This window comes from Dermacentor variabilis, chromosome 4 (genome assembly GCF_050947875.1).
Source record: "Dermacentor variabilis isolate Ectoservices chromosome 4, ASM5094787v1, whole genome shotgun sequence".
NCBI lineage: Eukaryota > Metazoa > Arthropoda > Arachnida > Ixodida > Ixodidae > Dermacentor > Dermacentor variabilis.
In genome coordinates, this window is record NC_134571.1 from 106,895,591 (window position 1) to 106,967,679 (window position 72,089).

Below are 72,089 nucleotides of genomic sequence, written 5' to 3' on the forward strand. Positions count from 1 at the left end.
CCAGCGAACTTGTGCATCAACAAGTTCATAGGCCAAACCGTCATTACATTAGCCGGGCAGTGGGTGCGGGCGAGCGTGTCAGTGCGCGTTTTCTGCTACTTACCGAACATCGCGCAGTGCCGGCGCCGTAGCAGAAATCTTCCTCGCGTTTGTGTTGCAGCTTACCCGAGTTGTAGCCGATGACTGCTTGCCGGTTCTAAGTTTCGCCAGCCAAGCTTCACGCAGCTCCTTGTCCTGCAGCTACTTGTGAATAAGGCTGACACCGGGCTCCGTTGCGTACGTCAGGCACTGCGGCACCGAGCAGTAGCCTACCATGCTGCACGCCTCCAAAGGCAGCCACTACCTAATATAGTTCTTTGAAATGCCAAGCAGACACCCAAGGTGGTAAACCCCCACCCCTTTATCAGTACCGCGGCGCCAGGTGGGACTTTAAAATTTCATTTCAGCTAGCTTCGGTGCTTTCGAAGAGGCCGATGCGGCCGCTGTGTCCACGTGATCCCTCGTGCCACGTCACGCCGACGGTGGTGCCAGCTTTTTCAGTGGTTGAGCTCGCCCCTAATACGGGATGCAAGTTAAGCAAACAAAGACTGTGACTAAGCACGTTACGGGTGATGCGAGAAACGGTAGATGTGTTGTTGCCGTTGTTGGGTTGAAAAGTTGACAGTCACGTTAGCGTACCCCAAAGCAGATGAAGGCGATAACCTACACGCTCACGAGACATTCAATAAGTTACGTGACATTCTCATTCTAATGCGTTTTTACTTCTTATCGCTTTCTCCCATCAGAAGTCGTGGGTTCTAGGGATTTAATGAATTCTGTCTTAATTAACTGTGCCCTAATTAACTTCGTCCTGACGCCAAAGCTCGTGGGTGTCACTCCTATTAAATCTCGTGGGTTTGGCCACCACTTGTCACTGGTGGCACCGCCAATTTGGGTGCCATTGAATTACGGTCCCCCAGGTTGGGTGTTCAAGTGGCTTAACTTGCCTTAATTGACACCAATGACCGTGAGTGACTCCCACCATCGGTCGTGTGTTCGAGTGCCTTAATTAACTCCATATTAATTACCGATACCTTCGTTAACTTCGTCCTAATTAACAGGAAAGGCCATGAGTGCTACCATCAATCGTAGCATCATCATTTTTTTGCCATTGAATTTTGATCCTACCAAAGATAGCGTGCTCGACTTCCACCAAATGCCATGCGTTTTAGGCGAACTATAAGTAACTGACACTAAAATGACTGCCTGAACAGGCTCCTAAAGGGCCCCTCACCAGGCCCCATAGCAAATTTTACTCATACGCTGGAAGTTCTTACGTGTCCTCTAGGGAGCGCTCTGCCGGAAGCATTTTTCAAATCGGCTCATTAATAGCCGATACAGAAATATTTCAGTACCGCGAACCTATGATTTCAGCAGGCGGGCTCCACCGCCAAGCAAGGCGCTCTCTCTACTCGCCCCGTGTAGCCTTCGCAAGCGAAATACATTCCCTGCATTCTCCCATACCGGACCTCGAGGATCGAGTGACGCCTACGTCACAGGCCCCGCGTTCATTTTTTTTCTGCTCGCTTTCTTTTTCCGGCACTTCACATTTCCGCAGATAAAGACGCACGCGAGCTGTTGTCTTGTTCGCGCAGCGCACGATTTTGCGTGTTCTGCACAAGGAAACATGTCTAGGGGTATAATTCAGTGCTACACGAATACTGAGGCAGAGCAAACCGATCGCATATCATTATCATGCTCTGGAACACGGTAGAAAATGGCATAGTTTCGATAACTGCTCACGTGACCACATGACCGTGGGAACAAGCAGACGAAGCGGAAGTACATCTCTCTTGCTTCGCTGAGAAGTAAAACAAAAAACATGCAGACATTCCGTTTGTGTTGGCAGGCTAGGCCTGTTGGTCCCGACGTGGGAGCGGCCCGCGACGTGCTAATACGCGTTCTGCAGGACTGTAAAATAAAATTCCGTTTGTGTGTTTTATTATTTATCTAAACTTCAATTCGTCAATTCAAGCAACAGATTGCACAGATAAAAGACGTTGCCTTGAATAATTCTAGAAGTCACGTGTCACCACGAGCGACGTCATATTGCGGACAACAAACAGGCAGGCGCAGCGGCGCGACTATGTCACCGTCCGGCTTGGAGCGCGGCGGCCGCGAGTGGAGAGGGAAATGGTGTTCGGATTGAAATTTCAGATCTTTCCGCACCGCGTAGTGATGTAATTCTTTGCAAACATGATTGTTATCGCGCACTATATGCTCTGTGTTAGTTAGCTAAACATGGCCAGACCTGACCAGGGCCCCTTTAACATCTTTAGTAGCTGGTGGTAAGCAAGCTTTTCCTGACTGAATGGCTGCTGTGTGACTATATTTCCACAAACGCTAAGTAAATGGTTATTCAACAAAGATAATATCCAATACTTTGTTTAGCAGACAGATAAAACAAACCGGATTTCAAGAGCTGGTCGTCGCGAAATATTTGGTTAGTTTAGATATGTGAAATTATAACATAGTTCATTTCCGAATACGAGTGGCTAGTGTTTAATATTCGACTCGTATTCAAAACTTAGAATATTCGCGCATCCCTAAGGTACATACAGACTAACACTCGCGAAGAGGTGCTGGTAGAATTCGCGGGAAGGAATAAGCTGCGAGTAGTGAATACCTTCTTCAGGAAGCGTTGGAACAAAATGTACACCCGGAAAAGCCCTAATTACGATCCCAGCACAGTGCAGGATGTAGAAGTGTTAGGTAAGGTAAAGAGCAGTGATCATAAGTTAGTGAGAGCTAGGATTCGATTTCAAGAGAGAAAGTGTTAAATTGGTCATGAAGAAAGAGGCAAACCTAGACGCAGTAGAAGTAAAAGCAGACTAATTAAGGTTGGCACTTGCAATCAAATATGCAGCCTTAGAACAGAGATATGAAGATGACATAGAGGCAATGAATGAAACCGTAACTAGGCTTGCTTCAGAAGCAGCGATTGAAGTGGGAGCTAAGGCACCAAGGTAACCAGTAGGTAAGATCTCCCAAGTAATAAAGAACCTAATAAAGAAACGAAAAAGAATGAAAGTGCCCAACACAAGAGATAGCTAGAATTCCGGGGAACTGTCAAAACTCATCAACAAGGAGAAAATAAGGGATATTCGAAATGATAACGTGAGAAAGACTGAGGAAGCCGTAAAAATGGACGCACCATGAAATCAGTGAGAAGGAAACTTAGCATAGGACGAACCAGGATGTATGCGCTGAAAGATAATCAGGGTAATATCATCAGCAATATCGAAGACATAATAAAAGCAGGGGAAGAGTTCTATACTGACTTATACAGTACCCAAAGTAGCCACGACACGTCCATTCGAAGTAGTAATGAACAGGATACAGAGGCTCCTTCTATAACTAGCGATGAAGTTATAAGGACCATGCAAGGCATAAAACGGGGAAAAGTGCAGGGCAAGATGAACTACTAGTCTATTTATTCAAAGATGGAGGAGTCATAATGCTTGAAAAAAGACGGCCCTTTATACGAACTGTCTATTGACTTCAAGGGTCCAAGAGTACTGGAAGAATGCCAACATTAAACTAATCCACAAAAAGGGAGACGTTAAAGAATAGAAAAATTATAGGCCCATCAGCTTACTTCCAGTATTATATAAAATATTGACCAAGATACTCTCCAATTGAATAAGAGCAACACTGGACTTTAGTCAACCACGGGAACTGGCAGGTTTCAGGAAGGGATATTCTACAATCGATCACATGCATGTCATCAATTAGGTAATCGAGAAATCGACAATCAGCCTCTCTATATGGCTTTCATAGATTACGAAAAGCCATTTCATTCAGTAGAGATACCAGCAATCATAGAGGCAATATGTAATAAAGGAGTATAGGACGCTTGCGTAAATATGTTGGAAAGTTGTCTACAGAGATTCAACAGCCACCTTAATTCTCCACAAGAAAAGTAGGAAGGTACCTGTAAAGGAAGGGGTCACACAAGGAGACACAATCTCTCCAGTGATATTCACTGCGTGCTTGTATACAAGTATACAAGCTATTAAACTGTTAAACTTTAAGAAAGTGACGATCGATGGCGAATATCTTGGCAACCTTAGATTGGCAGACGACATTATCTTGTTCGGGAACACTGGGGATGAGTTACAAGCAATGATTGAGGACTTTATCAGAGAGAGTATTAGTGTGGTGTTCAATGTTAATATGCAGAAGACAAAGATATTGATAAAATAACGGGGCAAGGTAGCAAGAGTTCAGGATCGCCAGTAAGCCTCGAGTCTGTGAAGGAGTATGTTTACACCTAGGTCAATTACTCACAGGGTACCCTGATCATGAGAAGGAAATTTACAGAATAAAAAGAGGTGCATTCGGCAGACATTGTCAGATCCTAACTGGGAGCTTACCATTATCATTGAAAAGAAAGGTGTACAATCAATTCATTCCACTGGTGCTGACATATGGGGCAGAAACTTGAAGTCTGACAAAGCTCGAAAACTAGTTAAGGACCGCGCAAGGAGCCATGGAACGAGTAATGTTATGCGTAACGTTAAGAAACGGGAAGGAAGCGGTGAGAATCAGAGAGCAAACAGGGATAGCCGATATTCTAATAGACATTAAGAGAAAGAAATGGAGTGGAACAGGTCATGCAATGCGTAGGTTAGATAACCGGTGGTCCATTAGGGTTACGTTGTCGGTGCCAAGAGAGAAGGGAAGCGCAGTCGAAGGACGGGAGAAGACTATGTGGGGTGATGAAATTAAGAAATTTGCAGGCGCTAGTTGGAATCAGTTGGCGCAAGACAGGGCTAGTTGGAGACCGCAGGGAAAGGTCTTTTTCCGGCCGTGGACATAAGACAGGCTAATGATGATGATAGTAGTATGACCACTCGTCGCGTGCCAGCAACCTCAATACAAACAACTTCAGGACATACCCGATTTACATCTGTCCACGACAAGTCCTGAAATAATGATGCGTTAACAAACTAATTTTTGAATGCTGGTAAACATAAACAACGGGCTTTTTTCTGTGATTTCATTCTGACAAGCGCTCCTTCGAGCATTGCTGAAACAACTCAGTAACTACTCTGGCAGGTCAATGGCAGCACCTATTGTGGCAGCGCGCTATCCCTCTCGTTACTCAGCGGATAAATGTTCACTGTTCCTAATTCTTTCTTGTTGCTTGCACTATTGCTTGCACCCTAATGCCCTAATTATACTTATCACGGTTACTATAGACCTTAGGGTAGTAATCAGACAACGGCTAGGAATTACACTTCCTGCACTGAAAGCTGATATGTTGAAGACGTTGTACGCTATATCACGTTGGCATCAGCATATCACGTAGAACATGTTGGTAAGCGGAACACGTTGTTTTTGTGTCATGCAGCCTTGTCCAAATAGTGACTGAATAAAGCGTGGCGCTTCGCTCCTCTGCATCGTGATGGATAATGAGTGAACTTCGGATGTGATGTTCTGAGCTGCACCGATCCGTTTGGAAAGAACAAAATATAGTATTTATCTATCTCGTAAGCTTCGAATTACAAATATTTTAATGGGTAAAGCTCCGATAACTTGTTTTGTAATATCGGTCACTTCAATTTTACGGCCAACCTACCTTGCGGAATGCCACATCGGTGCATGCACCCAAATACATGCGAGTGGAAGTCGGAAGGTGAAAGGAGGGGAGGGCGGGGACGCGAAAAGAGAGGAATAGTAGTTCCCATAAATTATCCTGCCAGGACCTTATAGAAACGCCCGTTCTTTCACTGGCCTTGATGATTGCCGATGTGTTTTATTTTTCGTAATAGCACGCAGATCTCGCATAAGGAGTATTTCTCAAGGGAGTTGCCTTTCTATAGAACCTTTCTAGATTTCAGTCAAAATATATAAGTTACACGAATAACAGAACTTGCGGTAACCTTAGGAGGCCAGCACTAGAAACTTCGCTGATCAGCACGCATAGATATTTATACACCTATTGTTTATTTAAAATGCTTTCCCTTGGGTGAATTCGACTAAAAGCATCCATCACATTTACGTATTGCAAACCTAGAATGATCGGCTTGTTAGAAAAGGTAGCGTCGTAGTAATTAACCTTTACTGACGTTCTTATGCCATTGGCAAGTAGTCACTCTACTCGAGCACACACATACTTACATGTGTAATGAAGCAGACGAGCCCCATAATAACATCACGCTAGCACCACCAGTAATTAGTAACCTACCTCACGTCCAACACTTCTCGTTCCTTTTCCTACTTAAATCGATAGCTTCATGTAACCAGTCCTTGCTTATAAATTGGATTTCGGTTTTCTTGGCGCACTTCTGAACTATGCTTGGATTTTACGCGTTATTTCCTCGCGTTCGCACTACACGTTGCTTGCGTATCTACAGCGCTGGACTGCGACGTTGTAGAGAGCAATCGACGCGTCTAAAAGGCCTACCTATATATAGTCTTTTGCGTAATCACTTTCATTCGACCTCTCTGATTTACCCGGCTTTGCTGCTTCACGCAGATTTGCATCGTTATGACTCAATATCCCTAAATTATCACACCAGAGCACCATTAATTTCTTTATTCATGGCGTCTAGTCGACCGCCATTAGCATTTTCTGTAACGAATTCACGGATATGTTACTATCCCTTTTTTTTGTCCCTAAAGCAACAGTTTGCCTTTTCCGACACCGGCGAAGACATTTGCGCAAAGAGTGTGCGTTGCCCGCCCCCGCGGGTTAGATTTTGTGTCACGCTGGCAGAAAACAACAATGCATGAAGCTTAAAACAAATTACGCCGCATCGAGAATATCACAAGTCGCGTAAAGGGTATCAGCACTCGTACAGCCCTGCGAAGTCAGCATGGGATACAGAAAACATAAAAACTATGCATCTACTTCGACCCGCCTTTCGTTGGCACTGTACACGTGGTGAATTGTGGGAGCGCCTCTTAGCAACATTATTTGATCCCGCAGGGCCATTTGCTTAATTAAATAAAGCAGGACACAAAGCAAGAGGCAACATCTCGCAGTGGGCTTACCCTGTGGTAATTTATCGCTAAAGCACAGGCTGCCGGCAGCTGTCACTGGTTGGATAGAAAAGTGCAACATGCACAACAGCCACGATATTGTGAGCTATGAGCGAGCCGCACGCGATTCAGGTCCGTGATCGTGTTTCTGCGCGAAGAGAAAAATCGATATTTTATTTATTACTTACATCACCCACTTGAGCATTATTATAGGAAGCATCAAAACAAGAGCCATAATCAAAATAAGAAACAGATAGGCACCCCCCCCCCCCTCAGCTGTCACTTTAACATTCAACTAAAGCATGCAACTTTCAAGGAACTTTCAGTTAACACTGGCGTCCAACGGATTTCACTCGCGAATCGTAAAACGAAAAAAAAAACAGATTACGCAAATACATCTTTGCCGACATCTAATTTCACGTTCCTTTCTAGCAAGATCATTTCGGCGCGATATGTAGTAGGACCTAATCATGTATAAACTTTTATTAATACCAGTTGCTGCATACAAATAGAATGAAAAAATTAACTAAAAAATTTCTTCGGTGCTGAAGTGGCTTCTAACCTAATTCGTTGTTAATGTGAGTTGTACTGGAATCAAAGTTGTAATTACCACTGACAAAGCGTGCAGCACGATTTTGCATGCCTTCATGTTGAGAGACTAGCGTTTGGCCATGAGGATCCCATACCGTACAACCATATTCGAGGATTGGACGCACATTGGTTACATGCAGAGCTTCTTTAAGGCTTTTTTGAGGCAGATATAGAGTTACGTTTATTGAAGTTTAACACACGATTGGCTTTACCAGTTACATAGCCTCTATGTTTATTCCATGATAAATCAGAAGACAAATAGACACCAAGGTATTTAAGATGTTCAGTGTGGTCGAGCGATGTACCACACATGCTACAACAAGAATGGAAGAGTTTTAGTTTCCTGGTAAAGCTGATAAAACAACACTTACTTTCAAACCTCTTTTCCATTTTTTTTTGCGCCATGATACCGCAGTGTCAAGATCAATTTGCAAGACATGAAATTCATTCGTGCCATGTATAAATTTATAAATGACACAATCGCCCGCGTACAGCCTGACATTAGAACGTAACGGTTCTGAGAGATCATAAATTTAAATTGAAGAAAGTAGCGGTCCTAGCACTGAACGCTGTGGCACTCCGGAAGTCACGTCAGCATATGAAGAAGAACTGTTTGTGACAACGGCCTGCTTTCTACAAGACAATCCCTCAACCAAGAAAGAATTGAAGCAGGCAATTCTAAAAATGACAATTTATGCAGTAATAGAGCATGCGGAATTGTGTCGAACGCATTCTGAACGTCAAGGAATACTGAATCAAATTGTAGGCCCTTATCGTATAAGCTCAACATGTCACGAGAAATATCACAGAATTGTGTAACACACGATAAACCGGACATAAACCGATGCCGTAATGAAGAAAAAAATTAATGATTCGATACCAAATGTTTTATAATACTGCAATATATTACATGCTCGAGGGTTTTGCAGCAGACGCTTGTCAAGCAAATCGGTCTGTAGTTAGAGACGCGATTTCTCTTGCCGGACTTTACTACTGCCACGACATTCGCGACCTTCCACTGAAATGGGGTTATACGTGCCAAAACCGCTTTCAGGTTATGAGGCATGCCGTAGTGGAGGACTCCGGGAATTTAGACCACCTGGGGATCTTTAACGTGCACCTAAATCTAAGTACATGGGTGTTTTCGCATTCCGCCCCCATCGAAATGCGGCCCCCATGGCCGGGATTCGATCCCGCGACCTCGTGCTCAGCAGCCCAACACCATAGCCACTGAGCAACCACGGCGAGCGTCCGTAACAGATGGCATTACAACTTGAAATGTTTCAGAAAACACAGATTGAATGTATCTGTTAAAGCAGAACGTCATGCGTGTGTCTTCCGATAAGTTTTCTTGGTCATCGTTAAGGTTCGGGATCCCAACTAAGTTTATCTTATTCGATTTCACGTATTTCCATGCCTCCTTGGAATTTGTAATGAGTTTTTTTTTCCTCTGAGGAAACGAGAAAGTTATCATTTGCTCTCCTGACTATTTTTTTTCAGTCTGCTTATTTCGTCATTTTCTTCCTAGACATCAGTAGTCTTTGCTTTCCTATCCGTGATTCAAAGCAACATGGGGCGCTGGGATTTCGATGAGAGTAGTTGCGACAGGATAATGAAATGCGAAAATTCCTCCCTCGCAAAAACCATTTGTCTCCCTTCGAGACATACGATAGATGCGGGGGCTACAGCGCGCGGCAAGCAGTACCAGCTCGGTTGTTGCTGATTTCAGCTGCAGTTAATTAGTTCCGGTGATCTCCTTACTACTGAGTCAGCAAGGCAATGCTTATTCAATTAATCACACTCAGCCCTCTCGCATATGTCGTTCCACGCATTCATAATATAAATGTTATAGTAGAAAACTTCCCGGTATTATGCATATGCTTTAGCATCTGCTGACGTAAGACTTAAATAACTGACTCAAACTGTCTGAAGATAAACAGGAATGAAGACGCTGCAGAGATAAAAAAGGTAGACAGAAGAAAGCGCATGCGTTTTTTTTTACATTTATTCTGAACACGTTTTAGTCATAACTTTATGTGGTAGAAAACACACTTACTCCTCGTTTGCTGATGGGCTTGACGGTGTGTACACAGGTTGTATTTGTTTCTTTTATTTATTCCCATTTCCAAGGAAGCCACTACTTAGAAACTTCACTAAAAATTTAATTGAATTCTCAGATTTACGTTGCCAAACAACGATCTGATTACGAGGCACTCTGCAGTGGGGGACTCCGCACAAGTTTTGACTACCCGGGTTTCTGTAACTTGCAGCCAGTGCACGGTACACAGGCGTTCTTTTTTTGCATTTCAACCTCATCTAAATGCGGCCACCGTGGCCGGGATTCAATCCCGTGACCTCGAGCTTAGCCGCACAAGGCTACCACACATTGCAATTCTCAGTACATAAATACTAAATTCTTAACATAGACCTTAAATTAAGCACTTTAGTGTTCTTATCTGTATTGCCTAAACGAAGCTGGGTATAGTGAAGGGCCTAGTCGTGTCCTATTAGCAGACATGCACTGCACAGTAACAGTTATGCTATAGTGATTTACAAAGGGCACTGTGTTTACTGCACGGCGACTCTAGTCATTCTCTTGTCTAGCCAGTATTGCACTTCACGCATGGGAGCCTTAAATTGAGTGGGGTTCCAGTATATATTTGTATCATAGTTTTATCACTTATATCTCGAAGCAAGGATTTGCAACAGGGCTTTGCCTGAGCGGATTTCACATTGTTAGTAGGTAGCTTCAAATGCGCATTTGCTACATGTATAGTGACGTGGCAGATAGTGGGCCCCGAAGCTATTTTGTGGAAGATAGTACTTCACTCCCGGTGGCCTAAACTATGGGATTCCAGTATATTTGTAGCACAGCCTTATTACCTAAGTATTCAAGCGCGAATTTGCAACTGGACTTCAGCTAAGCATAGTTGACCTTAAATAGTTTTGATCACTTAGTGCGAACAAGGTAGGACAGAACGGGACAGGGGGATGCCACATTTTTAGGGGTTAGTTTCAAATGCGTAATTGCGACATGTGGGCGGAAGCTATTTTCGGCAACTTTCTTCATCTGCTGAGTGTTCGTTGCGACTTGCCTTAAACGTAATCTTGATTCCATTTAAACAAGCATAATTACACCGTCTACCATCTGGTATTCTTTAAATGGCGACCAAGTAGTCCTGACTATATCAACGGGAACACTTGCGTCGCTGCTTCTGTAGTGAAGATTACTATTATAAACATATTTCAAATTTCCCGTTTTTTTTTACTCTTTCCGTTGCATGGCGTAATATAACCATACCTTTTTTCTTGTCAGTGATTTGGCTTCCGGCGAATGTTACAGTATGATGTGTCTATTAATTGACAATTCAATGCACAAGGGCGGCCTCCCATTCCATTGCCACGTTTCACGAGGAGCAGCAGTCCGTAATAATACGCTCTCGCGTATTACGAGGGCGAATCAGAATGTCCTTGCCAATATTTTTTAGCCAAATTCCAGCTGTAAATGCGAAGTCACTATATCCATTCGCAGCGCTGGACCTTTCTTGGACCGGCCCGGCCTTATCATTCGGTAGCTCCGTGGCACAGCGCTGTTGTCAGTTGTTGAAGATGGCGGTTGTGCTTCACACGTTCAAAGCGTACGCGTAGCGAAGTGCGATTCGTTTTCTGTAGAGCAAGGGATAGTCACCCACAGAAATCCACAGGGGCCTCGGCCCTAGTGATTTCCACATTTTTGGTTGAATGGAGAAGTTTCTGGCAGGACTGCAATTCACGCGCAACGTTTAAGGCAAGGCAGCAGTCAGACGGTGGTTCTACGGGCAGCCGGACTAATTCTACCACAGGGGCATCTCAAAGTTTGTGATGCGATGAAACAAATATCTGCGCCGGCGTGGGGACTATACGATAAATAGGAGCAGATAGTGTCTGATTCGCCGGCGTATATGAAATAGCACATTTATTGGTAACAACGAAGACTCATGGCTTTATCTTTATTCGCTCTCTTTTGAAGGAAACATCATGTCGCCCATAAAAATCGCCGAAATCACTTACGTAACGGATGAAACGCTCTCAAGATTCCTGCACATACATGTCATACACAAAACTGTAGTTGTGCATTTGCTATCCTGTAGTTATCACTAGTGGTTGCGTTGAAGGAAGCGTAGCTTCGTTTCCCTCAGTTCTGGAGACGGACCGAAGGGTGTAATGGTGACTGGCTTTTCGTTTTCGTGAAGAATGCGGAACTGATGCAGCAGGGTGGTCAGATACAGGAAAATCTCCGCCATTGCCATGCTTTCTCCGGGACACATTCGTCTCCCTAAAAGATAAATTGTTTCAAAAGAAATCATTCACCCCAAACCAATCGCGGCATAATTCCGCTTCTAGATCAGCTTAAAGAAGGAAAACATTTATTGCGATAGCAATTATATGGAATCTCAAGCGCAGCCTTCCTGTCTATGCGGCCTGGACGGCCCTTATCGTGCGCTCTCGATCGACGGTGCGTGTGTGGCACCAACACCAGGCCTAGGTGAAACGGAGGGAGGGTTACCGGAAAGGCGGAGTCACGTTTGGCTGCTGAAACAACCAATACAAGTGGTTGGCACCCTCAACGCTACCCTTCATCGACTTCGTGGCACACCCCGAGCAGCCCTTCCATAATTAACAGAAGCGTTGTTGCGCATGTATACTATAAGAACACTAGCGTTCGTGCTGGGCTGCTATGTCGACGGTCTGAGCGGAAAAGGGATTGAATGACCAGTTAACGTTGTGCGGTATTTTTCAACGCGATAGCGTGAAGTGCCCGTGTCGCAGAAAATCCGGTGTTGGCGTCCGGCCGGCGCTGTAGCAGGCATGGGCGTCGTGGGAGTGAAAATTGCCGTATATATTTAGGTATATGTATATGTCACGCCGTGCTATGTGACCTGCGGCATATGCGGCTTATATTGCCACACGATTCTATCACTAAAGTTGCCCATACCTTGTCTCACGTTTCTGACTAACTTATTCCTCAGGATTTTGAGAATTAATGTAAAAAAATATGCCATGAAGCAAAATACCGACAGCATATGTTTTGTTTGTTTAATCTCGGATTGAAATATTAAAAGCACCAAAGAATAAGAGAAACCATGAAAAATTATGCAAGTTTTTCGCACGCCTGTGCAGTCTCCGGGAGGCCGCGCAAGAGGCCGCGTTCCTACCAGAAAGTTCGCCTGCGGTGCGTAGCGTTCGCCGTCAGCATTTCATGGTAAATATTAGGGTTACATAAACTGCAGTTTTCTGGAAGCTTGAGAAGCAATCAGAGAATTTTGAATGCTATCGGCGTTCTACACTTAAAGGTGACGCTTAAGCGTCCTCCAAATTTTTCGCTGGTTACTGTCTGAAGCCAAAGTATTCCCGCGTCTCTCATTTCCTGCCTCATGGTGGTGAGACGCTTGCAATGCCCTCATCAACCCAGCTTTGTGAGACGCTTGGTAATTGCCAGGGCACTGCGCCTTCAGCCCAGAGAGAGAGAGAGAGAGAGAGAGAGAGGTAAACATTAATTTGGCTCCAGGTCAGTAGTTTTTCTGCCCAACAGGAGTTGCCTTACGTGCTGCGTCATGCTAACATGTTGACCCCGCCTACACAAACTGTGCGACAACACGGAACACAAGCGTTCAAAGGTTTCTACACTCGAAAGAAAAAAAAAACATAAGAAAGCGAGCATGTGTCCCTGCGACGTGAGTACAGCGCTCAAATTAGGTATCACTGTCTACCATGCGATGGGCCAGCGGTATCTCAGTTATTCTTACGATTACGTTTGTCAGCGCATTGCGGCGACTGTCGGTGCGAGCTGGATTGCTAGGAAGTTGTTTCGAACGATAGCGGATCCATGGGGCGTAGAATCATAAAGGGAGAGAGGGCTGCGTTCGTCACCCTTCAATTATTCTGTCAGACAAGGAGTGCGCTTATTTGCCCTCTAGGTGTTACACTTGAGTCGGGCTGTTGACTGCCCCTTATTTTTGCTTCATATATTTTCCGCTTTCTACTGTGATGATGACACCACTGTAGCACTGCTTTATGTTGGGAATATGGGAACTCTAACTTGGATAATAGTTTCAGTGCCAGCGGATGAAGACAGAAGAGAGTATTTGACAATTACAACGTCAGTTTCTAAGATGACAGGACACTCTCGCTGTACATAAATGTACCGTTTCCTTTTTTCTCTACTAACATAAGCTAAAATCTGCGCTCATCAGTCCCCTTCTTTCCTTGTGTTCCGTCTTGCCACACAGTTTGTAAGAGTGTATACATAACAACCAACTCCGCTGCCATCACTGTTACAGTTCGAGGAGTCCCGATGTAAAGTAAAAACCTTCATATGGCTGCAAATTCTTCGCGCGTTGCGGGTAAGTGCCAAGTTTCTTTTCTTTTTTGGCACAACCGCTTTCACCTGTTTTATTGAAATGCTTTGGCACTGATGTATAAATTTAGGATTATATGGCGTCGTTTCTTTATTAATTTCTACCAAAAAAATAGGAAGCATGATGTCACTATAAATTGTGCTATTGCGCGGAACAGCTTTAGTGCGACGTGATTGTTCTTTAGTTATGTGAACTCCTGTGAGCATGTGACTGCTGTGGTAGAGAATTCACTTTCTCATGTAAAAAGTAGTGAAAACTCGCTTTGTCTCGCTTCCGCAGTGGCGTCACGGAGCTTCATCGCAAGCAGCAGGACCCACAACAGTTTCTGACAGATTTCGTGATGGTCGAGAGCCCTATGAGTCATAAAATTATTCCTCCTTCAATTTAAACAAATGAAAAGTATATATGCGTCCGATATGCAAAACACAGAAAAGCACTTTAATTTTGGCGCTGCTGGTCTAAACACGACATTTGCGCGTTGCTGCGTCTGCTGCGTTTGTATCTTTTTCTAAATTATGAGATTTCGCGTGCAAAAACCACATTCTGATTATGAGGCAGGCCGTAGTGGGGGATTCCGGAAATTTAGACCACCTGGGGTTCTTTGACGTGTACCTAAATCTAAGTACACGGGTGTCTTCGCATTTCGCCCCAATCGAAATTCGGCCGCCATGGCCGGGTTTCGATTCCGCGACCTCGGGCTTAGCAGCTCAACAACATACCCACTAAGCATCCACGACGGGTGCGTTTGTCTTTCGAGATCAAACGCGTGGCCTAGATACTGCGGCCACTTCGGGTTACCGCCACGAGCCGTCTCGCGTTAAACCTTCTTGTGGGGCGAGTGGGACACTGCTCCCTTACGCCGTCTTGCCCCTTCACCTGTGCAGCTTCGACCACGATAGTGAAAGTAAAAGGAAACAAAGCCGCTGGTCGGTTCGATAACTACGCCTAACTTCGTTTGGGCTTGAACGGTTCGAAAAAACTTCGCGGCAGGAGATCCTGGATGAAACATAATTTACTAATGATCTCATTCTGCGATTAGTTAGAAAAGTGTTTGAGGGCCCCTTTAATGACAATGTTGGAAACATATCAATAGCAAGAATAGTTGAACATGGGGCTCGTCCTTCGGCAAATATTCTCTATTTACCATGACGCTGTTGGTCCATCTAGGTACGCCATGAAGGCACACGACTGTGTTTTTCAGGTGCGGAGGAATGCAAAAATAGTTGGGCACGAGGATTTCTGATTTTAACATTTAACTGAACAACATTTCATACGAATGTTCGCCTTCTGTAACTGCAGGACCTTTGAACCAAACACCAGACGAAGAAAATAAATATTTTATAATTTGGCTCTGAGCTGCAGGTAAAGTGGATCAATGAAGCAGTCTTTCTTTCGATCATGATGGTTCGGCTAAAATGCGAATTATCCTAACGAAGCGCGCCTGCTTAATTAGCAAAAAAAATTGTTTTGAGAGAACTGGAGATGTTGCCCTTACCCACGGAAAAAGAAAGCAAACCGTCAGGTCTCGTTGTCGTAGCTGTGCCGTCTGGATTCAAGAAACGGGTAGGGTCAAACTCATCTGGATTCTTCCATAATTTATGGTCTCTGTGGGCTGTCATCAAATTTGGTGATACCGCAGTGCCTTTTTTAACGTCGTAGTCTCCCATCTTCGTGTCTGCTCCCACTCTGAAAATCATAAAAAGTGTATAACGTTCGCTTCTGATGGCATTCCCTTCCATGGCTACCTCTGCTTATTCACTGATCGTGTTCACTTCCTCTATTTTTTAATGTGGAGCGTTTCTTTGTCTTGTTGGAGCCAAGGTCAAACCCAAGACCGTACAAGTTTACCGAGTTTGTCGCCGATGCGCGCGCACCCCAATATGTGCACTTGCACGCATTCGCTCTCCCACGCACTAGCTCGCACGCCGCTATTAGCTTGGCGGCTATTGGCATGCCGCTATTGGTTTGGCGGCTATTGGCACGCCGCTATTAGCTTGGCGTCTATTGGCACGCTGCTATTGCTTGGCGTACCGGCCCGTACGGGCATACGCGCCACAAACAGATGTTGCTCGATTGCGCTAGTTGCGCTACGCTGCGCGTAGGCCTCTACTGCAGAATAGTGAATCCTCGAAAGTATCAAACGAAAGAGCAGAGTGAGATTGCAAAGGCTCTTCAGAGATCACCGAGCTATGCGAAGCTTACCGAAGCGGAGAGACAGGAGTTGAAGCTACAGGCCGACGATATGAGCTCGGCCGAGAATATCGGCAAGCCAAGCGAACGGCCGCTGGACAGGGGTGCCGAGATAGCAGCGACGCTGATTGCAGGACTGGCACTTGCGGGAAATGGATGCGCCCTTTCAAAAGCACTTTGAAGGCAAACTGGTTCTAGCTTACGACGTCGGAGTGTCGCTAGGTCCCCCGCATGTGGCGGTCCAGGAATAAGCGTCTCCCCAAAAAAGCATGAGTGAGTTCGGGCTGCGCGCCACGTGCAAGGAAGAAATGTTTGACATTGACTCAGAAAATCATCGAGGAAGGTTTCTGCCGATTTCTTTTATTTTCCTTGGTTTCACTACAATATAAATTATGCGTACGCTCGAGACACTTCTGCGGCTTGCGCTGGGAGAGTGAAAAGGTATTCGAAGTGGCGGAGTGTGTGGCTGCGAAAACGGCTATGTGCCTTGGACCTACTGTCAACGGTACGCCTAGTCGCCTGAATGGTGAACAAGGACACTGGCTTGCCGTCCTCACCAGACCTGAACGCTTAGGGCGCGCACACTATATAAGCGCTACCATTCCGGCTGAGCTGATGCGTGTGCGCTTTGGTTTGTGCCCGAAACGTGAAGCCAACCTTATCTAATATTTCACTGGGCGCTAACTATAGTCTTACACAGTACTTGGAATGGGGATTGCGTAGCGGTTGAAGATAGGACATAGAACGTCTTCTACAGCAGCTGAGCGTATTTCGAGAAGCAGTCCGCTGCATACTACAACAAAGCCTCGAGAAATGGACAGTGTTCTGTGACCTAAAACCAGCACTGCAACTCATCAGCAATTTTATCAATCACCATATAGACCACCAGTTTATGATATCATGTCTCTGCTTGCTGAAGCGTCCCCATCCGGACATACCATAGTGCTGCAGTGGATTCCTAGCCATTGTGGAATAGCTGGAAATGAACAGGCTGACGGCGAGAGCAAAAAAGTCGCGCGCTGATGGGAAGATTATAAAACCTAATTTTTCCTGTATGACATTAACGCCTTGCTCCATAACTCCATCAAAACATCCATGGCACGACAATGGGACAACCCCCAACATCATCAACAGCGCCTCCACAGACTTGAGGCTGGTTGGCGATTCCAGCTTCCACTTCCGTTGCGGAGAAGCTGAGAAACACTCATCCATGGATTACGGCTTGATGTGGCGTACATTCACCGATACCGTCACAGGATTGGACAAGAACGGGACCCTGATTGTAGCATCTGTCACACTCCCGAGACAATAGCTCACATACTTTGCGTGTGCCCTCAATATGCAGCTGAGCGAACAACACTTACGTCTAGTGTTGACTGCTTGTACTCCCGCTCTTTTTCGGAAGAAAAGATTTCAGGCGCATGAAGAAGAGTTGACCATGCCCAACGTGCGTCACTCACTCTTGAACTTTCTACGATCGCCTCTAGAACCTATGAGACATAGAGACAACGCGAAATGTGCTTGCGCGATGTCTTCTTGCGTGGACAAGATTGCTCTAGCATGTATTGTCTACAGCACGGATCCGCGAACTGGACGACGTGTACCATAACTACCCGACACCTACCTTTCCCTCCATTTCCCACTTCCCTTTACCCCAGTGAGGAGTAGCAGGCTAGAGACACGCTCTCCAGGCCGACCTCTGCTCCTTTCTCTTCATTAACATCTCCACCTCCTGGGTTTCATCTAGTGCACCATCCAGCTATGACGCCTGCAACGTTGTTGTTGGTGGTCCTCAGCAACACAGTGGTTTGAGACTCCTAGCACGGCCAGGGTGCTCTTCATTCTGCTTAGCAGAAACTGCCTTGGGCGAAGTGTCATGATGTCATGTCGCAGCCTTGTAAAGTTGGAAAACCGTCCGAAAAGGTTGAAGGACAGCACTAAATTTTATCACCATCAGTACGTCGGCACATGTCTGGTGAAACTGACGGGTTATTTTCTTCTTTTTCTCTCTTTTTGAGAAACGTCATGATGCATTAGCTACACAGGCGGATACATTGCGAGATATATCACAACGAGTAACAATTTTGGAGTAGGCTAGTGGTCAAAATATTTTCAAGGTGTTCAGTCATGGGAAAGAATAAAGTTTAGCCTAAAGATTCGATTCTAGTTGTCTGATGTAGGTAGAGCAGTGTATGCGTGATAACATAGCTAGTCGCACTAGGCGTTATAGTAGGGACCATGTAAAATTAAATATATGGTAAACCGCTGTGCTTAGAAATAATCGTGTTGGATAGGTTAGTGGGGTATTCACCACGGCTCAAGTAATAGCCGTAAAGAATGCAATGATGATGATGTTGTGCATGCTGGTGCGAAGTTATGTATTAAAATATATCACTCGGCCTGGGCACAATACTAAATTCAGAATGCTCTCATTGCGAGGGTAAACAAGAAATAATTTAATGTTGGCAAGCATATTCCTCCACTGAATTCACTGAGTTTCAATGCGTAAGAAGCAGGCGGTATCGTAAACAAATCCTTTAGAGTCAGCACGAGTGCAAAGGCGGATCGAAGGTTACGGCTCCTTGGTGACATATATAGTGCTTGTTTAAATAATAGTCATGAAATCTGGAAAAAAAGTTTGTGCAGGAATTTTACATACGCGCGTGGTATGTTGAACGGCGTGGCTATTTTCCAGCGGAACATCTCCCAGATAGTCGCCATGGTTAGAGGCATCGATGTATGGTCTTCCCAGCTTGGTAAGCGATTGCCACCTACCACAGTGTCAATCTCTTGTTGCAGCTCAGCCTGTAGTGTGTCCGCATGGCTGGCTAAGTTGAGCAGGTGCCAATGAAGATAAAAGGGGCCGCTGGTGGCCGCTCCCATGAGGATGTCAACTATGTTTCCCACAAGGTTATCTGCTATGAGAAGCATTCAGAACGGGCTACAGTTCTCCGCATTGTCCCACTTATATGCGCATCGTATACACTATGCGTCTTAATCTGGCCGTACGGAGAGCGATTCTTTTTCACATTCGTCGATATTAGCATCACGTGTTACTGCTGCTAATACACATAATTTGATGTCAAAACAAAGCAAGACATAGGATCGAAGTTGCCAATGCTTGATGGGGAACTTATTGGGCTAGTTGGTCGCTAAAGATGTTAGAAATCAGTGCGTGAGAATAGAGTTGGAATTCCCGATGCGCATTACATTTTATCTTCAATTGTGCGGGCGCTGTAGCACCCTTCTTATTTTTTATGCCACTCATGCCGACTCTTGGCGTGGAGGCTGTGGGACATGGTATTGCGAGAGTAAAGAAAGAAACGCTCATTGTTAGGAAAAACACTGCCGAAGCGTAAAGCTTATTTGTAATGAGTAATATGAAGATTTCAGGCACATATACACTAATACAAGGAAACTAAGTGCGACAGTATGAAATAGCTTAGTTATGTTTATGCACCGGCTTTTCTAGCAGGAACGGGATGCTGCCGGGCATGGTGTTATCACATGATGCGTTTTCTTGTTATGCATACACATCATATTCTTTTGTTTCTTTCTATTCTAGCTACTACGACGCTGGAAGGGAATACCACCGACCCATGCATGTTTTTTAAGCACCCAGTTATAGAGACAGAGGGTTGATTGTTCGGAATTGGCGACAGACACATGACAACTATTACAGGATGATGTACCTGTGAAATACTGGTTCTTGTGTGTCCCTGCTTCGTGGATCTTCTCCACGTACAGGTCGATGTAGCTCTTCGCACGCCCGCTATTATTTGTGTCCTCATTCGCCTGCACTAATTCCCTAGACAAACAAAAAAGAAGGTCACGTGTCATCACTCTGCTGTATTAAGTCGCAGGACAGAAAGAAAATTGACAGCAGGGCTATTTCGCTTCATGAGATTTTTAAGATATTTGCGGAGTGTCCAAGGAACAAGCCCCAACTTATAATTTAGCGTTCAGTGCTTATCGCAGTGAGCCTAAATGTACACGGCCCGAGATATTAGAAAAATCAGTTATTCAGCCTGAACAAGTGTGTGTATTTTGACTTACCCTTTGCTAATAGCAACTAAACATCGCACCAACCGTCAAAATATTTGTGATATTATGTCTACCGGTCTAGCTTGAAGTTAGCTCCTTCGACAATATTGTCTCTCTGCTCTGAATTGTTCAGCACTAAGGCAGACCTCGCACTTTATAACTCGTAGCACGATATGTAACATGCCCGAATCCCAGCATTTGCCGAAAAGAAAAAAAAAATGTTTGGCCGTCATTGCACCGACCTTTGAATCCAAATGCGAATTTTATATGACTGTTTATGTAGTTATCGCGTATCGCTTCCCTAAATTCCCGAATTTGTAGTATGTTCCTGAGATATATATAATTTTTTGCAACTTGTGCGCACCAATTACTAGAGCAGTCGGCTCTAAATTGTCCCGCTAAATTCTGTAATCAATCAATCAATCAATCAATCAATCAATCAATCAATCAATCAAATCTTTATTTCCAGCGACAGTAGGGGTCCCTTAGGCGAAAAGCGCCAGTAACACCACTTCAAAATACCTAAAGGCCCACGTACATGACAGCGGTATTACGATTCATACGTTCAAAAACACATTTACAGTAATCAAGTAAAAAATGCAGTTTAAAAAAATTAAGAAGAGGTTGAGCAAATACAACAGCGGAACAATTGAACAAATACAGTCAATATATAAGTACACTCCAGAACAGTTGTACATTATAGTTGAAATATTCAATGTTCATGTGACCACACGTCATAAAATGACGAAAATATACGTGTTACGAAGAGTATTGGAACATACTTGATCATGTTAGAAAAATTCAGTTAGAAAAAATTCAAGCATTTTTTTTTTGTAAACGTAGAAAAGTTGGCGTCTTTCTCTTCATATTTATTAAGTAGGGACGGCAGTGTGAATCTAGGAGACTGCAAAAAATAGGTCGTCCGGAAACGAGGAACAAGCCACTTGTCGGTGCTGCGGGTGGTTGAATCAGTGTAATGCATGCTTATATGAGATAAATCTTTAATAAACACTTTGAATTGTTCGTTTGGGAAGAAATAAGCATACATTAAACGAAAATCGAACATGCGTTTCACACTGAATATGTTATAGCGGGTAAACAATGTAACTGTAGATCTATTGCGTGGGACGTTTGTAATATACCGAAGTGCTCTTTTCTGCAATAAGTGAATTATATTTATGTTACTAAGGGTTGTGGTGCTCCAGACTAACAGGCAGTAATATATATGGGAAGAAAACACAGCGTGATAAATCTGAAGTTTAGCATTTTCTGGAAGAAAGTGCCTACATCGTGACAGAACACCAGCAGCACACGGTAACGATTTAGTCAGTGATTCAATATGACACGTCATGTCATATGAGCAGAAAAAGTGACGCCTAGAAGTTTATGTTTCTCCACTATTTCGACGGGTACTCCCTCAAGCGTTAACGATTGGTTCACATTGACTTCAGTGCCTCGGGATCTGAAAAAGACAGCTTTTTTTTTCGCATTTATTCGTAGGCCATTAGCTGTGGACCATTGCAGCACATCTGAAAGTAGACTTTGAGTTCTCGCAACAACTTCAGTTGGATCTTGTCCAGAAACCAAAATACTAGTGTCATCCGCATAGAGCAGGAATGAGGCGTCATTCTTTATCTTAACAATATCGTTTATGTAGATATTCAAGAGCATTGGTCCTAAAATGCTTCCTTGAGGTACGCCACAAGAAATGGTTTTAGAAGCTGAAAAACAGTTAGCAACTGATACGCATTGTTTTCTCTCAGACAGATGCGAACTAAAAGTGAATTAGCTACACCACGTACCCCATGAGCACTTAATTTCACGAGTAAAATGTAATGGTTTAGGTTATCGAAGGCTTTGCTATAGTCAATGAAAACGCCCAGCATAAGCTTTTTTTCTTCGATGTTATTAATTATCAGTTCTTTTTGAGCTAACAGAGCAGTCTGTGTAGATTTACCAAGTTGAAAACCGTGCTGATACTCCGAAAGTATATTGTGTTTGTTAAAGAAGCTATTTACGTGGCAGAATATTACCTTCTCTAATCCCTTGGAAAATACAGCAATTATAGAACTTGGTCGGTAATTATTAGCATCATTATTATCTCCACTTTTAAATATAACAGAAACTTTTGAGATTTTCATGAGATTTGGGAAACAGCCAGACTGAAAGACTAGATTGAACACGTAGGTTAGACAAGGAGCAAGGAAGTCAATTACGTGCTTAATCGCCTCTACCTGAAATCCATTGATATCGACAGCTTTACTGCTTTTTAGAGATAGAAATGTGCATACTATTTCTGCTTCATCTGTAGGTGCGAGAGAAATTGTGTCAGTATTATGGTAATTAATGTGAGCATGAGCAATGCTTCCCAGTGGCTGCACCGCATTAGCAAAGTGCTCACTGAAGTGCTCGGCCAGATGCACACCGGAAAGTTCGTTCCCGCTATGGGTTTTCCGTTAGAGTATTCTGACCCGCTTTGCGGTTCAATGCCTGATTGATAGCTTTCCAAACTTGGTTTGGGCACCGTCGACAGATGTCAGAAAACATGTGGTTATAGTAGGAGGCCTTTGGCTTTTTCAGCGCGGCAGTTAGTTTCTGTAAGTTTTAAAGGCCTCAAATTCCTTAATATCGGGTGTGCGCAAAATCTTCTTAAAAAGGCGACTTTCATTCTTGATCATTTTGATATGCTCGCGCCCTACCCAAGGTATTCTTCTTTCTCTGTTAGCTTTGGTGTTTACGTAAGGAAAACTTGTGTTGTAATGGCTAGTGAATATAGATAAAAACTCACGATAGCTCTAATTTGGGTCTAGCTTATCGCAAACAGAAGACCAATCTTCCCTCAGCATACGCATGCGGAATGAGGTCATATTTTTGCTAGACATACATCTATGTTTAACGATATCCTGGCAAGTTATTTCATTTTCAGTAGTTTTAGGAAAAGCGATAAAGACAGGACAATGGTCACTTACGCAGGCGCATACCGTGCCAGCTGCGCTTACACCAGTGTCTACGCTGACTATAAACAAGTCTAGTATGAACTGGCGAGTTGTCGTTACGCGTGTTGACGTAGTAATGACGTTATTGTAGCCACAAGCGTAAAGTTTGTCAAGGAATTCCCGGGAGGTCAAATTATCCTTGAGAAGGTTTATGTTAAAGTCGCCACCTATTAGAGTGTTGTACTGATGAAATGTTGAGTATTCTAATATTTCCTCAGTAAATTCCAGGAATACACTCATATCACCAGACGGTGGGCGGTAAAACGCCACGTACATGTTGATATTGCTCTTTATGCAAAGCACTTCATAGTCAGCCGTAATGCACGTAAGTTCCGGGATTATGTCGCAGAGCATGTGTTTTTTTACGTGCATTGCCACTCCGCCACCACGGCGGCCACTTCGATTGATAAAATAATGATTGTAGTCAATAATATTTAACATGTCGCTTCCCTCGTGATACCACGTTTCAGTCAACATTATCACGTCGAACATGAAGTCGAATTCATTAAAGAATGTGCTTAACTCATCGAGCTTAGTGGCGGCGGAACGTACATTGAGGTGATTGGCAGTGAAAATGCCCTGCGACTGCGCCGGAAGTTTAAGTTCACATGGCAGACAAAACTCTTGATTCAGCATCGTGTGTACCAGAAAATATAACACAGATTATAAGCATAAGCACCCTAGGCAATCTTGACGAGGTCAGAATCTGTTTCAATGCGCAACACTTGATTGGACTGTCTTGCGCGCGAAAATCTTCCCATTCTTAGTCCACACAAACTGCCACTGATTCTCCCGTTTTTTTCTGCAATTGCCTGTGCAAGCAGCCGCTTCACTGTCGGACAGAAATGCTCATCCACGAAGATTTGGGCTTCGCTGGAGATTCCTACGGCACGATTCCGAATGCGGCTCTTGCGGGCTTTCTCGAGGACATGGTCCCGTTTCTGCTTGTTTTGAACTGAACAATAACGTTCGTTTTGCCCTGCTCACGAGTCGGTACTCGGTGGCACACTTCTATATCGCCAGCAGAAGTGGGTTCGCCAACGACATCACCAATCTGGCCTACAAGATCAATGATGATGTTTTCATTTGTCTTCTCAACGAGGCCTTTTATTTCCACATTCGACCTGCGAGAGTACTGCTCGCCCTGAACAACTCGCTTCTGCAGCTCTACAATGATTGACTCATATTCACTGCATTTAGCCTTCAGCCTGTCATTTTCCTTCCTTAAGCTTTCTCTCTCGGTGCGCCCTGTCATTAACTGTTGCTTCATTGTTTCAAATTGGTTTTGCATGAATTCAAGTCCCTCTTTCATTTGTTTCATCTCGGAACGTAGTTCGCGCAGGTCAGAGCGTGCATCCCGTTACTTCTGTGACATCACCAAGCGTAGAAAGTGCAAAATGTGCAAAAAGAAATTCAATAAGCTAAATGACACAGCAAGTTGGCAGCGGTGACAAATAAAATAAAATAAAACGCATATGTAGCAGACAGAGAAACAGCACCAACCTGTAGTAGAACAACCACTCTAATTAGTCCTGCGTCTACTGGCTGTCACCGCTGCCAAATGCTAGGATGAATGTCGAGGGCTTCCTTTTCTATTCTTGCTGATGCACTGTGGGTAGCTTCCGGGTGATGCCGATGCGTTGCATTTCGTGAACCCTCGGTGGAGGGCACCTTGCACCTAGTGGTTCGTCACGTAGCTGCACGGCTGCTTCCGATGCTGCGCCGCTGTCAAGCTTCCTGTGTAGGACACCCTCGTGCTAGCAGCTCCTTGCGGTGAGTCCCAGGTTACCTGTAGTAGAACAACCACTCTGATTAGTCCTGCGTCTACTGGCTCTCGCCGTTGCCAAATGCTACGATGAATGTCGAGCGCTTCCTTTTCTATTCTTGCTGATGCACTGTGGGTAGCTTCCGGGTGATGCCGATGCGTTGCCTTTCGTGAAACCTCGGTGAAGGGCACCTTGCACCTAGTGGCTCGTCGCGGCAAGTCTCCGGGGTTAATGGCGCAGAGGGTAGCTGCAGGGCTGCTTCCGATGCTGCGCCGCTTTCAAGCTTCCAGTGAAGGACATCCTCGTGCTAGCAGCTCCTTGCGGTGAGTCCCAGCTTACCTGTAGTAGAACAACCGCTCTGATTATTCCTGCGTCTACTGGCTGTCACCGCTGCCAAATGCTCTGCCAAAAGCTATGCGATATCAAATTTTATTGGTTTGACTACAACCATGAAATACGTCTGTCAGCACTGTGCCCTATACATTTACAGTACAGTCTCAGTCAAGTCATGAATGACAAGGTACACATAAAACACGGGGAAGGTGGGAGATGGAAATTGAAGACGATGAGCAAAACTAGAACAAGGTGAAAGCAGGAGCCAACGTTTCAGCAAGTGGACTTGTCTTCTTCAAGACAACATATGCTTTCCTCGCCACAGTATATATATTTGGGGCTCTTCTAAAGAGGAGAGGGTGTAAGGTGGGTGGGTGTGGCAACGAGGGAAGGTGTGTTAGCGTGTCGAATTGAGAATAAAGCAAAGCTGTGCACAAGGCCGCGGGCCCGGGCGTCTGTCAACCACATGTCAACCACATGTCAACGTACGCATGGTAGTCGACATGTCAAATGCTTCTGACATGCCGGCTGGAAAAAAACAGAGGAAGAAAGAAACAAAAGGCGGTATTTCAGACGCCGCCATTAGAGAACTAGTACGTCAAACTCTTGCCTTTGCTTCGTATTGTCGATAAATTCGAGTTCGCCAACTTTTGTGGAACCCGTATGGTTTCCCTTTGTAGCAATCGCTACGATTGGGTGGAGGTCTCCTTTTCCCTTTATTAATTAGTTCCGTCCACCTTGCGCGTTTCTGGAAAAATATTACATCAAGTTCTTGCCTTTGCTTCGAGTTATCGATAAATTCGACTTCGCCAACTTTTAACGAACCCGAATGGGTTCCTGAAAAGCTGCCTATATTTTTACGCTAGGACTCGTACTCTCATAATTAATCTTATCGGCGCATATTTTTGTAGCCGTAGTCGTAATTTCTACGCAGTAAGGGCTTATGCTCATACTTCCTTTATCCCTATTATATGAAACTGCAACGTAGCTGAATTCACATCTGGCAGACGCTCTAACCATTCTCCTATTTCAGCGTGGGACACTTTAGCTATCAGGAAGTGCACTGAGGGTCGACCTGTGAAATATAGCTTTTAGTTTTACACTACGCATTGCCATTCACTCGGCGCGTGAAAATAAAAATTTGTTTCGAAGTCTTGAAAGACGCATTCCTGCAGTGAACGGAAATCGGCTCGCGATCGTGATATCGATGCTGCAAAGAGGCAACCCTAGATACTTCTACATATTTTGCCAAGCGTGCCATGCGAGAAGATACGGGCGCCGCTAGCAAAACTTAGCTAAATACCCCAAAGTACCTGACCACGGAGTTGAGTGTCGATATAATATGGCGACGCTTTGCGCTGACGGAGGTAGGCCAGAGAGGCTCGATCAGCATGCGTCGCAGCCAAGCGGCGCGGTGTTCGATGGGCGCAGCTGCTGCCTGCAGCCGGAAACCTGACAGAGCCTCCTGCAGCGACGCGAAGTGCGGATCGTCCAAGTCGTAGCGGTATCCCAGGAGAAAGCGGCAGATGCAGTTAATGTGGCTCCTGTGCCCGTACATGAAGCTCGAGACGGGACGGCCATGCTGCGAAGCCAAAGTGTCCGCTAGGTGCCTGGCTTCGAACTGAAAGATTGGATTAAAAAAAAGAACGAAACTGGTAACGTGGTTCACACTTAATAAAAGTAGTGTTGCAGCAAACGCAGTGAACGTAAGAGAGCTAATAAAAAAGGCAGGTCACAAATATATTAGGCAGTGCATGCGACGGGAAACGGCAGGCAGAACGCATGTACTCGCAACTAATGTTCGAAAGATTCAGGAAAATTTCTGCAAGGCTGGTTTTTATACCTTGATATCAATTATTTTTTAAAATCAGCATTAGTGCCTGTTGGCTGGGTAGATATTAGACCGATATCGAAGCTTCAGTTCTTCATTCAGGTATCCTAAGCTCACGACTGCATTCCAAACACCTACACAACATGAACCTGTAACATTAAAATCTGTGATTTTGATTCCATAACCTGCATACAGACTTTTTTATCTGAAATATATGTTAGGACTGCTGTGATATTTGCTCTGCTATTGTCACAGAGTCTTCAGATTTGGTTCATGCATCATATCTGTCTTGCCTTTCTGATGCCATCAGATCAAAAGAACAAAGCGCCTCCTGAGGACGAGTGTTATCTGCAACTAGTAAACGCCGAAGCTTTTGTTAAGAGCTGAGCCTTAGACAAAGTCAGATTTTATTTACTCAAGATACACAACAAATTTTATCTTACCCGCCGTAGTTGCTTAGTCAATTCGGCATTTCGCTGCTAAACACGAGGTCCAAGGATGAAATCCCAGCCTCGGTGGCCGCATTTCCATGTTTCCATGGGGGCAAATATCAATGTCGCCCAAGAGCCGTGGATTAGGTGCACGCTTATAAAACCCAGGGGTTCAACATTATTCCGTAGTCTCCCACTACTTCGTTCCTAACATTCAGACAGTTCATAGTCCTAATCAGACATAAACAGACAATTGGAACTAAATTGAAATTTCATACGGGCATTCGTTGCATCAATGTACATGTACTGATGAAGCACAACTATTACGATTTTGTTAGCTTTGTAATTTGGTGAAGATGAAAATACAAAGTAGGTTATAAATTACCACGCCCTAGGTAATGTTGATACTTATCTTCAACCGTATTCTGACACTTTCTTGGTTAGGCTTACCATTCATTTTTGCACTTCATCCCCAGTGTTGCTGAACAGGACAATGTCATCTGCAAACCGAAGGTTGTTGAGATATTCGCCGTTGATACCGACTCTTAGCCCTTCCAAGTGTATAGCTTGAATACTTCTCCTAGGCATGCAGTGAATAGCGTTGCAGAAATCATGTCCCCTTGCCTGACCCTCTTTAATAGGCAATTCTCTGCTTTTTACGTGGAGACTCAAGGTAGCTGTGGAAGCTTAGCGACTCACTATGGGCTCTCAAAGTATTGCGTCATACCTGTATGTGCTGGCGCATGATCTCGCTCCCGAGTCCAAGCTTTGCCAATGCTCGCATGGAAAAGTCCCTGTTTTCTTTCCACTGCTGTCCACTGAAGGTCGAAAAACCTGTAAAATAAGGCGTAAACAGTCTTGCGAGGAATTTAGCGATATTTCGCTTCACTCCTAATATAAAAGGAGCTGTTGCGCGACTCGGCGCATTGGAAGATGTAATTCCGTGGCAATAATAGTTCTTGTTTCATTGTATTATTAGGTATAGTTCAAGTTTGTGAAACGGGAGCTTTAAACACTTGCACGATCACTACTTGAATACCATTGAGATCAGCTTAGGAAGGAAACTAAGGAAACTAAGGAAACCGCTGATGGAGCAAGCATTTTGTCGAAGAGAATCGCCTTCGTCAGGAGAGGCAATGGCGTGACGAAAACAATCCTCCTTAACAAAATATTTCCTCCTCCCTAGGAGCTCTGTTATTCTACCATGATTGATCACTTGAATGATCTATTTTCCTGTGAAAAAATTGTGCCAAATCTGTTTAAATAACGCCTGTTATAGGGGCTATTATGATTGTGATGTTCACGGGGTAGAAAAATAATAAAACATCAAATTGACATTAAATTTCAATGTGTGTAGTACATCCAGGCATCATGCCCGCACTAGAAACGTTGGAATAAACAAATTGTTTAATCTTTTTTCCTTCTAACATCAAACAACAAGTATGAAACAAGGTAAAGAGGGTGAGGCACAGCAATTTTGCTTTCTTCTCCTCGTATCTACGCAAACGTTCAAACAAATATTGTATATTTATTCAAGAATAGTATATTTATCTTAGCCTGTCCTAGTATTCACAAGGACTAGTGGGGCAAACTCTAACATTCAGGTAAGAGTTCGTTTTAAGGCTCCTGAAACAAAAGTAGTAGAGGTTGAAGTAAAGTTCCAATTTATTAGTTTTAAGGCTCCTGAAACAAAAGTAGTAGAGGTTGAAGTAAAGTTCCAATTTATTAGTCATCAGTGAGGGCTTGTCTAAAGATGTCAAAGATTTTCGGAGCTTTCCTTCTCTTCTTGAGCTAAAGAATGCAAAGTTATTAGTTTTCTTTTGACTGCCGATCCGATCAAAATTCGACGCCTATGTAGGTCAAGAAAAGACATCTGTGGCGCTATACCATAACGCTATTCCAAACTTTTCTATTCTAAATCTACAATCAGGTCTCCACGATTGGTCAAAAAGTTTTCGTTCAACCCTCAACGTCTCCTGTTTTTAGCGTGACATCAAAAAACCGCGAAAGTTCACCACGTCAGTCACGTGTACGCGTTAAAGACGCATTAGTGTGCCGAACAAAATTGAATGTTTTTCTGAATAGCCAGAGGCTGCCCAGCTCCGAAAGAAATAGAAAATGACTGCCCGGCGATCGCTCAGGAATTGCTATTCGCACCTGCCGGTGAGCATGGATTTATTTTCGTATGCTAAACTTTCTTGCGCGGCAGTAAAACGTAATAGAGCCCTTTCGGCACGTGAAAGACTTCGCTCTGCCAACTATTCCATGCTGAGATTTCGTTCTAGCGGCATTCCTAACCTCCCGTTGCACGCCGCCGCGATTTTCGACCAGCCACCACAAGCTAAGTAAAGGGAAGCGGACCAATCGCAGACGTCGATACCACCCTCTTCATTCGGTTATTTATTTTCACTGTGCTGGCTTGACCGCATAAAAAACCCCTCCCCTTGAGCATCCTCCTCGCTTCTTGTCGGCCGCTGAGATAAGATAGACCGCTCAGTGTAGGCAATGTTAGTTGTTTTGAAAGCGAACAAAGTGACCTCCTATGAACGAGGAGAGCGCTTGATTGTGCTATTCAGACAACGCTACGAGTCACTGCCCGATGCTTGCGTTGTGTTACTTAAGTATCGTGTAAGAAGCTCGGGATTGCGATTGGGATTGCTGGTCGATTAAGCCGCGAGTTAGGACCAACAGCCATCAGGCGTCGCGCTAGCGTTCGAGTCACAAGTGCACACAGTTACCTCATGCTGGTCGATTAAGCCGCGAGTGAGGACCGACAGCCATCAAGCCTCGCGCTAGCATTCGAGTCGCAAGTGCACACAGTTACCTCATGCTGGTCCATTAAGCCGCGAATTAGGACCAACAGCCATCAAGCGTCGCGCTAGCGTTCGAGTCGCAAGTGCACACAGTTACCTCATGCTGGTCGATTAAGCCGCGAGTAAGGACCAACAGCCATCAAGCGTCACGCTAGCGTTCGAGTCGCAAGTGCACACAGTTACCTCATGCTGGTTGATTAAGGCGCGAGTAAGGACCAACAGCCATCAAGCTTCGCGCTAGCGTTCGAGTCGCGAGTGCACACAGTTACCTCATGCTGGTCGATTAAGCCGCGAGTAAGGATCAAAAGCCAACAAGTGCTGCGCTAGCGTTCGCATCGCAAGTGAACGCAGTTACCTCCGAGCTGCCTATTTTCCCTTTCCATAGCAGTTACTGTAGTTGCAGATCAGTTTTTAAAACTACTTTCTAAAACATTGCATTATCTTTGCGGTGCACTCGCGCAATTGCTACATTTCAAGATGTTCAATGTTGTCCCTGTGATTACATTTAATTGCGTTGGATTGATTTTTCATTGTCACTTTCATGCTGTTCCAGTCCCATTTTGTTGCGGGCAATTCCTTTCTTTTTCACTGCTATTATGTCCCCCCATATCCTTATTTACTATTTCTTAAACCTCCCTTGTTTTTTGTGGTCCTATGTAATTGCTACCTTGCTAAGTTTTTTTCTTCCTTAGTACAGTTCCCTCAATGTACTTTATGTGTGCCCTCCGTCCCAATATAATACTCATATTTGGGGCATTTGGGGATGTTTGGACAATAATTAATATTTAAAGTCCGAATGACTATACAGTCAAGCTGGTGTCAGCAGTAGCAAAGTGTAGTTGCTGTCATCAGATTAGCAGTACAGCGTGGCACCAGAAGGAATAGATACTGATAGGGTACAAGCATAACACAGAGAACGCATTTAATGTTTTCGATGCATGAAGCTGGTTTATTAGCCTAGCTTGTGTGTGGACTATGGGGCACAGATTGACTGGTGCTACACAGACGCAGCAGGTGAATCCTCTCGTCGAACGATGGCTCCAAAACAACCAAAAATTGCCAAAAAAATGTCCTTCAGAAACAGGCCGCACATCCACTCCGGGTGGCTGGAGCGGCCGGATGACTACGAGTACCGGCATGCACCGCTGCAGCGGTGGGGTCATGAAACTGGCCCGTCGGATTGGTCTATTGAACCTCTTCATAAATAATAATGCTGCTTGACAGAAACAAGTGTCTGAAAATGGTGGAAATTAATGGTCGGCGCTGAAGATGAGGAATAACAAGTCATTGCTCACTCTAATACCACGGCGTGTTATATGGGGATATGTTATGGCATGATAGTGTTGGGACACCACTTAACTGATTGCATCCCTTCTTTTGCTGGAAACTGTCTACGCGGAAGCAAGCGTCGTATATTACGCGTCCATTGGCTGGGGGGAGGATGGTGAAGCAAATAGTATTTTTTTTGTCGCCGAGACGGTTCCACAGGAAACATAGAGCAATTAAAGAAAAAAAGAACATAAACGTAGCAAGCAACACTTACATGGTATTTCTTAGGCGTAGCAAAAGAAAACAAAAATATTTCAATAGCAAATTTTCGTCACAGTTTACACCACTTTTCTCCAAGTCTTCCTGTATAACTCGCCGAGTTATAAGTCGCCGATTGTATGAGTAAAATGAAATACCTGTCTTCAGCCACTTTCGCTAACCAAAACATTCTCTGCTTATATATCGTTATGATGTACGCCATGGATTGACTTGGAAACAAACGCATCAATGAATATAAATGCTCATTACATCATGCGTCGTTGTGGTTATGTCTTACAGATATTGCTGGCAGTATTTAGGCCGTTGTATATTTACCTTTTTGGGCAGAGCTGAGGCCCCATCTGGTGGGGCGGTCCTGAAGCTCCGGTCTGGAGAAAATTTCCTTGATTTGTTCGTTGTCATTAAGGATCACGACGTCCACAAAACCTTGTTTCAGGCTTCACACCATATGCGAACCGCGCAGGAACACATGATGGGAGAAAACGACGTCGGTAGTATATAATTCCCGTTGGCTCAGATATTTCTACACAGCAGGTGTACGCGTGTGTGGAAAAGAGATAATGTCAGTGTGCTAATATAATGTTGGAATGGCGCTACTTTGTTTTGTGGCGTGTCGTTGAAAGGCGTCTTTAAGTAATAATGCACTGCGAGACGGTAGCGACAGACAGCAGTGTGCGGCGCTCGATTATTCGAAAATTATTAGAAGGCAGCTCAAAAGAGGCGATAATAAAACTCCTAAATCCAGCTCACCAAGAACTTCACGTATAGCTTCAGCATGTTGCGTGCTTAAGTATATGAAGAGGTGGGACAAAATATGTTGCCTATATTTATTGCATTGCCTCAACTGCTCTTGATTTAAAACATATATTACATGACTACAGTAAGCCTGTATACATGTGTCATAGCAAAATGTTCTTTAAAAGTCACAATTTGCCACCATTAACAATACGTGACTGATACTTTACCCGACAATGGGGCCGTATTTTTTTGACCACTGGAGACACTGCTTTAAGGAAATGCGGCCAGACGAGAAGTTCAATTTTCCAAGCACAGGCCAACAGAAAGGACCTGGCGGTGTCCTACGCGAGTGGTCCTTGGCTAAATGGCGCAGTAATGTTGCCAAAAGTGCCGCTAGGACCAACGTGACAGCAACGATGTACACTAAACTTGTGCCGAAATCTAGCACGTCCTGTAAAGAAAGGAAAACAGAGGACATGCCCCAAATGCTTATATCAGACACGCGCGCACACACACACACACACACACACACACACACACACACACACACACACACATATATATATATATATATATATATATATATATATATATATATATATATATATTATATATATATATATATATATATATATATATATATATATTATATATATATATATATATATATATTGCGTTTTGCCATTTACTTTCCGGGGTATTTCTCTTTACCTACTGGACCTTGCTTGTGAGTGGTGGCACTGACTAGCACTCCCAGGATTAGTTCTAGTAGATAAACGAAAATACCTCAAAAAGTGCATGCAAGAACTGCGCCGCGGTAGCTCAATTGCTCAGGAACATTGCACACGTAATGCGTAGACGTGGGTTCGTATACTACCTGCGGACTGACTGCTTTTTTCATCCATATTCATTTCCGTGGATGTATCATTTATTTAATTAAAATAATAAGTAAATGTAATCTTCGCCTATGTTGTCCTTGGTGTCTGGCATATGCTAAAGGGGATGAAGGCTATAGCCTACACGTTCACGAGACATTCAATAAATTACTTGGAATTTTCATGCTAATGCGTTTTTACTTGTTTACTCCCACCAAAGTTCGTGAGTTCTATTGCTTTAATAAATTCTCTCTTAATTACTTGTGCCCTAATTAACTTCGTCCTAACGCCAAAGCTCGTGGGTTTGACAATCACTCATCCCTGCTGGTTGCGTCAATTTTGGCGCCATTGAATTTTGGTCCAACCAAAGGATGTGCATTAGAGTGCCTTATTTTCCCCTAATTAACACCAAAGGTCGTGGGTTCGAATCCCACCAATGGTCGTGTGTCCGAGGGCCATAATTAACTCTTTTTTTGTTACCTAGTTAACCGACCCCTAGTTAACACCGACGGTCGTGGGTTCGACTCCCACCAGAGGTCGCGGGTGCGACCAGCAATGGTGGTATCATCAATTTTGGTGCCATTGAATTCTGATCCCGCCAAAGGTAGAGGGTTCGACTCCCACCACAGGTCGTGGGTTCGAGTCCCACCCACAGTCGTGGGTGGCACTATAAATTTTCATGTCATCATGCCGGACGGTCAATTTGTCGATACCAGTCGGAAATTTTTCGACCCACGAGGCACTTAGGGTTTTCGCCTAAATAATTTAAATGACCGAGGTGATGTCTGGAACATCGAGTGGTGGGTGCTATCGTCGACAGTTCAAATTACAACAGGTGGAAAATACTGAATATTCAAAGTTGTTTGTGGGTAGCCTCAAGTTGTTTCCCGGCATTTGACACCATAACCTGTACGGCTCATTCCAAGAGCCATTTCGGTTGGCGCTTTTGTCCGCCGCCGCAGCTGCAGGTGGCCGTTCAAGCTATCGTCAGGAATATGCGAAATTCGGTGGAGACCTTTAAGGCTGCTTACGTGTAGGAATGCGAAAGCATTTGGTCCCTTTGGCGAAATGATTGCGACTGACGTTTTCAACGTGTATCAATGTTTCCTGCTAATTCGGTGCGTGTTCGCGGATTTATTTGGCACAGGCCGCCTCATTTTATACACTCATGACCTGGCGTCAAGGATCTGGTGCTCATGACTCATTACCTGGTCACTCATGACCTGGCGTCAAGAGTCCCTCGCTGTAGATACAGCACCGATGAAATCTGAAGAGCATGTGACGAGCGGGAGGCAGCGCGCTCATTTTATAAGCTCAAGACGTGCCACCACTTCCTTCCCATTGGCTGCGCTATCATGTGCGCAATGACGCACGCACTAGACGCATCAGCCAAAACCGTGGATGCGCCGTCGCGTCGGTGAAGCGTGCCCATCTCGCACACCGGGGGCCCGCGTTCGATTCCCACCCAAATCGAAATTTAGCAAATTTTCTCTTCAAAGCCTTTACTCTATTTACAGGAACCTCCCTGAGAAATTTTACGTCAATCCGCGAATTCTTAACGTGGTTTTACTCTTTGCGCCGTCTTCTTTTGCTAATTCAATGGGTCACTCCCCCAACGCAGACCATGGAGGAAGGAACAACCTGAGGAGAGGTCCTACCCTGTACGCTCACTAGGAGAAAAGTGTGGAGGGAGTCACGAGGAATGTTACAAAATAGTGACTACACTATAGGGGCACAGTGTTGGCTTTCTTTTATGGCTGTGTGCGCTCACACGTGTGTTGTTCCGTGGGTTTCGTACCGCAGCAAAAGCGTCGTATGGGCAGGTTTGCGCTAGTTTCTGCGTTTGGTTTCGCTGCGTTACATAGACCGTGCTTTTCTTGTTCTTGCTGGGGCCAGGCGGGACTGGAGAAACTGAATCGCGTGAAATGAACGCGCATGCAGCGCTGTACACAATACACCGCGCCACGGGAATGACCACGAACGAAGGAATATCTGCGGGGAACTTCCCCATTTTAGCTGAAACCGTGCTAACGTGCCATTGCAGATCAAAACCGCTTGTTTCAGAACATGTACAATGAATGCCTTGCGGGTCAATGACAGTTGTGCAGGGTCCCTGCTTTTGACAGCGGATGATGCATTTGCGGCACGTAGAAGTTTATTCAAGAACGCATAATCCTGGGGGCTTTAGAACTTCGTGTTCGTTACAACTTGCTTTTCTGCGTATTAAAACACATGTTGCTCAACTGTTGCTTGCTTTTCGCTATACTCGCGACAACACGAACTCATAAAACAAGAGCGCGTTCGACGATCATACACACCTGCGCAAGTGCATGTACAGGTAGAGTTTCACGCAGAATATGTGGTTAAGTTTTGCTGTCCTCGACATCGGCGTTTTCAGAAGCTGCCTACCCGTTTACCCACCTGTAGTGGTTTCTGTCCTCGACATCGGCATTTTTAGAAGCTGCATACCCGTTTACCCACCTGTAGTGTTTTCTGGTCTAGAAGCGCAGGGAAGTGAAAGCTACCGGATACGCTGCAAAAGGGAGCAAGGTTCCACAGAACGTACACGTGCGAGCACGTGAAATGGCTGATACATGGTCGCGCGTGGGCTGAATCTGCGCGCGGACTGAGTGGCACCATCCGCCGGCTACGGCATTACTTCAGTTCCGTGATGCTCCACTTACCGTTGGAACAATGCACCTCAGACCGCAGTCAGCGTATCTAAACGCGGAGTCAGAAATGACGTTCTCTTTCGCCTCCGTGCGGGCGCGCTGTTGTGATAATCTGTGGCAAGCTGATATTTGTTCAATAAAACTCGAACATGTTCGTATCGCCACATCTCTAATGTATCTCGTAATATCCTAATGGTCCAAGGTTATCTAACCTGCGCATTACATGACCGGCCCAGCTTCATTTTTTTCTGTTAATGTCGACTAGAATGCCGGCTATACCCGTTTGCTCTCTCATCCAAACCGCGCTCTTTCTGTCTCTTAAAATTATGCCTAGCATTCTTCGTTCCAGCACTCTTTGTGCTGTTCTCAACACTTCTCAAGCTTCTTTGTCAGTCTCCAAGTCTCTGCCCCATATGTCAGCACCAGTAAAATGTTCTGATTGCACGCCTTCCTTTTCAATGATAATGGTAAGGTCTGACAAGGTCTGCCAAGGTCTGCCAAGGTCTGCCAAGGTCTGCCAAGGTCTGCCGTATGCCCTCCAGCCCATTTTATTCTACCATTTTCCTTAACTCCTTCTTATCTGCTTAAAGAAACACAATAAACTTATTCCAAACAAATTACAAAGCGAATCACCATTCTTGTTAGGTCATCATTATCAGCCTAGATTCGTCTCGTTGTCCCCGAAGGGAGTGACTTTGAAGATTAATGACTTTCTGCTTTCAAATCTCTTTTTTTTTGCTGGTCAGTTTTCGTTATATCTGGAGTGTAATTTTGGAATCTTCGATATGTCCTCCATATATATTGATGCACGTGACCTTAAACTTTAGTTGAAAGTTAACCCCTTCTCCTGTCATTTTTTACCCCCGTGTAGTGTTGCCTTGCGCTGTGCACGCATCATTACTCTAATTATGCCCACTGCTAGACCTAGGCTTGTCTGAGAGATTTAAAATTGCGGTCGCTGATTCAAACTTGAGCCTGCAAACTTCTCATTTTCATCGCACTATTAATTCTCTGTCGTCCTCGAAAGCGCTTTTCCTCCTTTGGCAGCCATGGTCTAAGTAGAATACTCTACAGGTTATTTGTACTTCGCATTTCATAGCCTGCTCGGCTCCATTTTTATAACGCACACCTTAGGCGCCCGTTCCTGGGGCGGGCGGCGTCGTCAAGCAAACAAGCCCAGCCAAAGATTAGGGCGAACGCGGTGCGCAACGGGGGATGTAAAACAATTATGCAGATGCGATTCACTGTGGGAATCAATGTAAGCGAAGATTTCTGTTAGTTTGCTTTATTTACGGTAATTAGCGGTGATCTTGACGGCGAAAGCCTAATTTCTTCGACGTTTAGTCTAGCACGAGAGTGGTGAGTTGATGTTAAACGTTACCACTGCTGTTTGTCTGCGTAGTACACAGAACGCACAGGGAGACTTGCTTGTTTGAGGCGCTGTTCGTGCTCCATATTTCATAACTTCTGAGAGGGTTGACCATTTTCACGGCTTCACATAGCACATCGCATTGTGGCAGAAGTATTAAATTTGAACTGGATTATGGGGCTGTACGTGTCAAAACCACACTCGGATTACGAGGCAAGCCGTAGTGACGGACTCCGGATTAATTTTGACACTCTGATGTTCTTTAACGTGTCCCAAAATCTAAGTGCACGTGTGTTTTCTATTTCGCTCCCGTCGAAATGCGGCTGCCACGGTCGCGCTCAAATCCGCGACCTCTAGGAATTCCGTAGCCTCAATGATACCACGCCGGGCACAGAAGTTTTGATTTGACGGTCGACGGACATGACGGACGTAGTGTCGCCTGGACCTTGCGGTGCGCCTAATTATTGCGGCTCTCCTCCTGCACGCTCTGCGTAATTTGTCCGCTTGGCATATTTGCAGGGTGCTTAATTTTCAGAAACAGCAGGAACGCACTGCACCAGACCTTGAACTTCAGCTTATCCAGTTTCCCCGTAACCGCTGTCGTATAGCAGTAGGGTTTCCTTGCCTTCTCGCACCACCTTCTCCGCCCCTCCCCACTTGTATGGGACCTGCCTCTTCTCATCCCTCCTCTGTACAGTTCTATCTACGTCCTCTCTGATGTGGCACGTTAGTAGAAAGGGAAGCGCTGCGGTTTCGCCAATGCTCTTGAGAGGGGTCACGGATAATTACAGCCGTGAAGAGGCTAATGTGGCGACGCCCAGGGAGCTCCAGAGGGCATTAGGCACATTCGACGTGGGGGAGGGGTGTCCAAACGAGTTTCTAGCGTCGCCTTTCCTCTCTCACTCGCTTCTGTCATGTACACACACCCTCTGAACACCCTCACCCCGCCCCCCCGGACGTGGTGTGCCAGACAGCAGCAGCTGCAGCAGCAGTGGGAAAGTCGAAGGAAGAGGCAAGGAAAGCTTCACTTTAAAAGGCGTGAGAGCGAAGAAGCACGAGGAGGAAAGCGGAGAGGTGTGCGTAGCGGAAGCATGAGTCGGAAAGCGGAGGATAAGGTGAAAGGGTGAGAAGGAAAGCGGGGGGCTGGCAGCGGCAGGTGTGGAGGAAGCGCGGAAACATGAGTCGAAAACCCACTGGCCTGGGCTTCGGACCCACTGCGCATGCGCTACTTCTGCAGCGCCGCTTGAGAATGCGCTCCGCACGAGGCACATGGTTCCGTGTTCACCATTTTTTGTCTGAGCAGTGAGAGACGCAACGGGTGGAAATGCGTCGTCTGCCGCTGCTCCAGAACGAACTGCCCGAGCAGAGGTTTAGCGCCGTCACCGAGAGCACCCTGCCGTTCAGAATCAAAGTCTTTGCCACAGTATATGGTGACTTCAAAACACGTAAACAGCTGCGGTAAAAACTTGAATTAGGGAGTGTCATAATCGTCGGTGAAATGTTTTACTCTTAATATGAACTGAAATATCGGTTAACACCGTTTGCCCTCTATTCAACAACGCCGTATTCCTGGCTATTTACGCCTAATATTTTTCCTTCCTTTGCTCCTTGCGCCGTCGCCAACTTCTCCTGAAGCTTGCTTGTTAACCTGGAAGTTTCTGCCCCATATATCAGAAGGGAGAGAGTGCAACGATTGTAAACTATAATTCTCGCGGATCGCGGTAAGCTGCTGGCTTAGAAGCTCAATGCCACTCAATATATCTCCTTCTCTTGCCAGCGAATTTAACATTCCTTTGGTTTTCCGCCTTTTAATCTTCAACTGTGCTCTCACACTTCATAGAATAGACTCCTCAATGATTTGTTGCAATTTTTCCCCATCATTTTTGAACAGGGCAATGTAATCTGCAAACGGTTTACGTTGCGGACATATTTGCCATTGATCCTGACTTCTAATCCATCTGTGATTATTGGACCTGAAGTGAACTATTTTTTTTAACCTGTAGCTTGTATGTCGTGACTTATACTTTGGCTGAGCCCATAATTTGCGGGAAAAAAAGAAAGCGACGAGGGGCGAACAAAACGCAGGTGAAACAAACATGAACAGAAGCACTAGAATAGAGAGAAAAGAACGCAGAAGCGAGGCTGCGGAGCCAACGTGTACAGGAGTTTGAGCTGCTAAGCCAACGGGCCCGTGAAACCAGCACGTGGCCGGTGTCAAAGACGTCCTGCAGCCGTTCCTTCCGAGGGCATGAGACCGTAGATGGCCGGCTGGTGCAGCTGCTGAGAGGCACCCGATGTGATGCCGTTGCTGAGGCCTGTCCCGGAACCGAGGGCGATGCCTGCTTAGCGGCGCGGGCTGGGGGTGTGAAGTCTGTCATTGAGACGAGGCCTACCAAACGCACTGGATACGGTGCCCGTCACCTGGCATAGATCAACCCAGAGAGGCAGTTAGCTGGCCGCTGAGGCTGCGGACATCAGAGCTGTCGAGAGCAGCACGCGGTGTTGCTACCGTGTGCCGTCTACTAGAAAGACAGAAGAATCGTGTCCCCACTAGGCTCGCCTCTAGGAGAGCCTCGAGGAGACAAGAAGCGTCCCGGCGTCCTTCAACCATGAGGTCGAAAAAACTGTGAAACGTTTCTAACTTTCAAACGTCGGGCGATCGGGATGTTTCGATTGAACGTTGGCCTTAGCCTCGAGTTGCACGTGTCGCACTGGACCTTTTTATATCATAAGAAGCCAACAAACACTGACACCAAGGACAACATAGGGGAAATTATTTGTGCTTAATAAATGAAATAAGGAAACGATAAATTAATGGAAACTAAAGTGGATGAAAAAACAACTTGCCGAAGGTGGGAACCGAACCCACAACCTTCGCATTTCACGTGCGATGCTCTACCAATTGAGCTACCGCGGCGCTGTTTTCCCATCCACTTTCTTATGTATTTATGCGTCCTAGTAGAACCCTGGGAGTGTTAGCCAGCGCCACCACTCACAGACCTTGGCGGCGGACGTGGAACGCCCTCTTTGCCGCAGGCGTCACGAGAACGTGATCTTTTTGGGTGAAGGCAGCTGGTCAATAAACCCACATATGCTACCTGAAGGCATCAATGTTGCCGGATTCGAGACCCTCGTTATGTAATCAAGGAGAAGAAAGGCGGTTAACCGAGGGGCCCGATCTTTATTAATCATATCATAAGAAGCCAACAAACACTGACACCAAGGACAACATAGGGAAAATTACTTGTGCTTAATCAATGGTACAAGATGCATTCACTAGCACGAACATGCGCAGAAAAGAGGGAGGTGTCTCAAAAGTCAGCCTGGGAATGACGTCAGGCAACTAGGGGTCGTGGTGTTGGTCATCTCCAATGTTCTGAAACGCATTAAGCGACAGCTCGCACCTGTCGGGAGGATCCAGTGGGTCTACTGTTTGGGGCGACAAGCAATCAGCGCCTTCATGCAGTTGGTTAGTCTTACGCAAAGCTTTGCATGAGTACTCTTGCAGTCGCAGTGCCAACCGACCGAGAAGTCAAGTAGGATCTTTTAAGCATGACAGCTAGCACAAGGAATGATGTCGGTGATAGCTGCCAATGACCGGCTGTACAATTCGGGACGCAATTTACCGAGCTCTCAAGCGAGGGCAAAGCATTCACATTCGGTCATGGAGTAATTTCTGTTGACTGGAGACAGAAGATGGCTAGTGTACGCAATAATACGTTCGGAACCTTGCAGGCTAAAACAGCGCCGATTCCATGACCCGTGGTTATGGTGTGAGCTTCTGTTCGAGCGGCCAAAGCAAAATGGGCGGGAATTAGGAGTGAAGTGAGCCGCACATAAGCTTAAAGAACGCAGAAGCATGTTCCCGACCCCAGAAAAAATCCACGTCTTTCTTGAGAAGTTAATTGAGAGAACCTGCAAATTAAGTTAAATTACGTACAAACCTGCGGAATTATAAGTAATGGCTCACGAAGCGTCGAACATCTTTAGCACAAGCCGGCACGGGTAAATTCATGACTGCACGTATTTTTATAATCGAGAGGGACACTGGAAGAATCGACTATGTGTTCGAGCACGGTAAGTCAGCGGTGGCCGAAGCGACATATTGAAGTATTGAGCTGAAGCCCGGCCTCGCGGAAAACGGGAATAATTGTTGAAAGACACTTGATGTGCGTGGAAAAGTCGGTGAAGAGACAATAACGTCATCGAAATAGCATAAGTAGATGGGCCGCATAAAACCATGCAGGAAAGGTACACGATATGTTCAAATGTAGCCGGGTCCTTAAATAGCCTACACACCATCACCTTAAAACAGGCACATACCCAGGATCTTCTTTTTTTGAGTATGGGGCAACTCAAGGAAGCTTTCTTATGCAAATGAGGAGGATATCTTTACTAGTACATATGTAAATATTGCCCACCACTCGCCATAAAGACGCGCAAACCCGCAAAAGAGATTAAGTAAGGTGTATACCACAAGTACACCTGTGAGAAACACCTCTCCTTTACTTGGCGCACAAGGAACCCAACGAAATGGACCCGCGCAGTAAAAAAAGTGGACGAAGAACACTGCCAAGAACAATTAAACAAGCAAAAGTGTAAAATAATGATTTATGGTAGTGTTTCTCGAAATATTTCTGGAAGAATTATACAGAAATATACCTTTGTAGTACAGTTAGTTTTTTTGGATGCCCCGTTCACTGCTCTACCAAGTTATGTGCCAAAACCGACTCGTATTGTTATCTGGCAACTTGCGTAACAATGCGTGGCGGCCAGTGCCGTACAACCGCGTAGATCGCAGGACGCTGCGGTTCTAGACGTACTGCGCTCATTGAAAAAGGTTAGATAACACCAACATAAGCACAGCAGAAAACTGTCGACCTCATACCGCTAGGCTGATAACTCTAGAAGCGTCATTTAGAACACGCAGAATTGTTCTTCACGTCCGGTGGCATTTTCTCTAAATCCTTCCTAAATAAAAAGTATTTCTGTAATCCATAAGTATTTTCACAAGCAAAGACTACATTTACAAATTTTTGTTTTTGCTTCCTATTTGGCTGTTGCCGTGGCTCTCTCCCTTAGTAGATCGCTTAATTTCTGAATTCATCGCGACTTTTGTTTCTAGTTTCCAATTTTGCACAAAAAGTGCTGTGCAATTAGGGCAAAACCAGAAGAGGTAGCGGGTGACAGTGATATTGCTCACTGGTTTAAGGTTTACTACAAGGTTTGATGTGGACGCTGTTTTCAATTATTTTATTTTCCATCTTGTCCAACACATATCGCGTAAATATGGTTCCGAAGATGTGCCAGCGTTGCGGCGAATCGTAACTCGAGGAACTAAGGAAGCAAACGAAAAAGTTAAATGCAACTGACATTTTCTGCGGCCGCAACTCGTTCCAAGAGCATACAGACTTCCTGACTGCGGACCGAATCCCTTTTCTGGTCCGTGGATCAGCCTAAACAAAGAAGGTTGAATTAACGAAGCAGGAGCGATGCGCGTGACCGTTGAATAGATGGTGACAACTGAACGCATCTTGAGATAATCGCGCGGGCACTGAATCGGCGAGAAAATTGCTTTCGCACCGCAGAAGACATCGATACCTACCGCCATCCAAAACGAGAGAAAAAGGCAGCAGAATGTTGACCGCCGAATAGCTGCGTCTCATATTGACCGCTAATAAACAAAAGGACGGTGGAAGAGAACACAAAACGACGACACGGACGGTTCTCCTGTGTGTTCTCTTCCCCTGTCCTCGTATTTATTAGCGCTCACTATGACATGCAGTAAGCACCGATTAGGCCAAACTGAAGTTCTTCTGACACCAAATAGCTGTCAAGTCTCAAGGTTGATTTGGCGGCGCTTTAGGAATGTGTGTGAGGAGTGGTGGCGTGGGCGGAGATGGGGGGCGGGGGGGCTAGGCAGCTTAATTTCGGGAGGGGGTGTAGGCCCCCTCGCCCCCCCCCCTCTTGGTGCGTGCCTGCTTTAAACTGATAGGAAGCCACCAAGTGTAATAAAAGTAGCTTTTTAACTGCCCATGTCGTCAACTGCAATGTGCCCGTACCCGGAGGCAAAGCATATTGAAGAAAAATATCTTGCACCATATAAGCAATGCAGCTTGTCATCTATCCGCGGCAGCGATTACACGTCCTTTTTTACTTTGTTGAGAGTGTGATAGTCGCCAAAGAAGCAACAACTGTCATCCTTCTTTCTGAATGTACGATCGGAGAAACCCAAGGACTAAAAGAAGGCCCAATAATATCTGCGGCAAGCATCTTGTTCAATTCGTTGTGCATGACTTGGCGCCTAGTAGGGAAGACGCAGTAGGGGTGATAGCGTATTTTGTTAGCCTCACCAGTGTGTGTCTGATGCTTCACAACGTTCTTTTGACCCAGTTGGCGGTCATCAAGATCAGAAATGTCCCGGTTCCAGGTGTGAAAGCAACAAAGTGCGTCCGCATGTTGGGTCGGAAGGTAACGAGTGATCGTTCTCGAGAAAGGTTCAAATACTTGGGCTGCAGGGCGCAAACCAACAGTGGCATCCGATGCATTATCTCCAGTTAAAGCAGACATAGGGTAATTAGAGGTCAGGGCAAGCAGTTTGCAAGAGATATGGTCTGAGGCAGTACTTGAGGGCAGAGGCCTAAATTTACTGCAGGAAGACATGTGGCATTGTCTATTATACCGATGACCGGGTGTGGGAATCCGCTGTTCTGCGACAGAAGGACCAAAGTGTTGGGTGACACGGTGTAATGTCCGTCGGCGATAGGTGGATCGGGCAGAGCAGCAATATGGGTCATGGCTCTGTGAGCTAGACGAGCGTAGTCGGTGGAAAATAGCCGACTATGGGTAGGATCAAGAGACTCAAAGGCATACGGTTGGGCGAGCAGTATACACCCGCATAGCCGTCTGTAGGGGCTGAATGTGGCCATAGAAAATCAAGGCTTAAGGTGCTTTCGCATGGGCACTGCTTCAAGACGTAAAACAAGACAGAAGTATGCTGTTCGGTTGCTGTGACACGTGCGGCACACATTGCAGTGATAGCTGGTGTTCCACCGACCGCTATGCGGACAAAAACGAGTGGAGCAAGAGTTATGATTTTCTCTAGGCACGTACGGAGGTCCGAGTTCTTAACAGATATATGTGTTCTGTGTCAATTATTGCCGATAATAGCCTACCGTCCACACCCACCTTGATGAAGTTGTGAGGGCTAGGAAGAGCATGTAGAGTAATTTCTTGTCGGTCCGTCATGGCAGGCTCGTCTCTCGGAGCTGTGCCCGCTAGTTTTACGAAGAGTTGCAGGAATAGGAAGGAGCTAGAGGGCAACGATGCAGAAGTGAGTGTGAAAGGCGTCGCCGTTTCGAAGGGGCATGGTTTGGTCGTGCGGACGAGATATGTTGAATTGCTGTGTTCGGTAATGTGCGCCGGTGGGCGGAGGCCTATTAGACGGACGTTGTGTGTTTGGAAAGGTCGGCTAAGGCTCGGAGTTCCAAGAAATTCTCCAATGGCTGGGAATATGGCCAGTGCGCCCATAGCAGAAGCGTCTAGGTCTCTTACCACAAGTGCGTCTTTCTTCCGGGTTTTAATAACGAATATGAACGTCCAAACTTTGGAGTAGATCCGGTACGTCAGGTGAGCGGTATATAGTGGGATCGCTTGATTGGGTAAAGTTACTGGAGTGCCACGTTTGCCAATACTTGCCGCACAATGGTCTCGATCTATTAAAGGAAAATTTACCTGGAAATCATCTGGGGCGCGAATCTTGAAAGGAACTGGAATTTGCAGTCGTGTTAGAAAGGTGAGAAAAGTAATAAGCAATGCCACGACTTTGGCTTCTTGGAAGCGGCGGAATTCAGCCATGATGTCCTGCACTGTGAAAGAGTTTTCAAATTTGAGGGGAATAAACGCGTCTTCCGCAATAGTTTTGAAAATGTGCGCCACTTTTTATGTTTCCGGAATATTTTCGTGGACCTTGTTATAAAGTGCAAGTAAGTATTGATTTATGTCACACAGGACTCAATGGAAGTCTGAACTCGGCAGGCAAGATCTTTGTGCGTGGCACGCCGGTGACCCACAGGCTTTCCAAATAAATCCGAGAGGATTTGCTTGCACACGTCCCAGCTGGCCAGTTCCTCCTAGTGGGTGACAAACTAAACGGATGCCGTTCCCACGAGGTAAAATACCTGGTTAGCTAGCATGACGATCTGATCCCAGTGGTTGCTTGCGGTCACCCGTTGATAGAGTTGAAGCCACTGTTCAACTTCAGTGTTATCGGTGCTGCAAAAGGTTCCCTGGTAGCGCGGTTGTGCCAGGATGGCGGTGGACGCGGGTGGTGGCGACGTTTTCGAAACATTGTCACTTTGAGATGGCATTGCAGATGCAGCCAAAGAGCGCCAGCCGTGTAAATGTACCTGCAAGAGCCTACAACCTCCACCGGAATGTTATGAGCAGAGAGATATTCACAATATAATTACAGGCTATATTACGCGTTCAGCGGCTTACAAAATGGAAGTCAGTCCGTGCGAAGTCAGTGAGCGCCGTCGTCTCCTGTACTGTCCTCAGCTTCGTCTATGGCAGTACTTCGTAACAATAGTCATGCATGTGTTCTTTCTTCATGTATTTCACGAAGCCTCCGTGACTGCAGATAACTCTACTGAGGCAAGTGCACTTTCATAATCTACAAAAACCATATAGAGAGGATGGTTGTGCTGCTAATATTTCTCGCGATTGATAAGATTGAGAGGACTTATTGCAGAATACGCCTTCGTAAAGCCAGCCTGTTTTCTTGGTTGATTGACTTCCACTGTAGCCCTGTTTCTATTGGAAATTACCTCGGTGCATATTCATACAATACTTTTAACAAGCTAATGGAGCTTTAATTCTCAAATTGTTCAATCTCTCCCTTCTTAAGGATTTGTACAATTCTGGAATTATTCCTACTCGCTACCACAATTCAAGTATCGAAGTAATCCGTTTCAAGTGTGCTATTTTCGACATCTTTTATTAAATTGGCTGCTATTCCATCTATTTGACATCTTCGCACAACCATACAAGATTTGACGGTAGCCCTTCAAGGCGCGACAATCTTCTCGAAGATCTACCGGCTCCGTCCAGCAACTATCTACTAGTTGCCAAAGATGACATTTCTAAAACCGCTTTAGCCACCCCAGTTGACCTGTTCGAACTTGTCTACTCGTCTTTTTGTCTTCACAACACTGGCCCATCTTCGTAATGCTTATGGACTCGGTCACTAAATGGCTACCTTCCTTACAGGGCAACCTGCTCATTGCCAGCTCCTCTAATGTCCACAACATGGAGTGCGGTAGAATGCCGTTGCCTTTGCTTGTATAGTCATGGGGCCGTGAACAGAAACTCGAGTGACACGGACATTTGGTCAACACTTCGGGTGTGAAATCACTAGCATTTAAAGTCGAGCCGTGGAGTAATCCTCTGTTCCTGTCACTGACCGATTTTGTCAGCTCCAATCCCTAATCAATTTTTGATGTTATTTCACCCGCACCCCTGAATACTAAACCGCATGTACCCGAGCCGGTACGGGCAAGAGTGTTCCGTGTGTCAGGAGCCAGGAACACTTCAACACATGTAAGGTAATGCAGTTTTAGCCAACAACAACCACCACTTCTCACTAACTCCAACCCCAACATGACCTCCAAGACCAACCGAAGCCTTAGAGAGTGATGGAAGATATCGCTGTCCAGCCCCGCCCTGGAAGACCAGCTACGGATCGTAACCAGGGGTCAGGCGGGGAGAGCAGCATATGGATTCCTGTGAAGTAGGAACCACGTCCATCTGGCGCATGCGCTGAAGAAGCTCACTAACGTTTTTCATTAATTCTTGTAATGCACTCAACTTATCCCTCCTCTAGAAACCATATACCGAAAAAAAAAGAAAAAAAGGTCGACTTTGCAACTTGCTCCAGGAATTAGCGAACTTTATTAATGCAAAAATCGCGCTCGCCATGAATGCATACCTCGTACTCCTTGAGCCAGAAGTGCGAACCTTCAGTATGACTGACGCGTGGTGCGCAGCTACGCATTTTGTTTTACCACAGTGCATTAATGGTGCACAGATGCTTCTCGATTTTTTCTCCAAGAAGCTCAAGCCAATAAGAGTGAAATAAGGGGTCGTTGGGCGGGAGCTCCTTCCTGCATACCTAGCCTTAAAGCATTCGGTTCTTCATCGAGAGTTTACACATTGGGATCATGACTAACCATAAACGAGCGCTCGTCTTGGGGTCAACAGGTCGGCACCTACCTGCACTCAGGAGAAAATACGCCAGCTTTCTTGTTAACACGGAAATTTACGATCAATTTACAGCTGCCAATGGAACAAGAAAAGTTCCTGCCGATGTACTGAGTTCTGTGCAGGGCACTGTAAGTCTCTCTCTATTCCTAACGCCAGCATCCAGAACTGGGTGCCTTCCTCTTTACCATGCCAACGATACAAGCTCCACCGTCGCCCACTGCCTTAATCAAAGGCCTTCCGCCCACCTAATCCTCAGTTAGACAAGGTTCATTTGGACATTGTCAGTCTAGATCCTTTCCCCCATGTTCATCGCTATCTCTTTACCTGCATCAACGCAATTTCCAGAAGTGAGGAAGGTCCTCAAGATCTCAGTATTTACCATGGTAACCGCTTTCTTGAAGACGTGTTTCCCTTTTTGGCTGCCAATCTACCGCAGAAAGAGTCCCAGGTCACCAATTTGAGGCCAGCCTCTTTAGCAATTTGTTCAGTCTTCTTGACACCACGCAATCGTATGCGATAACCTATCACAAGTAATCCAGTGGCCTTATCGGGTGTCTTCAGCGTTGCTTGAAGACCACGTGCACAGCTTTAAATTCGCCGTCAAAGGGAATTCAGCCCCTTTTTGTCCTTCTTCGCATTAGCACAGCTTTGAAGACTGACTTGGGCAACTAGAGGGTCAAAAGTCTTTTCAACGCGTTAAGGCAGATCTTATTTGCGATATTTCACTACAATAATTTGTACCTGTCAGGTCTTTGTAAACTCGACCGCCTACCCTACACAATTGACGCACGCCTGGACGCATCCACTACCTGCAGTCCGACGAGTCTCGTAGGCTCCTTCACTCGTCGCTGCTACCACCTCTAAGGCGGCGAAGTATGCTGTTTCGGCAGCACCATCGTGTTGGAATTACTTTTGTAGAGATGCGCGAGCAGAATCTACATTCAGGTGGCCCCGGGCATCTACTGAAGGGGCCACAGTGAACCTCGTTTTCGTAGCAGGGTAGCGCCTCTTGTGAAAGCTCTGCGCAATCCACGGCATTTTGCTAGCATAATATGTAAAACATTGCATATAATTACATTGCAGTGCTTTCTTGTCTCTTTTGAGGCATGCTAAGCTTGTCAGAATACGTAAGAATTCGTTTTATATTTTATAATGTTTAACTGTATTATAGAAAACATTTTACAGTGCATTTTCTCTATCCAATATGTTACAGATTGTATGAACTGGTGATCATCACCTTGTGCCGTTTTCTTTTTTAGCTACCAATAGCTCTGTCGACAAACGAGGCGGGCTTCCACAGCGTTCTAACAGAGTGAAGGCCATCGCATTGTTTTGGTTACCTGTTTTTTTTTCTTTCTCAGTGAATTTCACTACGAAACTAAGACTTGTCAGGAAGCTGAGCTCGAGGTCGCGGGATCGAATCCCGGCCACGGCGGTCACATTTCGATTGGGGCGAAATGCGAAAACATCCGTGTACTTAGATTTAGTTGCAGGTGCACGTCGAAATTTCCGGAGTCCTCCACTACGGCGTGCCTCATAATCAAAAAGTGGTTTTCGCACGTTAAAACCCATAATTTAAAAATAATTGTCAGGGAGCCAGCTATTAGAACGTTGTTGGTTGCAGGGTGGCGGCGGAGTTTTGAAACGAGTAATGTTATCTGAAATACTTTTCAAATCTACTTTTTCTTCATTATGGGGTTTTACATGCCAAACCTACTTTCTGATTGTGAGGAACGCCGTAGCGGAGGAATCCGAAAATTTCGACCACCTGGAGTTACTTAACGTGCAGCCAAATCTAAGTACACGGGTGTGTAATTGACATCTTAAACGTAGACTTTGACTTTAGATCAAAATCTTGCATAAATAAATGACTTGTGAATTTAACTTGTTTGCCATGTGCGAAACGTTCTTGCTTTGTGGTTCACTAAAGCGTGCTGTAGAATTCAAAACATATGAAAAGACTATAGCGCTGGTATCCTCTCCTTGTATAACTAGATTTATTTAGTTCCAACTTATCGCTTTATGGAGCCATATGTTCGCAGCTGTTTCGCCAAGGATATTTGATATGTTTTAGACGTGGTTCAAGTTTTGTTATATTGAATATATTTATCGAGAGAATCCTGGGACGTCGTGCGCATTACCGTTTCATTTGTGCCCCATAATAGTAAGGCTGTCATGTGGACACGTTAATAACTTGTTAGCAGTTACGTAAAATAAGCGCGCTTAATTTTTCTCTTTGAGAGAAGGACAACGTCAAGCGCCTACTAGACTCATGTGTCCGCTAGGTCGCATTTCGAAAAACATTAAATATAAAGCATCTTACAGCATTTTTCAAACTAATTTATTCGCAAATGGACGTCTAGGCCAACGGTGATGAGGGTAGTTGCTCGGTTAGAGCTGTTCCTGGTGGCTTTTTAGTTCTTGACGAGTCGTTTTAAAGATTCCGGCTGAAGATTATTAAACAGCGAAAAAAAATTTCTACAACTGACGTCATGAGCAAATTAACGTAGTAACGTAGGGACACGTAAAAGACATTTGACCGAAATTTTTTTATGCTTTCCTATTGCAGTGGCGATTCACCAGGCACATGGCTGCTATGGATTATGTGATGTGCCATGTAAAAACTAGTTGGAGTTGTCGTTGCAACGTCGGTTCGCAGAGATTTTTTAATGCTTTCTACGTTGTTTTCCGGCCGCCAGCATGCCAGCTGGTATCGGATAGCACCAGTTTCACTCTTCCACTATTTCACTGTATTTTCCACTATTTTCCAGCTGCTGTTGGGCGTGAGCCCAGCTGTTAGCGCGCCCGTCTCCCATCTGAATACCAATGCCTAGACATGCGTTCGTAACCCAGTGGTGCGGCTTTGCGCGACGGTTTTTGTTTCTCCGCTCAATGGCGACAGTGAAGTCGCGGATGACGAGTTTGCCTGAATAGCACGAAATAACATCGATCGCGACGAGGTCGTTGTCGTAACGGCATGGTTCGACAAACGCAAGAGGCGGACCTAGTCCTGAACGCTGAACTGCTGTCGCGGTAAAACTCAACAAGTAGCTCAATTTGCACATTTGCTCAATGTCCCAACATACCCATCAAACATTAGTCTTAAATAAACTTTCGTGAAAATTTATTTCGCAGGAATGTTTCATACACGAGCGTGTGCATTAGCTATTTATTGTCGCAGAACGCAAGCACCAGCAGTTGTATTCCACATTACAGAGAATAATTTTTAAAAGGAACGGATGCTCAATTTTGAATAACGCACAATCCCATGACGTAGGTTTCATATACGAATTCTAATAGCGCACTTACCATGATTCAGCGGGGTGAAATTATGCGCTTGGTCTTCGCTGACTAGCTGAACTTGAATATACGTCCCTCTTTAATAAAGCAGCCCTTATACATAAATAAAACAAAACTAAACAATGATGTGATCGTACAATCGTGAAATAAATGGCGATATACCCCATCCGGTGTTCAGAGCTAGCACCTGTGCTGAATACTAGTGTATTTTGTTCATCGTGCCCATTTGCGATATTGCAGTGGAGTACAATGCCCGTCGGATGACTGCGGCTGGGGAAATATAAAATTTCTGTTAGTCGTCACACTTGTGTTTGTTTCTTTTTTTCCCAACAGGGGCTTAGAGCAATTTCTTGGCAATCTTGTGGGAAATAAATGCCGCAGTATTTCAATAAATGCGAACAGTGAAAATGTTCTTCCCTGCTTCACAAAAGAAAAGCGCTCAACAGTTTTCTGTGAGCTGCTCTCCGTTTCCACTTTCGCTCATTCGCAAGGCTTTAGTTGCAGCGTTGCCATCACCGAAGCACAACTTTCCGAAAACGCACACTTGCAACGTTTTACTGACGTCGTAGCATGGGCCGTATGGGAATGCTAAGTTGAAGTGCAACCACAAGTAGCAAAGTGCTCTTCCGATGAAAAGGAAAACCCGCCGTGGTTGCTCAGTGGCTATGGTGTTGGGCTGCTGAGCACGAGGTCGCGGGATCGAATCCCGGCCACGGCGGCCGCATTTCGATGGGGGCGAAATGGGAAAACACCCGTGTGCTTAGATTTAGGTGCACGTTAAAGAACCCCAGGTGGTCAAAATTTCCGGAGTCCTCCACTACGGCGTGCCTCATAATCAGAAAGTGGTTTTGGCACGTAAAACCCCAAATATTATTAATATTATTATGAAAAGGAAAAGAAAACACTGTTTGCAGGGCATAGCTTTGCTACTAGTTTACGATTGACGCCGCAACACGTTTCCTTAGTTCTCATTCATTTGAACTAAGGAACATGATGTGGCGTCATAGGAGAGGTCGCTGATTAGTTTGGCTTTACAGATTCATACAGCTATGTCACTCAGAAGCAATGTAGGCTTTAAAGAGATAAGGATGGCTCATCAAGGACATTTGATATAGATAGTTATGTAAATCTTTGGGTAATAATGAGATGAAAGACTGCTTAGGTAGGTTGCATGGGCTGAATAAAGATAAATTGTGCTGTGGTCAATGAGCGTGCTAGCAGGATGAGCTAGACGATGACGCAGTTGTCAGCTAAGAGACCATGGATTGAATTCGCTGTAAATGTAAGAGTTCTTAAAACGTAAGGCAAGTGCGCTTGCTGCATCTTATGTGTGTCGAGTTCAAGTGCTGGTGCGGTAAGGGTAATTGCTAGGAATAAATTTAGTAACATGGTTCTGGATTGTCGCAATAGCCATCAATAGATCGACTTTCTTAATTTGGTTACGTATATTTGTCTTTCGTTGAACAGAAATATAGTTCCCTTAAAATTTAGAGACGTGAACATAGACGTGACCCTGGACACACAAAAAATCGCAAGAGAAAATGCGAATTTTTCTTATACTGCAGTGAGGGGGGTGGGAGCTCGGTAAAGCTGTGATTGAGCACATTTTTTTTCCTACCACCTGCTTTTACGGTTGGTCGCGCACATCAGGCAAAAAGCGATGATTCATTAGAATTGGCGAGGTGTCAACCACAGCGTTTTTATACTCTAATTTCGATAGTGGCATAGCAGTATAAGTAACGACAGGAGGAGAATACAATACTAAGTTTATGTAAATGTAACTGTGTTCCTGTCTAGCGGTTCCTAATTGGCACATAATATAACGGGCCCAATTGCTAGGAGAACAGATGAACACGAAACAATGTTAACAAATCAGGGGGATGATGCTCATCACCATCATCCAACTGTTTATGTCCACTGCAAGACGGAGGTCTCTTGCATCTCCGATTAGCCCTATGTTGTACTAGCTGACGCTTTCATGCGCCTGCAGCACGTTTCTAATGTCATCCCAACAGCTGCTGCCCCCGACTACACTTCTTTTCTCTTTAGTAATTGTAATTGGCCAATGGTTATCTGGCCTAATTTGCTACAAGGTTTTCCCAGCTTCATTTCTTCCTTATTATGTTAGCTAGGTAACCGGCTGCGACCTTTGGCTATCTCCTATCCTATTTGACCTGTCACTTTTCTGTCTTCTTCTCTTAAATATAGCGCTTTTCTATTTTTATGCGATCGTTCATCTGGTCCTGTCTTTTCTTCGTTCGCTGTGCGCTGGGTTGAAATTTTATGGCTTGAATGTTGACATTCGGTGATGAATCTCTCGAGTTAGGTGTGACGTTCAAGATTTTAATGATATGGAGTGTGGAAATAAATATGGCTGCCTCTAACTTCACCATAAAAACAATTTCCACCAAGGCTCTAATTGAAAATTAAATTATCAGATTAGGGCAATTACTCTTCTGAAGCTAATGTCAACAGAGGGAAAGTATGCCCGCCTCAAGTAAAAGCTTCCTGCAAGAACGCCATATTCACAACGTTCAATTCGGTTTTTTTAGAAAATTTGTGCGGTATAAAAAAACACTCTGTATATGTCAATGCTGTATCAACTTATTTTCTTAAACTACCATAATCGATTTTTACAACAACAAAACAAACCACGTTGAAGTGCTACTGTGTGCAACAGTTTAGTCGCTGGAAAGGCAACTGCAGTATTTCGTAAACTGTACTAAATGCAGCAGGACGAACTTTTAAACAGAAATCCGTAGGTTCTGTGAATGTTTGTGTTTAACCACGGCAATATATTGAGTTGCGCCTTATGTGTGCGTCGATATTTATTTTGATGTGTCCTCTTCGCGCAGTTTCAAATTTTGATGAATATTGCGAGTGCCAGCAGGCAGTAGGTGGCCTCTATTGGGGGCAAGTGGCGGGTGGTATGACTTTGTACACAACATGGACGAATATTTTAGCATTTGCACAAGTCATACGGCACAGCGCTTTGTTTTCATTATCTGGTTTTTTAGTTATCTCGCCTGGATTTCACCCAGGCGCAGGAACAAGTAAATAGCGCACTAGATGCCTACGTACCCAGCGAATAGTTTTTTTGTGGTTTCTGTGAACGGAAATAGCCTTCTGTTTTTTTGCAGTATACTGTGCACACGGGCTACAGCCACACATGCTCACAGCTGGGCCTCCATGTACCAACCATTGAACCCAACTGTTGGCGAGCGTGCGCTAGCAGTGAGCTCTTTTTCCCATTTAACCACGTGGGAGTTTACGACTCCATGAGTCTGCAGATCTCGTGATCCCTTCGAATGTGCAAAGGAGACGTCTTATTGTAGAGAAGATTGTACATGCGTTGGTTTCTTCAAACAAGATTCAGGACACGTTTGGTCAGCCTTTTTCTTCTCTGTGCCGTTAAAAAAGTAATTGGGACGAATACACTCATGATCTCGCTGTAGAATAACAGGTGCTCCGACGCAACGAATGAATGAATAAAACTTTATTTGGCTAGGTACAACGTGCTCCCGGTTGGTGGCTTCAGCACTGTGGAACTAACGGCGTGTTCCTTAAATCTGGTTACCGTGCAGGGCCCGTTATTGCAGGGCAGAGGATGACAGCTGTTGTGCGCAAGGCCAGACGTTCAGTCTGGCTATGATAAGTGGGTTTTCCAGTATCCAGTGAGCAGTTCCTTCGGTGTCTTGTTGGAGAACGTTAGTATACGTTGAGCTCCCCTTACAAAAGCGGCTCGGGTTGATTCTCGACTTGGGCATAACCAGAGGATATGCGCCATGGTTGCTGGAGTTCGGCAGTGGACGCAACTAGGGTCAGGGAACTAGGCCGGGTAAATCTTGGGCAGCACTGTAATTATCCGAAAGCTGCGCATTTGTGATCCACTTAGTATGACCCAGTAGAAACGGGTGGATCTCGGTGATGGTGCATCATGCCTTGTGGCTTCTTTTAGGTTATATTTTAGAGAAGTTAGCTTGTAGTTTGGTATGATAGTTGGCTTCATAACCATCGTCTTGTATGAACATTGCGGGCTACCTCGAATTGTCACCTCTAAGTTGTTTGCTTTCATGCTTCAAGGCTCGATGATGCACTAGCTTGTTTGCGTGAATGTCGGTGTGTCCAGTAGTCAAATAAATGCTTGTCCGGAAGAATCCTTGTTGAAGTGCTTTGCTGAGAGTATACCTGGATTATGGATGTAGCCTAGTGCTTGTTTGGAAAGTTTGGCAGATTTGCGGAGAGTCTGTGAAGACGCGCATAGCGTTTACTGATGAGTCTCTTCGGGTGTGGTGGCCTAATGCGTCCGCCATCGCATTACTCCCGGCCGCTTCCGGTAGCAAGCATGTTATTGTGATGATAGATGAGTATGCTGCCCCTGTTCTGATACGCACAGCCCCTGTTCTCCCTTGCTCCTTCCTGTTCTACCCACAACCTATGCATCACACGTTCGTTGCACTACCAATGTGGGATCGTCACCCACAGCCAAGAAGTTACCTTTCCGTCCACTTTCATTTTTCTTTTCTTTACTACTCTCTACATTTTTATTTCAACCATAGCCAACTTCCCTGATGCTTTCCTTGGCATCGTTGTCAGTTGGATGTGTGTGATCATTAAGGAAAATTGAGCCCCTTGCTTTCCCTTTTTCTCTCGTTCATTCATAGCGAAGGTCTCTAATCTGACAGCCTTCTGTCATTTGGTAGCATACGAGGGCGCTTTAGCCAGTGCCTGCTCTCTTTAAGCTCACGTATTACGCTAAGCCACAAGGCAAAAAAGGATATTACACAACCGCCGACCATGGCTTTGAGTGAGTCTAGCTAACACTCACAGGGCTACACCTTGTAAATAAAGATACCCAAGTTAGTGGGCGTAGTGATGGCCGTCCCCGTAGCCCAATTAGCAGGGCAACGCACGCTCATTGTGGACGTTGTGCGTTGGTCTTCCACCGGTGACATCTTTTTGTCCAATTTGATTTCAATTTTTTAATCACTTTCTACATTTACATTTCGCTCACACCTAATTTCTCCGATGGTTTACATGGCGTAATTGTCTATTGGCTGTATATGATAATTAATAAAATTCGAGCCCCTCGGCTTCCCGTCTTCTCTCGTGCATTCATAGCAAAGGTCTCGAATCTGCCAGCCTTGACTTCATTAGGTAGCATACGAGGGCTTTTTAGCTCGCATGTTATGTTACGTCATCAAGCAAAAAAAGGATGTTCCGAATCCCTCGACCATGACTTTGAGTGGCGCTGGCTAACACTCCCGGGGCTACATCTGCTGAATACAAGTGCCCAACTTAGTGGACGAACTGATGGCCGTCGCCGTAGCGTAATTGGTAGTGAAACGCACGCGTAATGCGTGTGTTGTGCGTTCATCATCCACCAGTGGCAAATTATCTTTCTGTCCACTTGTATTGCGATTTTCTGCGTACTTTCTACATTTACAGTTCACTCACAACTAATTTCCCCGATGCATTCTTTTGTTTCATTGTCTGTTGACTGTATATGATAATTCACAAAAATCAAACACCAGGTTTCCCTTCAGCTATCGTATATATATATATATATATCGTAGGAAGCCAAGAAATAAGGACACGAAGGACAGCACGGAGGAACTTATCTGCAGTTCTCAATTGAATTTCAGAAATTATAGATAACAGGAAATGAAAGTGTATGCAAAAAACAACTGTTCAAAAGTGGGATTCGGGCCCATGTCTTTGTATTACCCGTGCGATTCTCTTACTACGTGAGCTAAACGCGCACACACACACACACACACACACACACACACACACATATATATATATATATATATATAATAGTGTACGAATGGGTGATACGATGGGTATACAAACCGCGCCACCTCGGTTTGTATACATACGCTGCCGGTGGGACTACGTGTGAAATCACCCATTCGTACACCATTATATATATATATATATATATATATATATATATATATATATATATATATATATATATATATATATATATATATATATATTATATAATGGTGTACGAATGGGTGATTTCACACGTAGTCCCACCGGCAGCGTATGTATACAAACCGAGGTGGCGCGGGAAGGCATAGGGGATGTCCGGGCTGGCGCGGATGTCTGTTGCGACGCACGCACGTTGTCGGCCTGTTGACGTCTATCCAGAATTGTCACGTCGTTGTGATAACGCCAGAACCATCATACAATAGATCACTATGCGTCATCGTCTTTTACCATCACCGTCACGCATTCGTGATCTTGCCATCGTCCTATTTGTCGTGGTCATTCCATCGCTACCGTTCTAGCTTCGTCATCTCTCTAACGCCACGTGGTTTTCGTCTCGTCATCATAGCCATGCAGTCATCTTCAATACAGTGTCGTCATGCCATCGTGATCATTCTTTCTTCGCCTTCTTTCGTCTTCATGTCGCCGTTGTCATGCCTTTTTCGTCATTGCATTGTTGTCATGTCGTCGGTGCCATACCGTCATGACCACTTGATTGCCGATATTCTGCCATAGTTATTGCAGTATCGGCATCCCATTATCATTTTGACGTCCTCATTTCTTCTACGTCAGGCCATCGTCGTTATGGCATTGTTATCACACAGCCACTGTCATGCATTCGTGTTCCCTCTATCACTGTGATCTTGCCGCCATCATTCCATTGCCGAGATTCATTTGTTGTCACTGTGCCGTCGTCCTACATTTTTGCTCATGTACTTGGTCTCATACCGTCGTCGTAATTCCGTCGTGGTCGTTCAATCAATGTCATAATTGTGTAATCCTCATCCTTCCATTGTCATGGTACCGTCGTTGTCATGCCTTCATCTTTACGCCATCGTCGTTGTTGCTTCTTCTTGCAGTTGTAACAGCAAGTGTCGGCAGTCATAGAGTGTGAAGTGTTCATGCTTTCCTGTGCGCGCTGACACCATGCTAGGTAATTTAGATAGTAAGCAAATGTTTACAACGGAGCATTCTATTCCAGTGGCTGCGGCTTGTGGCGTGGTCGCGCAAGCCATATCTTAAATACGATCGATGATGCGGACAGTGTAGGCGTGAAGGCGCACTGAGGGCCGATAACGTCCTGTGCACTTCAGCACCCACACGCTTGCGCGTCTTCCGCGTTCACGAAGTGAAACGTCACTGTAACATTTTTTGCATTTCGCCTCCGTCCAAAATGCGGCCACCATCGCCGCGAATTAAACCCGCGTCCTAGTAGACCTTAGCAGCGCAACAGCTTAACCGATGAGCAGCCACCGCGGGTGAAGCAACATTTCAATGCACGTGCACACCGGATTTTCCATCTCATCGCCCGCTATTAAGGGCAAAGCAGCAGCAATAATAATCAACAAATTTTCTCCAGCTAGCCCGGACCCGGTTCGGTATTACTAACACGGGCCCGAGGTGGACTCGGGCTGGGGTCAGTCGTGCACACCCTGACCCAGGCCTGGGATCACGGGTCCGGGCTGAGCTCGCGCTTCACTAAGCTGGCCTTTGCGGGGCCCGGGATGAAAAATCAGGCCCGTGTGGTGTTCTAGTCAACGTTACCGATGATACCATCCCGAAGATCTTTCTTACGCCTAGGTTTCAGCATTGTACAGGTTTCATTCCTTTGTCAATGAACGACGACAGTAATTACCGCGGTTTGCCACTAGTAATGACATGTGTACATATGTGACCGACACTTGTAGGTCACCGGCTGTAGCGAAGTGCATGTGGTGTCCTGTATGTCCGCCAATATTTCCCCGTACCATTCATTACAATGCCAGAGCTCGTTCTTGTGTGGCTGCCTCCGATTACAAAAGTAAATGTGCTGCTCTCAGAAGAAAGCTTATTTCTCGCGGTGCTTAGCCTTTCACGGAATCTATTACAAAGTAGAAGTGACCCGTCCATGAGCTCAAGCAGCTAGAAACGAAGTTATTCATTTGTCAGCAATGTTTACCCGGTCTTTATGCAAGCTGTGGTTCTGTGAACACCAAAACTGCATAAACCTTGTTAGCTGCTACCCTGGAGTTCCTAAAGGCGCATTCATTCGATTCTTTGACAGTACTTTCACTGTCCCCTAAATCAAAGGATAAATGTGAGCAAGCCTGACATGTTCTACGTGTAAATTTATTTACAGCAATAGAAACGTGGATAGAGCTGGGGCGTTGCTCTTCAAACACAAGACATATGGCGGCCGATTGTCGTTGCTTTACGGCCCTCACATAAAACATCCGGCATTTGGTCGCAAAGTAAGCCTTTCTAACGAGTAGAGGATATGTCGAGGCAGCCTCTACAACATGAATTTACTACCCAATGAAAACATATGCATGTACCAATGCATGTATATCACTGTACCTAGCTTTCCGAACAAGCCAGAAGTTCAAAGAAAGATGCTTGAACAGATCAACACTGGTTAAACAAGGAATGTCGCTTGAGCCAATATTTCAGCAGGAGGGTTTTCTTTCCTCGGGAATTTTCCTTCCCTAGAACATACAGTTCTAAGGTATCTTTTCACTGAACATCCGTTGTGTGCTATCGCTATTGTTGTGTGATTAAAGCAAGGGCCAATTTTTCTATGACGAAAAAGTAATGCCTTGTTGAAATTTGGGCTAGGACAAAGTTTCGTCCTTGCCTATATGGCAGGCCGTTTAATGTTGCAAGCGACCATTACGCACTCTGTTGGGTAGCTAATTTAAAGAACTCTTCAGGATGCCTCACTGGAGCCTCCGGTTGCAAGAATTCTACATCACCGTATTATACAAGTCCGGACGAAAACACTCTGATGCTGACTGCCTCTCAGCGTTCCTACTTACCCGCCACCACAAGACGACCAGGACGACGGCTCTTTCTTAGGGAAACTAAAGGCCAACGACTTCACTGAACCGCAGTGAGTGGACCCGTAGCTATGCAGCTACGAAGTTATTATAAGGAAAGACCGATCTTTCCCTAAGGTTACTTATGCGCGGATTGTGGGATTCTACCATATCCACCCACATAACTCCCCAATGAGTTCGAATAGTTCTGTCTCGCACAGAAGCTGCAAGAAAATCTGCATCACTGGCTCTTAACGGAACTCTAGGTGACTATATTCAGTCCTTTTTCTTATAGAGCCGCCTGCAATTTGTCGACTCCTCCCTAAGCTTCTGCTACCATAAGGCCTCTGTCACTGCGAGAGAACATTGTTGTGTCGCTCGGGGATAGGTGAGTCATACATAAATATACATTCATTTCTCATTCGATGTGAGTGACACACCTTCCTGCGCTGGTTCCAGGTGTGATTAGCCTATCAAACACCTCTGCATATGTCACGACTATGACATACTACCACTTCAGGTCACCTGTAGTCAAAATCGTTCTTGGTGGCAAAACAATTTGTACCGTGGTCACACGCCTGAATAACCCAAGAAACAACATGTGCATTACTGCAGGTTCTGATGTCGACAGACCTCAATTTTTGCACGCCCCTCCAAAGAAGCGCAGCCCTCAGTATATTCTCTCATTGGTTTTAAAGGTGGCCATTTTTAACTCCTTCGTGACACATTGTAGAAGGTAGGTAGATCGCGGTCTCGCTTCATTTCGGGCCTCTACTCCAGAAAGTAATGCTTGACCATTGATGGGATCAAATCTCAGTTCTTCACCCCAGTAGCCCGATGCTCTACTCACTAAGCCACGATCATTATTTTTTTCTTCATTGCAGCAATGTGTACAATAGCCCATTGGAAGTACCCAGCGACATCGGCATTGCCTTACATAATTCATTTAGGTAACCCTTAGTTTTGTATTGCACATGTCGGGAAAAAAATGTATATTCAAAACTTTTGTTTGAGATGCTTTGTTCACATTGCGTAGACTTCGTCAAACTGTAGGTTCTTGTAAATCTGCCACAACACTGTCACACTCTGAATAAAGTAAGCATGGGCAAGTCGCCCCAAAAATGTAATGTTTTCAATCATCTGGCTTGATTGCTGTGGAAATAATTTCATCCGCATCTGCTGGAGCACGTCCCAGAAAAGGAAAGCTTCCGAGCAGACGGTGAACGCGTATTATACCAACTCGGGCTTCACGCACAATCGATTGTTTGTGCGTCACGGCACGAGCACTCCTTTTTCCTCCTTCAAAATTTGCATCGGCAGCGTTCCAGTGTGTAGCTTAATGTAAAACGTTTTCGCCGTTCCTTCTAAAAGCATCTTCTTCGGCATCTTTAAGACATAATCTCTCTTGTCACCACCGTATTCCGATCTGTATAATGGTTCTGCAAACATGAGTTTCCGCAGGAATGGCATTAGTCGGCGGCGTGTGACACCAGAGAGACATGGCTAAAATAGGCTACGAGAACGTTGTACGGAAACATAACTTTCTGCAGACACTGGCTGATATCGTAACATATTCCGTCTTCAAGAATCATAACAAAACAAGGCAGAGCTGACGACAACTGTGCCTGGAAATACGTGGGTAGAAATAAGTGAGACTGGTCTCTAAGAAAAAGGAGTCGTGACACCATTTGTCGCAGTGGGCGCGCAATCGCAATCAGAATGCAAAATAAAGAAAAGAGAAACGGACGAGTTGGGACAATTCGTTCAGAAGCTTACGTGGCTCGGCGCTCGCGCCTACGCACATCTCTCTGCAGCCTAATCCACGCTCACTAAGCCATAATCGCACAAAACAAGAGGATTGCGTGCAGTCCTGCCGTTAGTGCTCGTGTTTTTTTTGTGCGGTGTATAGGGATAACAACCCAATAAAATTTGCCGTTCTCCTAAATCTCAATCTTGCACACACATCATCCCTGTCATGTCTCCCATTCGCACTAAATGTAAACTCGGCACTGCGAATAAGTTCCCCAGAATACTGCCAGACAGTGCATAAAACGCCTATATGATGGTTCCGAGCTTGTGCCTCAGACAGATTTTCCCAAGCCTGTAAATACTTGATAGTCTACAAAGTTTACTTGCACGTGAAGCATAAAATTCCCACTGTTGCCTCAACATACGAACTGCGTGGTATGTAAATTCTTTCCCGAAAATTCAAAATTCTCGCGCAGGTACATAAAGTACGCTCCCAACGAAATGAAGCGCTTGTGCGAGTATTCTCTAAATAGGCTGCGATTCACCAGCACTGTTTAAAGTTTAACTGTGCACCACACAAAACATGCAGCTCGTTTTCTAATTATTGTTAACTGTATGCAAGGACATGTGGATCACTGGTAGACGGCGGCGGCAGCTATTTTTCTTCTCATAGAATATAGCTGAGACAAAAAAAGGTGACACAAAAAACATTGCAAAAATTGTACCGACAATAGTTCTAAAAATCACACACACCAAGAACAATTATTTATGAGGTATTCACAAGCTTTCCAGTTTTCATGTGCACGTACACAAGTCCGCACCTGCTGGCGGAAAAGACGAAGCATGCAAACACACAGAGAATAACCACGGGAACACAACAATATTTTTAAAGTTATGGTGTTTTACGTGCCAAAGCTATGATCTGATTATGAGGCACACCGTAGTGGGAAACTCTTGAATAATTTATACCACCCGGAGATATTTAACGTGCACCTAAATCTAAGTACGCGGTTCTTTTCTCATTACGCCCCCATCGAAACGCGATCACTGTTGCCTGTATTTGACCCCGCGACCTCGTGCTGAGCATCCAAACACCAAAGCCAGAACACAATAATATGAAAGAGTGCGGTCGTTTTTTTTTCTCTTATTGATTCATTTTTTAACATGTCTCTTATCAACCTGATAACCTTATTCTTGGTACCTTGTATAGTTCTTGAAGGACCACCGCAAACTAACTGTGCTCTTTATACCGCTGCTAAAGAGATTCTCTTTCTTATTTAAAGAAGTATAAAACACAAACGTTTATTAAAACATTTCTAAAGCATTAATTAACGTGCATACCTTAAAGACAGGGCACTCATAACACTGCCCAATATACAACTGTCGCTGCGCCTCTGCATCTCCCGAGGCGTTCGCGAATGTTTGTAATCACATTACTTAAAAGCCTCTAAACAGGCAGAAAACGGGAGTTTAGCAGTATTGCTTTTTATGCATTACACCAAGCACTTGAGCCTTTAACTTCTCATCCCATGTAGCACGCTCTATTTTTCTCTGCAAATATGCACTTCATGATATGTCTATTTCTCCCAGGATGCCAGGAAAACAAGCACGTAGCGTTTTCGAATGCTTATATACCGGGTGTACCAGCTAATTTGGACCAACATTAAAAAAAACATATCCAAGAGCTCTAGAAAAATAGTACCTATTGCATGTAGCGACACTCGTCTGTACTTACAGCCAGTATCTTTTTATCAAGAAGTATTAATTATTTGATTTTAGTGAACTTCCTAATTATTGCTGGAATCGCAGACATTTCAATTAAAAGGTTGTAGGGCACCTTGAATAATCTCGACATCAAGCATTTACGCCGCGCTGAAGTGGGTCTGGTTGTTTTTTCCAATTAAAACCAAAAACTCGAGAAATATGAAATAGATGCGTGTTCACGCGCCTCTACTCAGGCGCCTCCAAGCATCCTTTGAAAGATATACGTTTATCGCCGCATCGTACAAGGCTTATCAAAGCGTCAGCGGCGTGTTCTCATGATGCACCCACCATCACACAGCGTGAAGCCCTGTACCTAGCTGTCGCCCCTTGTAAAGCCGTGCATCCGTGGCTATTCGCTTGGGAGTGCTTGACTAGCGGCGCGCGAGCGTGTATCTATTTCGCATTTTTGCATGTTGCGCCCGCTTTTGTTTTTGCTCGAAAAAACCAATGACGCCAAGCTGAGCACGAAACAAATGCTTCATTCAGAGGTTATTTGAGCTGCCCTGCAACTTTGTAATTGATATGTTTGCAATTCAAGCAATAATGAAACAGTTCGTAAATTAAAAGCAAATATTTAATTAATACTTCGTGATGAATAAAATACTGCCTGTAAGTATACACGACTACGGCTACTAGGCAGTCGGTACGATTTCTTCACAGCTCCTGGTTTTTTTAAACCTTGGTCCGAGTTAACTGGGACGCCCGGTATATAGTCGTGCCGACATCCCGACGGTAATGCCAAGCGCCAAGCAAAGTTGTGTGGTTAAAGAAATTAAAAGAAGTTTGGACTTCTGCACTGAAGACTTGTTTGGATGTTTAGATGCCCTCGAACTTAAGTTCACTTCAGTAATTTCTTCATGCGCCGTGCTGGCGCACGTGGAAGATTGACGTCGTTCCCGTTCCCCTTCTGGTGCTGCGCATTAGTACGAGAATGTGTACACCGCACCAAGGGATTTTTCTCGTATATTGTAAATCACAATAGGGAGAGACTCTCCTACTACACCGGCGGTTGTTATGGGCATGTTTCCTGGGTCGTTTGGTTGTCTGCTGGCGTTGTCACTGGAAGGTCAAAACCTTTTGCAAAAGAAATTACAAGGAAAATATACAAGCAGAAGTTCTTCAGCAGCGAAGGTGTGAGCTTACTACCAGCAGAGTGGTATGGCAGGATTCTACTTATTAGCCACGCGACTATTTATTTTCCTTTGTTGTTGGAAAGCGCACATTAGCATGATGGAAGAAATGAATGACATGAAACTGTAACAATTCACTATATTGCGCAACCCTACAACCTTACAATGTTACGCAACCAAATATTTACCATTTAGGTTATCGCCCGTTTTACATTGTCTACTTTAAGGATCATTGTATTTAATTTTTATTTCTTCGCTTTGTCTCAGTCACTCTGCCGTGCTATAGTAGAGGTGAATGCTTATCCGGGAGGGCACGACTGCGCTAGCAGTGGCCATGATACACTCCCTCAAAATTTGTGTACTAGACAGAGCTGGTGTCCGTGCCTTCTTCATGTCATTGCACGTTGCCTTTCCAATTTCGGAGCCGATAGATGTAGATGGATGCAGATGTAGATCCTTTGAAATTACGGGCACATACAAACTCTGGCGGAATGACCAAGGACAGGGTAGTTGAATATAAAGTAATACGAAGAAAAAAGTTAGGAATAGGTATGTTTGAACCAAACTAATAATATTGGAGAAAATGATTTGATGAATACGCAAAAATAAATTAGCTAAGCAATAACAGATTATTCCAATTCAATTTGTTTGAATGCAAACCAAAGCTTTAATCGTAACCATAAAATTTAAATCACGTTTAGTAGTAGTAGTAGTAGTACTATACTAGTAGTAGTATAAGATATTTATTCAGCCCAAAATTAGAGGCCGAGCATACTGACTGCCTGGGCCGCAATTAGACGCTGTTGTTCTCCTTCAGCGCCAAGCCACTCGAGCCAGGTGGTGATGGAAAGGGAAGCGGAAATATAGGAACCCGATTGGTGAGCATCTGGGCTGTAGAAGAGGCAATGGGATATATATAAAGGACATAGTTGATATATATATATATATATATATATATATATATATATATATATATATATATATATATATATATATATATATATATATATATATATATATATATATATATATATATATATATATATATATATATATATATATATTATATATGATATATAAAGGACCAGTTGGGAGGAGAGGGGCCGGATCGATAACGATAAAGAGATGGGAGGGGGTAATCAGTGAATTCATTTGGATGGACCGCAGAAGGCGAGCCTCCTGCACAGTGAGCGATGGATGAGGGGGAGGGTAGAGGCTCTTGTCGATACGGAGCTGGAGGTAAACTCTCTTGATGTTGCGGCGCAGGGAGCGTCTCCCGCTCTACAAGAAAGTATTGGATGGCAGCGCAAACCATTTCATTGCTGTGCCCAAAAGTAGATGTACGAGAGGATCGTAAATTTTGAACAGTTAAATCTAATAGAAACAGGCAGAGAAAAGTTTCTAAGGTTGGTTTGTTCTTTTTATGACTAATAAATCGTAGACAACTAATGAAAAAAATTCCTACGGGCTAATTTTCTCTGCACAGAAAAGTAATCAGGGAGGGTGCCACACCAGCCCTGTGTAACTAAAATTTTAAAGATTGTCTACATCAGCGTAGCCTACTAATAGCCAGTTCAGTGCTTTTTGTTTGGCATAGATTACTTTTTTAGCCGTCCAAAAGTTTGTTAGAGCTGAGGGACATTGCTATAGATGGCACAGATAATTCTCGTAGAATCATTTAAAGGACGCGGTTGTAATTATGATTCCCTATATACGTAATGACAATCACTGAACGTGTCAGGTTCGTCCTCAATAACTTTCCTTACATGCTCACTGGATGTTCCTTATATCAATTTGTTTCATTTAAGAACAGAATTATGCTTAATTGGGTAGGCCAAAAAAAAAAAAGATCAGAATGAATCGCAAAGTAAGAAAATGAAGAGTTATTTTAGTAGAGATCAATGTCTGAGTACGAATAGATGAGACCTGGCAGAGACGCCACGTGCTCTTACTTCGCCACAGGACGGCGCAACGCGCTCACAGTCTCTACTGACAAGTCATTGTCACAACCTTGGGTACCGCACTTTTACGAAAGCTTCGGACTGCGCGGGTTTCTGCTTAAAGTTTTCATCTGCGACGTCTTAAGCCTTGTAGCGGTGGTTAACAAATATGCCGACTTCGGCACTCAACTCCTGATGTTTTGCACGTGTGGCGCTGATGCGGAAAAAGACTGAAGGTGGGCAGAGACTTCAATTAGGCGAGAAGAAAATTGCCTTACGCAGACATCACCAGAGTGTGCTGTGCGCCCTAACGGCAACGCTAGCGATGGATTTGAAGAGCATGCCGATGTCAGAAGTGAACGACAGCGCTCAATGAATCGTTCATTTTGTACGCTGCTTCTTGTCGCGCTTCATCAAGTGCGACAGCTGATAAATAGGTCGCAAGTGATTGCGACATGGTGTAATTGTAGCTGACTACCGACGGGGTCCTCAAAGCCAGCTACGACGAAAGGGACACGAATGTCTGCGGAAGCTACAGTGATGACGATCCTGTAAACAAACCTAGGATTCTGACTGCAAGGAAGGCGACAGCGGCGTTTGACAGTCTGCTGCTTTACTTTGCGCTGGGAAGCGGGCTGTAAACCTTGGTGCAATAATGTTGCGTGAAGTCGCACATTTTGTCAGACAAATTTTGCACCAAAATTTAAAACTAATTAACCAAGCCCCTCTTCATTTTTTTTAATTTTAAAAATTTCTTTTGTTTTGCGTGCTTATCTGATAAAGTGTGAGCAGTGCGGTGCAGGATCTTTACAACAAAGTACTGATGTAACCAGCGCAAGAGTAGACACGGGACACTAGTAAGGCGACAAGGACAAGCGCTGAAGATGAATATTAATGCAATCAACAAAGCCCGAAGAACTACAAATGAACTGAAGCAAGGAGTGCTAAGGACAAGCAGCGCTTGTCCTTGTCTCCTTACTAGTGTCCCATGTCCACTCTTGCGCTGGTTATATCAGCATACAATACCAACTAGCCCGGATTCACACCTTACAACAAAGTGACCTGTATAATGAAGATATTAAGAGGTTCCGAACACTTCGTTATCAAGAGGTTTTACGGCATACAACACCACAAAAACAAATATGTCTATGAGACAGAAAACAAAAATGAATTTGTTACAGCCGAAAACACGGCCATGTGTGACAATTAAGGTACGTGTTAGCCGCACCACGTGAAGAGTGTCCGGGAGGGTCCAAGCATATCAGTCGTGTTTTTCTTTTCTAGGATTGAGCTTGAAGATTGTGCGCACTTCTTAAAAATCGCAGTGTGGCGGACAGCGTAGTTGTAGTTTTTGAGCTGGGCTACTGGAAGCGGCGGACATGTACGAGAAACTGAAATGCCCAATAGACTAATGAACGAAAACTCACTAATCAAGATTTAATTAACAGCTCTACTGCACACCTTGTAATTTACGAATAGCAGCTGATAAGTTTGCAAGGTATGTTCACGCGGAACAAATTATAATGATCGCTTAGGTTTTGAAACATATGCAGTTAAAGTTGCGATAGAAAATGGACTACGGTATTATTAACTTACTTGACAAATGAACGTTTTCTGAATTGCAGCACGAACGTAATTCGAAAACCCCTGTATTTTGTTGTTTATTTAGGAAACGAATATCTCGAAACTGGTGTCGTTCTGAAAATTCGTTCCAAGTGGATACACCATACGAACCCGCCATATGCATTAAGTAAATTGCAATATGTGCCATAATGTTATTAATTCAAAAGACAATTAGTAAACCTATGTTAAGTATCCATATTTATTTCAATTTCTTGTTCAAGTAAAGTTCACCTTTTTCATTCACCCGTGGTTCAATCACTTCAATCCTGCTATCTGCCACAAGCGAAATTTAAAAATTTTGCTGTGATTCAAGGAACGCGAATATCAACTTTTTCTGATATGTATGTAGGTATCCAATATCAAAGAGTCAAAGGCAAACGCAAATATTTACAGCAACAATATTACCCCAGTCCTTAATAAGTAACTATCAGGGATAAGTGATCGGTTTTAAGTGCAATATAGCCGATTGTCACTAAAGAAACTGCTCGAATCTCTCAGTCTGCCTAGAGCCTGGTTGGAAACAAGCTTTTGCAAGTAGAAATGCCTGCAACGTGACACGTTTTCCAAAAAGGCAAAATAAATGGTTGCAATAAAATAATTCACTAATTGTGCAACAGGAAAGAAAGTTGCTGTGGACTTGTGTGTTACATCAGCATATAAAAGGGGACATTACAAGGAAAACATGTCTGAATATAGCGTAAAATAGGAAATGGCTACCTAAACAGACTACCAAAAACTAAATGGCAGATCAGAAGAAAGAAATCACTAGTTGCCACGTAGACTATCGCCATGAAACCGAACACAAAACTTGAGTTGCCCATTTTGTTTCTCCGTAGCTTCATAAACTTTCGTCGCTGTTGCACTCTTGATAATTTGCTATGTTTCTTTCGCACACGCAAAACGTTGCTTGAATTAACATTAGGTTATTGCGAAACATTTGGTTAGCTTAGATTAATCAAAAATGCGGCATAGCTCTATCGATTATTCGATTATAGCGCTTATTCGAAAATACTGAATACGGCTCCCCTCAAGCTGGCATATAGTCGCGTTTACCAGAATTTATATTAATAAATTATTATAATTTCAAAGGCATTTCGGCACAGGTTTCCTGAGACCTATTTTTCTATATTTCTGCGCCATGGTGGCATAGTGGCAGTGGCGTTGTGCTACTTAGCCCGGGGGCCCGGGAGGGAATCCGAACCGGCGCAGCCGCATTTCAGTGGAGGCGAAATGCAAAAACGCCCGTGTACCGTCCATTGGGTGCACGTCAAAGAACCCCTGATGGCCGAAATTATTATGCAGCCCCAGTCCATGACATGCCTGAGGGAAATTTTAGTTTTTGCGTTTCCGCCACCAGACTTCATTCTTTCTAAATTTCCCGATATCTTCCACGAACACTTAGTAAAATCGCTCGGGACTTTGAGTGCGTTTAGTTACTTCGATGTTTTTGGAAGTGTTCGGACCCTTTCATCATCTGTCGAGGGAAATGGAAGCGCTTTGTTAAATTGCAAATTTTGTAAAGCTGGGTAAGCCTGACAAATACCACCTGGAGACGCAGGCTTTCTTTGCATGGTGTGTCGCTGAGCTTTCTGACATTCACAGAGCCTTGCCGCCCATGGTCTGCACAGGCCAGTCAGTAAATACAGTGCTGGCTTTTCTTTTAAGGCACAACTTAGATGGCTAGGGTGGTTTCGTACTTAGTTTCGGCCACAGCTAGTTGCGTGTGGCCTGCACGAATAGCATCGCCTAGCAACATATACATGTTTGAAATTGACAAGCAGGTTAAGGTGAACGGACGTCTCGGGTCACAAGTAAACACGTGGGATATCACGACAACCGCTACATGATCTTGAAAAATTCTCTATATTATCCTAAATAGGGGGGGGGGATCATAAAAGGCAGATGTGCCGAGACCTCATACCACAGTTCGTTGCGCATGAGTTTCAAATGAACGTGACTGAAGTGTGCAAGCTAAAAGTACACGATGGCAGTGTTTCTTTGCTGCTATCGATTACATGCTCACATCTGTTGCTTGTTCCGTATTCGCAATTGCCCTGTGTGTATAAGACCGCCTAAGAACTGTTATAATTGCCGCAAAGCACCCACGAGTAGAAAATTTTGTGCCGTTCAAAACGACGAGTGTGAAAAGGCGGGGAAAATCATAATTTCCAAGCATATTTACCACGCGCAGTCACTAAGTGGTCCTAACTCAATTACAGTTTCTTTCAATGTAAAAACAGGCGAGGCACTATAGAACAATGTGTAAATTACAGTTCATGCTAAGTTCTACACATTTTAAAGGAATAACAATATTCGCCTCTGGAGTGTCTTGCACAGTATTCAAACTATTTTCCTTACTACTCCCATCTTAGGATATCTTAGCACGCTGGTCATTATCAGAAAATTAAAAAACACATCGAAAAAGAACACAAGAGGTTGTGCTGCCACAACAATGACGTCACAGACTGCCTTGTACACCTCATCGTTTAGCTCCGCCTTCACGCTAAGTTTACAACACTGCATTCTTATTCCCTAATCCGACACTGGGGCGTTGGAGTACAGCAAACAACAGTGCCAGAGCTGCGTCGGTTCTGCTTTTTTACACAAGTTGCGACACATCGAAAGAACCATGTTGTGAGAACGTTTGAGCAAACCATCCTCTCAAATATCATCGGGGAAAGCACGGGGGAAAATAAAAATCACTTGGGAGTGTGAGCCTGTCCGTGTCTTCTATTTTGTTGTCCGTGTCTTATTTTTTCTTTTGGAGCTAAAACCATTTCTAAAAGCAGGTGGTTGCAATTCCGTGCTGACTTTAACTGCGTAGCAGTTTATTCCACGTGATCACACCATGCGCAAATCAACGACCGCGAGGGAACGCACGACTGCAATGTTATTAAATGTCAGCTGCGTGACGCATCAATTCGGCTTGTAGGACGTCGCTATGTTTTCAGCACTTGTACACGTTTGATGGTTTGTCGATGAACGACGACAGTCATTACCGCGGTTTGCCACCGGCAACGTTATACACGAAAGCGGAACGACGTACATACAAATATTACCGATATTTTTAGGTAATCGGTTGTAGACAGGTACATTTAGCTTACTGTATGTCCGCCAATGTTACTGCATACCATTTATTGCAATGCCAGGGCTCGTTTTTCTGTGACCGGCTCGGATTACAAAAGTGTGTTGCTTTCAGAAAAAACTTTATTTCTCCCTGTGCTTAGGCTTTCATTGAAACCAGAACAAAGTAGAATCGATTTCGTCCGTGAGCTCAGGCAGCTACAAACAACGTTAATAATTTGTCATAAACGTCTTTAGGCAATCTGTGCTTCTGCGTGAACCAAAACTGGATAAACCTTGTTAGCTGTTGCCCTGGAGTTGCTAAAGGCGCACTTCATTCAATCATTTCACGGTACTTTCACTGTCTTTTAAAGCAAAGAATAAATGTGAGCGAGTCTGATATGTTCCACATGTGAAATTAATTACATCAATAAAGGCAACGTGGATGGGGCTGGGGTGTTGCATTTCAAACACCTCACATGTGGCGGCCAATTGTCCCTGCTTTACGGCGCTCACAAGTAACATCTGGCAGTTGTTCACGAGGTGAGCCTTTCTGACGATTGGAAGATATGTCGAAGCAGCCTCTACAACATGAATTTACGGCCCACTGAACACATATCCAGGTTCTATATCACTGTACCTAGGTTTTCAAACAAACCAGAAGCTCAAAAAAGATGCTTGAACAGGTCAACACTATTCAACAAGGAATCTCACTTGATCCAATATTTCAGCAGGAGCATTTTCTTTCCTTGTGAATTTGACTTCTCTGGGACAAAGTTTCTAAAGCACCCTTTAGCTGAACATCCATTGTGGGTTAAAGCGGAAGCAAATTTTTCGA

The 72,089-nt window shown here is 44.6% G+C and overlaps 1 protein-coding gene and 1 non-coding gene across 2 annotated transcripts; both read right to left on the reverse strand.

The window, feature by feature from the left end:
* Positions 1–18,824: 18,824 nt before the first annotated feature.
* Positions 18,825–40,002, reverse strand: LOC142578291 (cytochrome P450 2J2-like). The gene is made up of 6 exons (XM_075687688.1): positions 39,810–40,002; positions 28,337–28,443; positions 26,661–26,968; positions 19,901–20,016; positions 18,984–19,123; positions 18,825–18,833 (listed from the first exon to the last, which is right to left on the reverse strand). The coding sequence occupies exons 1-6, from the start codon at positions 40,000–40,002 to the stop codon at positions 18,825–18,827; spliced, it is 873 nt and encodes a 290-aa protein (XP_075543803.1).
* A 466-nt stretch (positions 40,003–40,468) lies between these two features.
* On the reverse strand, positions 40,469–40,541 carry TRNAS-UGA (transfer RNA serine (anticodon UGA)). The gene has a single exon. It is a non-coding gene; the product is annotated as a tRNA-Ser (tRNA).
* Positions 40,542–72,089: the final 31,548 nt, after the last annotated feature.

Coding starts and splice junctions, on each gene's coding strand:
- LOC142578291 (XM_075687688.1), bottom strand. CDS start 40,002: ATGACAGACTTCACACCCCCAGCCCGCGCCGCTAAGCAGGCATCGCCC. Junction 26,969..28,336: donor TCATGCGCCAGCACATACAG/GTATGACGCAAT, acceptor CCAATCTTTCAG/TTCGAAGCCAGGCACCTAGC. Junction 20,017..26,660: donor ACACTCAACTCCGTGGTCAG/GTACTTTGGGGT, acceptor TTGTTTGTCTAG/GGAATTAGTGCAGGCGAATG.